At 39.6% G+C, this 72089-nt stretch overlaps 1 long non-coding RNA gene across 1 annotated transcript; it reads left to right on the forward strand.

Annotated features, from left to right (window-relative positions):
- The first annotated feature begins 14834 nt into the window (after window positions 1-14834).
- Window positions 14835-39555, forward strand: LOC133569708 (uncharacterized). Its single transcript, XR_009809858.1, has 4 exons — window positions 14835-14931; window positions 17902-18035; window positions 36719-36863; window positions 37254-39555. It is a non-coding gene; the product is annotated as an uncharacterized LOC133569708 (long non-coding RNA).
- Window positions 39556-72089: the final 32534 nt, after the last annotated feature.

The raw sequence follows: 72089 nt of genomic DNA on the forward strand, positions 1-72089 counted from the left end.
GAAGCGGGAGAGAGGAATGGAGGACAGAGACATCAAGGAAAGAGAGGAGAGAAAATGGAGGTGATGAGACACACTGACAGTGGATATTCCCCAGTGACTTGAACACAACACAACGATACATGTTTGTTTTTCTTGATTTTCTTCTCCCCCAAAAAACCATGCAGGCATAGCAAGAATCAAGAGAAGGAGAAAACACATTCTGGAACAGGGGTGGTCAACTTACGGCCCGAGGGCCGGATCAGGCTCGCGAACAGGTTTTATCTGGCCATCGTGATGTTTGTTAATGTATATGAAATTTTTGAATGAAAGAAAAAGCTGTTCTAAATGTATCCACTAGATGTCGCAATAGCAATTCCTTGTATCTTTGTAGATGATGCTACGTATGTACGAAAAAAAACACATGGTGTTAGTACATCAGTCGAGGTAAATGATCAAACTACATAAATAACATACTCCATCCATCCATTTTATACCGCTTAGTCCCTTTGGGGTTGCGGGGGTCGCTGGTGCCTATCCCAGCTAAAGTCGGGCGGAAGGCGGAGTACACCCTGGACAAGTCGCCACCTCATCGCAGGGCCAACACAGATAGACAGACAACATTCACACTCACATTCACACACTAGGGACCATTTAGTGTTGCCAATCAACCTATCCCCAGGTGCATGTCTTTGGAAATGGGAGGAAGCCGGAGTACCCGGAGGGAACCCACGCATTCACGGGGAGAACATGCAAACTCCACACAGAAAGATCCCGAGCCTGGATTTGAACCCAGGACTGCAGGAGCTTCGTATTGTGAGGCAGACGCACTAACCCCTCTGCCACCGTGAAGCCTAAATAACATACTGTAATTTGATTTGTATATACTTTTCTTATCTTGTTAGGTAGACAATTAACACCAATGAGTTGACAGAAGAACATTATCACAGAATGTATTCAGAAAATATAAATAACGACAAATAAAGATTTAATACCATTAACCGCAACATGTAAGTAAAAAAAAACCCAACAACATAGTGATTTGTACATTTTCAGATTGTGATTGTTCTATTCTTAAACAGAGAATTTGAAGTTGTCTGCATTTTTAAGTTATCATGCCATGATTTCACCAGTCTGGCCCACTTGGGAGTAGATTTTTCGAAATGTGCCCCCACCCCCATCTAAAATGAGTTTGACACCCCTGTTCTAGACTGACAGTGGATATTTCCCAGTGACTTGAACACAACACCTCAATACATGTTTGTTTTTCATGATTTTCTCATCCCCCAAAAAACCATGCATGCTTGGCAAGAATCAAGAGAAGAACAAAACACATTCTGGAACAGTGGTGTCCAACATACGGCCCGAGGGCCGGATCAGGCCCGCGAACAGGTTTTATCCGGCCATCGTGATGAGTTTGCTAAGTATAAGAATGTACCTGAAATTTTTGAATGAAAGAAAAAGCTGTTCTAAATGTGTCCACTAGATGTCGCAACAGCAGTTCTTTGTATCTTTGTAGATGATGCTACGTATGTACGAAATAAACCACATGGTGTTAGTACATCAGTCGAGGTAAATGATCAAACTACATAAATAACATACTGCAATTTGATTTTTATATACTTTTCTTATCTTGTTAGGTAGACAATTAACACCAATGAGTTGACAGATGAACATTATCACAGAATGTATTCAGAAAATATAAATAACGACAAATAAAGGTTGAATACTATTAACCGCAACATGTAAGTGTAAAAAAAAACCAACAACATTGTGATTGGAACATTCTCAGATTGTGATTGTTCTATTCTTAAACAGAGAATTTGAAGTTGTCTTCATTTTTAAGTTATCATGCCATGATTTCACCAGTCTGGCCCACTTGGGAGTAGATTTTTCTCCATGTGCCCCCACCCCCATCTAAAATGAGTTTGACACCCCTGTTCTAGACTGACAGTGGATATTCCCCTGTGACTTGAACACAACACAACAATACATGTTTGTTTTTCTTGATTTTCTTCTCCCCAAAAAAACATGCAGTCTTAGCAATAGTCAGGATAAGGAGAAAACACATTCTGGAACAGGGGTGTCCAACGTACGGCCCGAGGGCTGGATCAGGCCCGCGAACAGATTTTATCCGGCCATCGTGATGAGTTTGCTAAGTATAAAAATGTACCTGAAATTTTTGAATGAAAGAAAAAGCTGTTCTAAATTTGCTCACTAGATGTCGCAATAGCAATTATTTGTATCTTTGTAGATGATGCTACGTATGTACGAAACAAACCACATGGTGTTAGTACATCAGTCGAGGTAAAGAATCAAACTACATAAATAACATACTATAATTTGATTTTTAGAATAGAATAGAATAGAATAGAATAGAATAGAATAGAATAGAAAGTACTTTATTGATCCCTGGGGGAAATTCACACCACAGTTTGCTCACAATAAACAATAATAATAATAAATAATATATGACATGTATTATATATATAATATATAATACATGAATAATATAAATATATTCTACATATATTCTAGATTTAAGTGCAGTCAAGAAGGAACATATGCATTATATAGTCTGATGGCTGTCGGTATGAAAGGCCTCCTGTGTCGTTCCGCGTTACATTTTGGGAGTCTGAGCCTTCCACTTAACGTGTTCATTCTCTCCGCAAGGTCCGAGTGTAGTGGGGTGGGAGGTGTTGTCCATAATGGCTAGGACTTTTGCTAGACTTCTCCTCTCTGACACCACCGCCAGAGAGTCCAGCTCCACTCCCACCACGTTACTGGCCTTCTCTACCAACTTGTCCAGTCTGTTTGTGTCCCTCACTCTAGGCCCACAGCCCCAGCAGGCCACGGCATACAAGAAAGCGCTCGTCACCACCGACTCGTAGAACATCTTCAACATCTTTGTACAGACGTTGAAGGATCCTAGCCTCCTGAGGAAGTAGAGGCGGCTCTGTCCCTTCTTGTAGAGGTCCTCAGCGTGTTTTGACCCATTCAGCTTGTTGTCGATGTGTACTCTGAGGTATTTATAATCCTCAACCATGTCCACATCGACCCCCTGATGGAAACAGGGGTCACTGAAGTACTCCTCCTCCTTCCCAGGTCCACAACCAGCTATATAATTTTCTGATTTTGGTAGGAAGACAATTAACACCAATGAGTTGACAGATGAACCTTATCACATAATGTATTCAGAAGGTACAAATAACAACAAATAAAGATAGAAAACTATTAACCGCAACATGTAAGTGTAAAAAACAAAAACAACATTGTGATTTGTACATTTTCAGATTGTGCTTGTTCTATTCTTAAACTAAGAATTTGAAGTTGTCTTTATTTTCAAGTTATCATGCCGTGATTTCACCAGTCCGGCCCACTTGGGAGTAGATTTTTCTACATGTGCCCCAACATCCCCCCCCCAACCCCCCACCCCACCCCCCACATTTAAAATGAGTTTGACACCCCTGTTCTAGAAACTTCAGCATTTCTTATGCAAATGTTCAGTTACTGCAGATCTAGCCTTGGTTTGTCGAGCATCTTGCTGTCATTTAAAGGATCTTCGACTCCCATTGTCACAGTTAAAAAGTGGATACTCGATTTACGAACGCCTCTATTTGCGACCTTTTTAGTTTAAACATAAACAAAGCAACCGAGAGAGCCGACTCCACCCTCGGCTGACGACCAACTTTAGGCCAGTGTCCAGTCCGCATGGATGAGCGAGGATAAATAAATAAATGATAAATGGGTTGTACTTGTATAGCGCTTTTCTACCTTCAAGGTACTCAAAGCGCTTTGACAATACTTCCACATTTACCCATTCACACACACATTCACACACTGATGGAGGGAGCTGCCATGCAAGGCGCTAACCAGCACCCATCAGGAGCAAGGGTGAAGCGTCTTGCTCAGGACACAACGGACATGAGAAGGTTGGTACTAGGTGGGGATTGAACGAGAAAAAGTTGCAATGTTGACACAAAACTGCCATGTAGGCTGTTTTTTTTTTCTTTTGTCTTTATTTACCATATTAAAACCATATTTACCATGAATTGACTGACGTGGACCCCGACTTAAACAAGTTGAAAAACTTTTTGGGGTGTTACCATTTAGTGGTCAATTGTACGGAATATGTACTGTACTGTGCAATCTGATAATACAAGTTTCAATCAATCGATTATATATTTTTTTGCCATTGCTCCAAAAAAAAAATAACAAAAAAAATACATATTATAATGAATTATTTTCAAAGCTCCAATTAGTTCCAAAATTTAATTCTAAAATGTTTTATGTGGTAAATATTGCATATGTTGTGCAGTTGCCAGATCAAAACAAAGTTTTCTTTGACAAAATAGCATAAAACAAACAAAATAATAGTTTCAATGTAAAATCGACAGATATATCTGATGTTGATCTCATAACATAAGTGTTGAAAGTTAAAAAAAAATAAATAAATAAAATAAAAATGTACCACTTTCTGAGTGGGGAACCTTTCGGATGTGTGAATTATATTTATATAGCGCTTTTCTCTAGTGACTCAAAGCGCTTAACATAGTGAAACCCAATATATGATTTACATTTAAACCAGTGTGGGTGGCTCTGGGGGCAGGTGGGTAAAGTGCCTTGCCCAAGGACACAACGGCAGTGACTAGGATGGCGGGAGCGAGAATCGAACCTGCAACCCTCAAGTTGCTGGCACGGCCACTCTACCAACCGAGCTATGCCGCCCCACAAATATAATTAGAGGTATTTTATCTTTTCACTGTGATTACTCAAAAATAATAAAAAATTAAAATCAATGGTGTCCTTTATTATTGATACATCCAAAGAACCCGAGATATCCAAAACCTGCTCATTCAGCCAAGACACTGTGAAGCTTGTCCATCTAGGCGCTTAGTGCTAACTCCGCAGCCCTGTCTCTTCATCCGCATCCCCTCCAGTCTCTCCAAACAGACTCTGGTGTGGCAGAGACCCAGCAGCTGGTCTCCATGGCCAAAAGGCTCCCGGGAAGCAGATCCAGAAGTTGGCAAAAAGCACCGCAGAAGTCACGAAAGTGCCACCCCTTGTCACACAGTCCCAAAGGATTCCCAACAAAAGACAAAAGAAACAGATGAAAACATGAAGGAAACATCAGGAACACATAAGGATGACACAAGAGCAAAGAGCTCCTGCCACCAGCAGCCATTACAGCGGCGGTATCTTTTTTATTAAAAAGGCGCTAGGCCATTAAGACTTTTGAAAACGTATTATAGAACTTTAAAATAAACCCAGAAGCAGACAGGGAACAGATGCAGCGACCCATTAAAACTGGTGTGATGTGCTCCCACTGGTCCTCGTCAGCATTGGCGCAGCTGAGTTTTGTAATAATTGTGGACTTCTGATATTATTTTTGGGAAGGCCAGAGGGAAGGGGTTACAACAGTCTATCTTTGAGTAGAGTTTTGCAGTACGTCCTTAACTAAAGCAGTATGCGGCCAGGGAACCAGAGGTAACGCAGGGAGACGAGACACACCACTCGTGACGTGGGAACGAAAGTAGGCTGTAGAGAGGCAACAAAGGAGGACATGAGACAATTAAACCCGACGGGGGAGGAAACACAGAGAGAGAAACGAATGCATAGAACTAGACAGGTTCGGCTTACTGTACAGCAGTGGTCCCCAACCACTGGGCCGCGGCCTGGTACCGGGCCGTGGCCCGATTAGTACCGGGCCGCAGAATAATTTTTTTATTAATCTTTATTTAAAAAAAATAAAAAAATAAAAAATAAAAAAATGTATTTAGTTTTTTTTATTAAATCAACATAAAAAACACATTATACACTTACAATTAGTGCACCAACCACAAAAACCTCCCTTTTTCATGATAAAAACGTCCCTTTTTCATGACAAAGGGAAAAAAAAAAAAAAAAAAAGGACTCCCCCAAGCCGCCCCCCTTACACCCAACCCCCCCGCGGGAGAAATTATTAAGCGTTGACCGGTCCGCGGATACAAAAAGGTTGGGGACCACTGCTGTACAGGACAGGTAGCTACGTTCTGGCGCCGGATAGCAGGTTGTGCTGGTTTAAGAAGGCAGGTCTTCTGATCAGTGACACGTGCGCTGATTGCTGGTGATTAAATTCAGATGCTTGCTGCAGCCGGACTGACACGCGCCTGGCGCAGCGCACACATGAATGCGCACTGGTGTGCACTGGGGCCATGACAAGCACAGCGCTCCTGTCATATTGGGGATATCGGACTACATTTTTGTTCTTAAAAAAACTGCATTGTGTTTCTGTGATATAGAGGATCTTTGACTATCACATTTGCATTACGTGTGTAAATTATAGAAAATTCCAAATAAAAGTAAAATTGTGGACCCAAATACATCTGAAATACACTTTGTTTGGAGTGCGTAGCTGTGAAAAGTTTGTATGCACACACAGACGCAGTCCTTATGCTCGGTCACGCCCAACAACTTGTAATGTATCACATTCAGTCCAAGACATAGTGGTCGCTCCATCTACAAAACACAGACGCTCTAATCAGATTTGCGTGCAAAAAAAAAAAAAAAATCCCATCCCCGTCTGTCTTGCTATTGTGTAATAACACTAGAGCATATTACTCGTACGCAGGGTGGGGGCGCGCATTTGAATTTGATGCATTCAGCTTAGTGCGCTCACCAAGAGCGAGAGAAGGTATGATAAATGTACAGGAGTGACACCTCGCCTTCATCATGCAGTGTCTTGGAGTGTGGATAAATCTTGTTTCCGTGTCTCTGCATGAACACGCAGTATATACAAACACACACACACATACATATATATATATATATATATATATATATATATATATATATATATATATATATATATATGTATATATATATACGTGTGTATATATATATATATATATGTATGTATATATATATATATATATAGTACATACAGAGCACTTTAATCAACCTACAACAACACACCCATTAGTGTTACACTGTAAAGCGCTGCAGGCACACTTGCACTCTAGCACACACACGCACGCACACACACACACACACACACACACAGTAGTGATGGACTGATATTGCCTGATGCCACACTTTCAGTTTTATCTTAGAGCCATTAAAACAATCAAAGAAATGACACAGCTGCTTTTTTAAAATATATCACAAAAGATTTGTTTTTAGGAGACAGCAAAAAATAAGCTGTTGATTACAAGTTTTTACTGGCAATCTTTTGTAACTGTTCAAATAACTGGTATTGTTTCTTCTATTGGGTTACTTTCTGTTGCATCATGCTTCTATCAACATTTGTATTTAAATGTAGTCATTCTTTTTCTGTTTGGATACTTTACGTTAGTTTTGGTTGGAGATCCAATACCAAGTAGTTACACGGGCAATGTTACTAATACCAAAGCTAATACTTATATTTCCAACTGTCAACACAAGTTGATTATTCAATTTTTAATCACAATTATAATCAGACAAAAATACAAGATTTAACGAAGTCAATTAAATATTTAAAATGTTTCCTTATTCTATTTTATTACATGCAGTATTTTGAGCATGTGTGGAGTTTGCATGTTCTCCCCGTGACTGCATGGGTTCCCTCCGGGTACTCCGGCTTCCTCTCACCTCCAAAGACATGCACCTGGGGATTGGTTGATTGGCAACACTAAATGGTCCCTAGTGTGTGAATGTGGGTGTGAATGTGGTCTGTCTAGTTGTTTTGGCCGTGCGATGAGGTGGCGACTTGTCCGGGGTGTACACCGCCTTCCGTCCGATTGTAGCTGAGATACGCACCAGCACCCCCCGCTATAAGCGGTAGAAAACGGGTGGATAGATAGTACAAAATAACTAAACACAAAAAAAATATTTTTGTCTCCTACTAAAATGTTTTGGGTGTTGCTATTAAAGTCCACTTGTGTCCTGGGACTTGTTTCCTGAGTTTGTTAACAAAACTACAAAACACAAATTTGGGGATAAAAAAAAATATTGATGTAATCGCTGTAATTTCGACCGTGGATGCACGGATAATTGGATAGACTTTATTATTCCCACAATGGAGAAATTATGTGGTTGCAGTGCAGATCTAAAAAGTCCACAAAAAATAAGGTAAAAACATCTAAAAACAAGAGGGAAACATCACAAACACAAATGACATAAAAAGCATGAAATGAACACAAAGCTGATGCAACTAGCTGCCACTACCATTTCCACATACAGCTCCAAAAGTAAAACACTACAAAAAAACAACAACTGAGCAATAAAACATATTGTTCACATATTGCATCATACATGGACAAACAACAAAACAAAAACACAATTTCAGCACCCACATAGACCACGATGTGCGGTGCTCCATTTCTTCGTCTGCAGGGGTGGTGAGGCAGCACGGCCAGAGACAGGAACAGACCCCGTAAAACAACCAAAAGAACCTACTCTGTCCTAGGCTGCCCACTAGCTGTCCGCCAATGTCTCGTCAATGTCCAAGAAGCACTGTGCTGTGCCTGGTGGTTCGGGCTCCGGAGCGGACCACACCTGATACCCATTTCTTACCTGACTACTTGGGCTCTCCAGCCCATTCTCTCACCGCCAGTTGATTTCTGATGATTCACCCTTCCAGTCGTGTGCTTCTCCTCTGTTCTGGTTCTACCCACGCTCCTCTGAGCCGTGCTGCCGTGTAGTGTATACTCACTTCTCTCCACAAATTTTGTGTGCGCCCTTAAGTTTTTTTCCCACTCCTTATTTTTATTATTTTGTCCTTTGTTGGGGTCCTACTCAGGTTAAGGATGAAATCAAGAAGGATGATACACAAGAGCACAGAGCGACTGCAACCAGCAGTCACAACAGCATCGTCATCTTGTTAAAGGAGAACATTATCACCAGACCTATGTAAGCGTCAAAATGTACCTTGATGGTGCAGAAAAAAGACCATATATTTTTTTAACCGATTTCCGAACTCTAAATGGGTGAATTTTGGCGAATTAAACGCATGTCTGTTTATTGCGCTGGTGGCGATGACGTCAGAACGTGATGTCACCGAGGTAATACAGGCGCCATTTTCATTTTCTACACATTACACACACTGGTCTCAGCTCTGTTATTTTCCGTTTTTTCGACTATTTTTTGGTACCTTGGAGACATCATGCCTCGTAGGTGTGTTGTCGGAGGGTGTAACAACACTAACAGGGAGGAATTCAAGTTGCACCGAAGATGCGAAAGTGTCTGCCGCCAGACCCCCATTGAATGTGCCAAAGTGTCTCCACATTTTACCGGCGATGACAGACATGGCACAGAGATGTATGGATAACCTGCAGATGCATTTGCAACGATGAAGTCAACGAAATCACAAAGGTGAGTTTTGTTGTTGACTTATGTGCTATTCAGACATATTTGGTTGCGGCGTGACTGCCAGCTAATCGATGCTAACATGCTACGCTAATCGATGCTAACATGCTATTTACCGGTGATGACAGACATGGCACAGAGATGTATGGATAATCTGCAGATGCATTTGCAATGATAAAGTCAACGACATCACAAAGGTGAGTTTTGTTGATGTTGACTTATGTGCTAATCAGACATATTTGGTCGCGGCGTGACTGCCAGCTAATCGATGCTAACATGCTATTTACCGGCGGTGCGAAAGCAGACATGGCACAGAGATGTATGGATAACCTGCAGATGCATTTGTAACTATGTTACGTTTCCTTCCACCCACATTTAATGCGAAAAAAACACTTACCAATCGACGGATTTAAGTTGCTCCATTATCACAAAATGCGAAAGTCCTGATCGTTTGGTCCGCACATTTTACCGGCTATGCTAACGCAGCTATTCGGCCATGCTATGGCTATGAATAGCGTCAATAGCTATTCGCTCAATAGCTTCAGTTTCTTCTTCAATACTTTCATACTCCAACCATCTGTTTCAATACATGCGTAATCTGTTGAATCGCTTAAACCGCTGAAATCCGAGTCTGAATCCGAGCTAATGTCGCTATATCTTGCTGTGGTATTCCCATTGTTTGTTTACATTGGCAGCACTGTATGACGTCACAGGAAAATGGATAGTGGTTTCGAAGATAGCGAAAATAAGGCACTTTAAAGCTTTATTTAGGGATATTCCTGGACCGGTAAAATGTGCTTGGTACTAGGGTTGTACGGTATAACGGTATTAGTATAGTACAGCGATACTAATGAATCATATTCCGTACTATATCGCCTCCTAAACGCACCGATCCCCCGCTCCCCCGTCATCGTCACGTCGGGTCATTGCTGGTTTTACGAGCAGACGAGCATGTTCGGCAGCGCACATTCACAGAGTACTTACAAGCGGACATAGTGTGTCGACAGATAAGGGAGAACGGACGCATTTTGGCTTAAAAACTAACAATAAAGGGGAAGTTGTAACACTGAAACGCTCACCGGAAGAGTTGCCTTAATAAATGGTTAGCTAGCTAGAAGCTAAAGTCCAGCCGCTGTCGGCAGTGTTTTAGCTACTTCTAAATCACTAATCCTCGCCTCCATGGTGACAAATAAAGTAAGTTTCTTACAAGTATCATCCCTGCAGGACGAGGAATAGCTAAACATGTTTCACTACACACCGTAGCTCGCCGGTGTCAAAATGTAAATAAACCCCATTGGTGGATCTACACCTGACATCCACTGTAATGATACCAAGAACAGGAGCATATCTAGTCGACACTACTATGATTACGTCGATATTTTTTGGCATCACGACATCTTCTTTCGTTTTTTTTAAATAGAGATTTTATAAACTTAGGAAATATGTCCCTGGACACATGAGGACTTTGAATATGACCAATGTATGATCCTGTAACTACTTGGTATCGTATTGATACCCAAATTTGTGGTATCTTCCAAAACTAAGGTAAAGCATCCAAACAACAGAAGAATATGTGATTATTACATTTTAACAGAAGTGTAGACAGAACATGTTAAAAGTGAAAGTAAGCAGATATTAACAGAAAATTAACAAGTAGATTAATAATTCACATTCTACCACTTGTCCTTAATAATTTTGACAAATAATAGAATGAAAAATGACATGATATGTTACTGCATATGTCAGCAGACTAAATAAGGAGTATTTGTTTGTTTACTTACTACTAAAAGAAAAGTAGTCTTGTATAGTCACTATTTTATTTAAAAGCAAACTTGCAATAAGAAACATATTTTTAATGTACCCTAAGATTTTTTTTTCAAATAAAGCCAATAATGCAATTTTTTTGCGGTCCCCTTTATTTAGAAAATTATCAAAAAGTATCGAAAAGTATCAAAATAATTTTAGTACCGGTACCAAAATATGCCCCGTGATGAGGAGGCGACTTGTCCAGGGTGTACTCCGCCTTCCACCCGATTTTAACTGAGATAGGCTCCAGCGCCCCTCGCGAACCCAATAGAAATAAGCCAGGGGTGTCAAACTCAAATACCGAGTGGGCCAAAATTCTAAACTGAGCAAAGCCGCGGGACTCAAACAAGTTTTGCATTGAATATTGAACAAGCAAGGCTTATATAACTTTATAGTGACATGCAAAATCGTGTTTTGGTGGTAGCGGCGGTGTATATTGTAGCGTCACGGAAGAGTTAGTGCTGCAAGGGGTTCTGGGTATTTGGTCTGTTGTGTTTATGTTGTGTTACGGTGTGGATGTTCTCCCGAAATGTGTTTGTCATTCTTGTTTGGTGTGGGTTCACAGTGTGGTGTAACAGTGTTAAAGTTGTTTATACGGCCACCCTCAGTGTGACCTGTATGGCTGTTGACCAAGTATGCTTTGTATTCACTTGTTTTTTTTGTAGAAGCCGCATATATTACGTGACTGGGCCGGCACGCTGTTTGTATGAAGGAAAAGCGGACGTGACGACAGGTTGTAGAGGATGCTAAAAGCAGTAACTTTAAGGCACGCCCCCAATATTGTTGTCTGGGTGGAAATTCGGGAGAATGGTTGCCCCGGGAGATTTTCGGGAGGGGGCACTGAAATTCGGGATTCTCCTGGAAAAATCGGTAGGGTTGGCAAGTATGAAAATTAGCGTTGAATACGGTGATACAGCGGCACCGCCACTGTATAATACCGGCGGGCCAGCTCTAATGTTAATTTATTATTGCCTCAAGGGCCAAATGAAATTACACGGCGCGGGCAAGAGTTTGACACCCATGAAATAAGCGGTAGAAATGGATGGATGGATGGATGGATGGATGGTTGGATGGATGGATGGATGGATGGATGGATGGATGGGTACCAAAATATACACTACCTGGTACGGCTGTCCAGTTTGTTGCCGTCAAATTTGCGAGACGCTGCCAAAATATGTCAACAATTTGCAATATCACGATTACGCTCTATGTTCGGACAACTTTTTATTATTTACATTGTGTATCGTCTATATCGCGCAATCCTATATCGGCACCTGGGTTTTCCTACAAGGCTGCCATCTCGGTGACACAGTGACCATCGAGCGCAATAAGACTTGCATTGTTTGAAGTCCTTCTTGCAAGTGTGGACATTCATCACACGTTATTTACAGCCGGCTGCTGCTGGCTGTCTGCAGCACCTCAAGCTGTCTGAGACACACACACACATACACACACCAACACACACACACACACAAGGAAACATCAGCACACACAACTGACAGCAAGTCCCTATCCCCTGGTCACACCACCCATGCCCCCGCCCGCGTCCCTTTAGCCTGCCACTTCACCAGCACCTCTCTGTGTCCACTTTTCTGTGTGTGTGTGTGTGTGTGTGTGTGTGGTGTGTGTGTGTGTGTGTGTGTGTGTGTGTGTGTGTGTGTGTGTGTGTGTGTCTGTGCGTGTGTGTGTGTGTGTGTTTTGAAATATGGCTGCCTGCTCTCTCCCGTATAACTTGCGAGCAGAAAACCTTGGTGATGGTTGATGGAGGACGCTGGGGCACAAATAGACAAAGAGGTCTTAACAGGTCACAGTATGAAATGAAAGCGGTGGAGACCAAAGCCGCCTTCACGGCCAAAGGTTGTGTTTGTTACAGGAAAATGAAAGTAACAGCATGATTACGGGGTCGTTCAGTGCTGATAACACGCTTCTTAAAGGCCTACTGAAACCCACTACTACCCACCACGCAGTCTGATCATTTATATATCAACGATGAAATATTAACATTGCAACACATGCCAATACGGCCTTTTTAGTTTACTAAATTGCAATTTTAAATTTCCCGGGAGTTTCGTCTTGAAAATGTCGTGTAATGATGACGTGTACGCAAGACGTCACAGGTTTTTAGGAAGTATGAGCGCTGCGCACACACACAGCTAAAAGTCGTCTGCTTTAACGGCATAATTACACAGTATTTTGGAGATCTGTGTTGCTGAATCTTTTGCAATTTGTTCAATTAATATTGGAGAAGTCACAGTAGAAAGATGGAGTTGGGAAGCTTTAGCCTTTAGCCACACAAACACACCGTGCTTCCTTGTTTAAAATTCCTGGAGGTGAAACTTTACTATGGATCAGAGCGCGGTCAAGCGAACATGAATCACGACGGAATGTCAACCAGCAGGTTTCGGTGAGAAAATTGTGGTAAAAAGTCAGTTCTTACCGGAGAAAAGCTGAGCTTGTGCCATCCATAAAGCTGCCGTCGACTCCCCTAAGACATTGGTGTCAAGACACCCGTGGACGTACACCTCCGACTATCAGGTACTATTTAATCTCACTAAAACACTAGCAACACAATAGAACGATAAGAGATTTCCCAAAATTATCCTAGTAAATGTCTCTAAAAACATCGGAATCCGTCCCAATGCAATTACGTTTTTTTTTTTTACTTATTTGTTTATTTATTTTTATTTTTTTTCTAGTCAGTCGCTATCAATATCCTCAAACACAAATCTTTCATCCTCGCTCAAATTAATGGGAAATTGTTGTTTTCTCGGTCCGAATAGCACCTTTTGTTGGAGGCTCCCATTAAAATCAATGTGAATATGTGAGGAGCTGCCACACGTGTGACGTCATCGTCTGCGACTTCCGGTAAAGGCAGGGCATTTCTCTCAACACCGAAAGTTGCGAACTTTATCGTCGATGTTCTCTACTAAATCCTTTCAGCAAAATTATGGCAATATCGCGAAATGATCAAGTATGACACATAGAATGGACCTGCTATCCCCGTTTAAATAAGAAAATCTCATTTCAGTAGGCCTTTAAAGTCACGCAAGTAAGACACATTTTTATTGTGTGTGAAGTAGTGTTGTCCCAATACCAATATTTTGGTACCTGTACCAAAATTATTTCGATACTTGTCGGTACTTTTCTAAATAAAGGGGACCACAAAAAATGGCATTATTGGCTTTATTTTAACAAAAAATGTTACGGTACATTAAACATGTGTTTACTATTGCAAGTTTGTCCTTCAATAAAATAGTGAACATCCAAGACAACTTGTCTTTTAGTCGTAAGTAAGCAAAAAAAAGGCTTCTAATTAGTCTGCTGACATATGCAGTAACACATTGTGTCATTTATCATTCTATTATTTTGTCAACATTATGAGGGACAAACTGTTGAAATAGATTATTAATCTACTTTACTGTTAATATCTGCTCACTTTCTCTTTTAACATGTTGTATCTACACTTCTGTTAAGATGTAATAATCACTTATTCTTCTGTTGTTTGATACTTTACATTAGTTTTAGATGATACCACAAATGTGGGTATCAATACGATACCAAGAAGTTACAGGATCATACATTGGTCATATTCCAAAGTCCTCATGTGTCCAGGGACATATTTCCTGAGTTTATAAACATAATATATATTGTTGGATTTACTATGTGTATTTGTTATGTGTATATGTATTTATGGCGGGCTTGCTTGGGAATTTTAAGATGGGCGTGGCTACCACTGTCAGGTGACTACTTAGGTAGCTTTTAAAAAATGGCGGCATTGTTCGTTTGGTAAAATACAGCGTGCTTCGTCACCGTCATACCCCACTGGTAAGATCATTTTATGTCCGTTTTTTTTGGTTAGATCAACTGAACTATTGTTTAAAATCCATGCTTGCTCGCTTCCTTTTTCTGTTTTGTTTGTTGTGTGTTCGCCAAGTCCGCGGCGCTTGTTGTGCGGCTAACTTGCTGTTTGACAGCCAGAGCAAACACGCACTGTTTTAGCTTTTGAACGACATCGGCAAAATTATTAAGTTAAAGGGTACAACCACAGTAATGTGCGGATTGAAATATGTTGTATTAGAGTGTTGTCACGTTGTGTGTGTGTCCAGCTGAATGTGATTGATCGCAGGTTTATTCTTGGCTTGAGTTTGAAAATACCGGCACTTGACTTCCTGGTTTGGCTGATGGGATTTGTAGTTCTTTAATGTAGTTCTGATTAAATGTGTAATGTGTGGCTCAAATAGAGCGCCTGTGTTTATGTTTTTTTTTTTATTATGCTTGTCCATGAATCATGGCGACATTATAAACATTTCTGATCACATTTAAAACATTATATGAAATAAATTAATGATGATAATAAAATGTAATGCTAAAATTAATAAGTTAGGATAAAATCACAGTGATTGATAATATGTCATATCATGGTTGACAACAATATGGTTCAGTTGATTAATTCATGTCTATTATTTACATTTTGATGATTCAAGATAGATACATTGTTTTGTTGTGTTCATGTTTACTTTTAGGTTATTACCTGCTGCTGCTATTGCTGCTAGATAGATAGATAGATAGATAGATAGATAGTACTTTATTGATTCCTTCAGGAAAGTTCCTTCAGGAAAATTAAAATTCCAGCAGCAGTGTACAGAGTTGAGATCAATTTAAATAAAAGTAAAAAGTAAATAATGGGGGTTTAAATGGAAACAAAATAGAGAAATATTACAATAAGAATAAAAACTAAAAAGCAACAATGGGAATAAAAATATAACAGTAAAATAAGAATATAACAAGACAAAGTAGGCAGTAGTGACCATGTTATGAAAACGTATTGCACTGTTATTGTTTTGCATCCCCTGTCATCCTAGTACCCCCCGCCCCAGAGAGGAGTTGTACAGTCTAATGGCGTGTGGGACAAAGGAGTTTTTGAGTCTATTAGTCCTGCACTTGGGATGAAGCAGTCTAGCACTGAACAGGCTCCTCTGGCTACTGATAACGCTATGCAGAGGGTGACTGGCATCATCCAGGATGCTCACTAGTTTGTCTACATTTCCATTGTAGAACCGGCCCGCCTGATCAGTTTCTCAAGTCTGGAGTTGTCCTTCTTAGATGTACTGCCGTCTTCTTCCCCTACTGTACCGTAACAACAGTGGATGTTAGGTGTAGATCCACTAATGGCGTTGGTTTACATTTTGGCGCCGGTGAGTTACGGTGTGTAGTAAAACATGTTTAGCTATTCCTCGTCCTGCAGGGATGATACTTGTCAATCAATCAATCTATCAATCAATGTTTACCCATATAGCCCTAAATCACAAGTGTCTCGAAGGGCTGCACAAGCCACAACGACATCCTCGGTTCAGAGCCCACATAAGGGCAAGGAAAAACTCACAACCCAGTGGGATGTCAAAGTGAACGACTATGAGAAGCCTTGGAAAAGGACCACAGATGTGGGTGACCCCAAACCCTCTAGGGGAGACCAGATGCAATGGACGTCGAGTGGATCTAACATAATATGGTGAAAGTCCAGTCCATAGTGGATCCAACATAATAGTGAGAGTCCAGTCCATAGTGGGGCCAGCAGGACACCAGCCCAAGCGGAGACGGGTCAGCAGCACAGGGATGTCCCCAACCAATGCACAGGCAAGCGGTCCATCTCAGGTCCCAACTCTGGCCAGCCAGCACTTCATCCATGGCCACCAGACCTGCGCCCCCCCCGCCACCCACCTACCTCCGCAAGGGACAGGGGGGCAGAGGAGAAAAGAAAAGAAACGGTAGATTAACTGGTCTAAAAAGGGGGTCTATTTAAAGGCTAGAGTATACAAATGAGTTTTAAGATGGGACTTAAATGTTTCTGCTGAGGTAGCATCTCTAACTGTTACCGGGAGGGCATTCCATTTATACTCGAGCCCGAATAGAAAACGCTCTATAGCCCGCAGACTTTTTTTGGGCACTGGGAATCACTAATAAGCCAGAGTCCCTTGAGCGCAGATTTCTTGCAGGGACATATGGTACAATACAATCAGCAAGATAGGATGGAGCTAGACCGTGTAGTATTTTATACGTAAGTAGTAAAACCTTAAAGTCACATCTTATGTGCACAGGAAGCCAGTGCAGTTGAGCCAGTACAGGCGTATTATGATCAAAATTTCTTGTTCTTGTCAAAAGTCTAGCAGCCGCATTTTGCACCAACTGTAATCTTTTAATGCTAGACATAGGGAGACCCGAAAATACCGGTACTTTTCAGAGGCGGTATAGTACCGAATATGATGCATTAGTATCGCGGTACTATACTAATACCAGTATACCGTACAAACCTATTGTGACGTATGAAGTATGTGACTGTGATTAGTAGGCATAATTACACATATGATACTGAACCAAAGTCTATTAGTTTATATGAAGGGGTTCAAAAAAGTAAGTTTTCTACCGCTTGTCCCTTTCGGGTCGTAGGGGGGTACTGGAGCCTATCTCAGCTGCAAATATTTTGGTTAAAACTTTGGATGGTGTAAACTTCTTATAATTAAATGGATGCAATTTTCCATCAATTTTAATTAGGTCTCTAAGGTACACGGTACACTATAGCTTTGTTGGATTCTACCCGTGTTCTATTGTTGTACAGTCAAAGGTCCGGTTGTCCATAAGATTTATTTATTTATTTATTAAAACAGGTCTCAGGTCTGACTCCCGCAAAAGCATTGTCAATTGGATACGTAAATATCCCGAGCGGATGCCTTCTCAGGAGCTTCTGTCAAAATGAGCCCCAATAATAAACAATTCTTCACTCTCTTTATATCTGAATAGCCGATAAATCCAAAGGGTCCATGGTCAACGAGTGTTTTGAGGACAATACTGTAACGGGAATGAGGACGAGGCATGGTGGTACACAGATTGTTCTTCCGAGATGATGCAGCAGGAACTCCGGAGACAGCGTGCAGGTAGGAAACAATTTATTCAAATAAACCATTCACGAACAAACAAACACATACAAGGAGAGCTAACGTGAAAACACAAAAGACATAGCTTAGCTCAAGGAACACAAGGGACTACCGTAACAGTTGCGTAAAGAAAGCACAGGCACCAGGATGCGAAAAGGCAGGACTAAATTGCTCTCTGATTAGTGCCCTGCAGCAGGTGAGCGTGCCGAACACTAATCAGAGAAAGGACAATGACCCCAAACACACGCCAAAAGTGGTCAAAAAATGGCTAAATCAGGCCAGAATTAAGGTTTTAGGATAGCCTTCCCAAAGTCCTGCCTTAAAAGTATGGACAATGCTGAAGAAACAAGTCAATGTCAGAAAACTATTAAATTTAGCTGAACCGCACCAAATTTGTGAAGAGGAGTGGTCAAAAATACAACCAGAAGCTTGTGGATGGCTACCAAAAGCGCCTTATTGCAGTGAAACTTGCCAAGCGACATGTAACCAAATATTAACATTGCTGTATGTATACTTTTGACCAAGCAGATATGGTCACATTTTCAGTAGACCCATAATAAATTCGTAAAAGAACCAAACTTCATGAATGTTTTTTTTTTGTCACCAACACTCTATCACAAAAAAATAGGAGTTTTAGAAATTATTGGAAACACAAGACAGCCATGACATTATGTTCTTTAGAAGTGTACGTAAACTTTTGACCACGACTGTATATCTCCGTAAGTTCTTTACTTTTTAAACTGTAAAACATGTTTAAACGCAGACAACCAAAGAAAAGCATAAACCTGTTGTTTGCTCACCAGCTCGATATATATTTTGTTTACTATTTGCAGCAATGTTTTTGTACAAAATCAGACTTCCTTGTTTTGTGTATGCCTCTGTCATTATTTGTACACTTTTACCCACAAAAATCCATCAAGCATTCTAATGAGCTGAATGCAAGTATTGATCTGTGTGAAAGGACAAAACCACAAACAGTGTCATCCACCTTTCCAGCCCACAAAAGTCCTGTAATACTAAAAAGATTGTTGTTGGGTTTTTTTTTATACCCGGTACTTTCTTCTCAGGTTGTGTGCGTGTGCGTGTGCGTGTGCGTGTGCGTGTGCGTGTGCGCGTGCGTGTGTGTGTGTGTGTGTGTGTTTTTTGTCTTGTGCTGATGCTGTATGTGAAATAGAATTATGGGAAATGGATTCCAAATGGGATTGGATGGCACTGAGTGCTGTTGTTTGCATTGACAGACTTGTCACTCCTGTCACTTCTCTTTAAAGCCACATTGCGACCAAATCCATGCAGTTTAGTTCATTTCCTGATAGTGCACATTTCATGGAGTACCAGCCCAATGTGCTGGTACTCGCTCTTGCAATTTGTTTGGAGACCCCTGCTAAAGATAAAGTACAACTGCTGCCTGTGTAAGGGTGACAAAAAAATATGTTTGGTGCCCGGCAGCACATCCATTGTGAATGGGATGATTGATCTCCGGTGCTCATTTAGTCAGCAGAGCACTGCTGTTGTTCGCTACTGTGCTACTTTGTCTGCTTTTTAAGTGTTTTTACTACATGTTTTTTTTTTAGTTTTGCCGCTCATAATGAGTGCAAATAAAGCAATGGACAAGTGATGTGTGGTTTGAAACATTCAGAAAGTATCCACTGCGTTGTCAACACTTGGCCCTCCCCCTTCTCTAGAACAGTGGTTATCAACCTTTTTTCAGTGATGTACCCCCTGTGAACATGTTTTTAATTCAAGTACCCACTAGTCAGAGCAAAGCATTTTTGGTTGAAAAAAAGAGATAAAGAAGTAAAGTACAGCACTATGTCATCAGTTTCTGATTTATTAAATTGTGTAACAGAAGCAAAATATTGCTCATTTGTAGTGGTCTTTCTTGAACTATTTGGAAAAAAAGATGTAAAAAATAACTAAAAACTTGTTGAAAAATAAACAAGTGATTCAATTATAAATAAAGATGTCTACACATCGAAGTAATCATAAACTTAAAGTGCCCTCTTTGGAGATTGTAATAGAGATCCATCTGGATTCATGAACTTAATTCTAAACATTTCTTCACAAAAAAATAATACTTTAAACATAAACGATAGGTTGATTGGCAACACTAAATGGGCCCTAGTGTGTGAATGTGAGTGTGAATGTTGTCTGTCTATCTGTGTTGGCCCTGCGATGAGGTGGCGACTCCCGCAAACCCAAAGGGAATAAGCGGTAGGAAATGGATGGATGGATGTCCCAAAAAATCTAGCTGTCAACACTGAATATTGCAGTGTTGTATCTTTTTTTTTCCACAGTTTATGAACTTGCAGTCATATTTTCTTAAAGTATTATTCAATATATATATTTATAAAGGATTTTTGAATACTGCTATGTTTAGAATATTTTTAAATGTACCCCTTGGCATACTTTCAAGTACCCCCAGGGCTACACGTACCCCCATTTTGAGAACCACTGCTCTAACAGGTAAACTTAATTTTATTGTTGTTTTGTGTTCCAAATCATTGTAGCGACCTGGCTGGTATGGTTATGGAGTTTTGTGATTTCAAGCCTAGTGCACCACACGGCTAGGGTGTGTGTGTGTGTGTGTGTGTGTGTGTGTGTGTGTGTGTGTGTGTGTGTGTGTGTGTGTGTGTGTGTGTGTGTGTGTGTGTGTGTGTGTGTGTGTGTGTGTGTGTGTGTGTGTGTGTGTGTGTGTGTGTGTGTGTGTGTGTGTGTGTGTGTGTGTGTGTGTGTGCGTGTGTGCGTGTGTGCGTGTGTGCGTGTGTGCGTGTGTGCGTGTGTGCGTGTGTGCGTGTCTGCGTGTCTGCGTGTCTGCGTGTCTGCGTGTCTGCAGGGGGGTTGGAAAAAGGGCATTTAAGCTAGTTGTTGTTAGGGCTTTGTTATTAAATATAAAGTAGATTTATTGTTATGTTTGTTTGATATACAGAAATGTATAGCGCTTTATAATTGTTCAAACTTTTACTAAATTATGGTCTTTTGTCGTTGCCTGAACCCATTATTCATGTTTACATTGATTCTTTTGAAGGAATTTGCTTCAATATACAAACTTTTCTATTTACAGTATGAAAAATTAAGTGTGTATATTTACTTTCGAAAATGAAATCTGAGCAGTATACTAAGCACTTCCTGTGTTCAATTTGCTCATTTCGAGTCATATTGTAAGATATACTTCCTAAAATCACATTAATGTTCCAATGGAAGCTTTCAATTAACCACTGACTGTCCTACAGTTGTCGGGTGCATGGTATAAAAACATTAGCGATAGCAACTGTAGCAGTAGGCAACCTTTTGATGTATATATTTTATTATAGTAGCTGCATTTTGAGTATCATGATTGGTTAGCTTTGGCCTTTAAATTTTACTACTCAGCTGTCACCGTGAAACTCATATGTGGAACTCTTCCCGTACTGTTGTTTACAATGAACTCATGAGAGTTAATAATGCTGACTAAGCTGTTTCCTCATACACTTCAAATCACTATTAAAGCAAAACAATCAATTTAATTATGTATTAATTTCAGAAACAAGAGCACCTCCATTTATCGCCGGCTTCCAAGTAACATCCTGATAAATATACACATAAAACAATAATTACAGTACACATGCTGTGGATGGGAAGGGTTGAAATCCATGTCAGCACCCTGTAATATTTGTGTTGCATTTGTTTGATTCCACATAGTTGTACATGAGGGCCTAATCTACTAAACTTTTGCATGTATTAAAACTAGGGTTGTATAGTGGACCGACAGTAATAAAGTACCGTGGTACTAATGAAATAAAAACGGTGCTATACTGTTTTTGCCTACTGTACACACACATGTTCCTCACAATCACAATTGTCCAGTGTTAGGAATAACACTGTTAAAAGTAATCTGATTATTATTACTACATTACGACGCCATTAACCATGAGTTTGATATCATGTGGCATGCTTCTTTTGATGTGGTTGTATGTCAACAAGATAGCGTCAGAAGCACAGCAGGCTTTTTGCAGGTAGTAACTTTTTACTAATTCAAGCAACAACCAGCAGCACACTAAAATCAACTTGATATTAAAGGTGCCATATGTAGTAATGTGGCCAGAAATGGTAATGTAAACACTGTCAAAATTCTGTAGTTCCCTCCTGATCTCCATGACTGAGGTTGCCAGACACGTAACCGAAATCTAAGGAGCTTCAAAGGGAAATCAACGACTCCTACGCTGTAGGTTTCTCTTGTTAAAACTTTTTGGCGTATGGTTTACTACAGGGGTCGGGAACCTTTTTGGCTGCGAGAGCCATTTAAGCTAAATATTTTAAAATGTATTTCCGTGAGAGCCATGGAATATTTTTTAACACTGAATACAACTAAATGTCTGCATTTTTAAGTAAGACCAACATTTATAGAGTAAAATATGTCACAAACTCGCATGGCAGCAGAAGTGGCGACCCCAAGATGCAGGAACCAGGAGAGCGAAGAGCAGGTAAGATGCTTTTAATATCATCAACAGAGGAGAATGAAGCAGTCTTGCATGTACAGTTCTAAAAAATAGTCAATCTTTGAGCCCTGAGGAGCGCGTGAGACAAGCATAAATAGAAGCTTGCTGATTGGCAGCAGATGTGGACCGGCTGCCAATCAACAGCAGGTGAGGGAAAAAAGCACAGCGCCTATTGAGACAAGCAGGAAATGGAAACAAAATAAGAGCACTAATGGGAAGTAAATACAAAACAAAGAAGCACAAACAGAAATTAAGTGACAGATCTTCCCATAATAAGTCTGTTAATCTTTTTAATAACATTGTTATTCGGAAGCTCACTGATGATAAATAAAATACTTCTTACCATTAATGCGACTTCTTGAACAGGTGCGGTAGAAAACAGATGGATGGATTAAAATGTATGAGAATGTTTTATATTTTGAACGTTGTTTTTAACACTGTGATTACCGGCGGAATTATTCATTACTTATCGTGTTAAGCAATGTCAGCTAAGATTTATCTGAGAGCCAGATGCAGTCATCAAAAGAGCCACATCTGGCTCGAGAGCCATAGGTTCCCTACCCCTGGTTTACTTAGTAATTATGCCAAATTTTACTGATGTCGAATAGCAAAATGTATTTGTAAAGTTACGCAGCAATATTTTAGTCTGGAGTCGGGACAGATTGTTGGCATTACCCTGCTAAAATGTCTCGTTTGACCGCAAAATATGTATATACAATAATATAAAATATAAGAAATATTGCATAGACCTACTTTGATGGCAAGCCAGGGCCAACAGTAAAATTACCGCCACATTTCGTTCCGCATAACTCCATGTTGCATCCAACCTGACGCACTGCATTCTCGTCCATGTACACACGTCACCATCTTTCGGTGGAGAGTGTTATTCTATGAGCTGATGCGCGTTACACATAAATCATGTAGCCTACTACCATGTCAATACACAAAGTAGAAAATCATTACATGTAATGCCTTATATTGTACTAAGCAAATACCACCCCATATATGCCTGATGCACATACAGTACCAGAAAGCGCAAGTAGCTGTGCTAATGTTGTAAACACATTTCCTCAGCGTATCAGCATATTGAGTAGACTGACCATACATCCTCTTTTCCCCAGACATGTCCTCTTTTGCGGGGGCTGTCCGGGCGGAATTTCTTAAATGCCTCAAAAGTCCGGTATTTTGAGTTAGGGTTGCGTGTACGGTATTTTCCATGTACGAAGGCTAAGAAGGGGTTAAAAACAAAACAAATTGTGAAGGTGTGTGCGCAAGCAGTAGCATTCGTGAGGGAGGGACAGAGAGAGCAAAAGAGTTATGATAAACGCGCATGCGTCGCCAGGCACCACTTTTTATGATAGATTTATCAGAATTAGGGGTGTCAAAAGCGTGCCCCGGATGCCATTTGCAGCCCGCAGCTAATGTTTTAAAGGCCCATGGCACATTCTAAAAATAATATTAAAATAAACAAAAACATAACAAAAGTGAAAAAAAAAGCTCAAAGGTAATTTTGAAAAAGTTGCAATGTTGACTGATTTCATTGCTCAAAACATAATATTGAATCAAAATCAATGTTATTATGAATTATTGACCTATTCAAGGTTCCCATTACTACACATCAAATATTCCACTTTGAAAAATATTTTTGGTGGAAGATTTTGCATATTTTGTGCATTTGCCATTAAAAACATAGTTTTGTTTGACACAAAAAGGGCGGAAAACAAACAACATGAAAAGAACTAAAACATTTTTAAATGAGGGATGGATAAGAAGTTGATGTAGACTCCAGAGATTTTAGTGTTAAATATAAAATGTATGTATGCCCTGGCACAACATTATCATTTCATGACCCAAGCGAAACACTTTTTACCCTTTTTATACTGAAATGAATACACCTACAACTTAAGTAAAAAAAGAAAAAACTACCAGCAGCGGTAAAGTTGAGATCCATGAAGAAAAGAAGAAAGCGAATGAATCTTTATAACTGGATACATTTACATATGCATACAAATTTGTTTTCTTTTTTTAAATATTTTTTTAATGGATGAAGTAACGTTTATGACCACCTTTTTCCAAAACACAACATGGAATGTTTGATACAACAGGATAATGCATACGTTTATCTTTTTTTTTTTTTAAACGCTTACAAAAAAGTGATACCCTAAAAATGTACTAAGGCACCCCATTTTTATGACATGATGGGGTCCCTGGGACCCCATTTTCAAAAGTTCCTAGCGCCAACACTGCTGTCAACACAGGAGGAAAAAATGCTTTATTTAAATGAATATATCATTTATAAAGCAAGTTCGAGTATCATTGGCAAATTTTCACCGAGTCCCGGCATTGGCACGCATATATGTGTCCTCTTTTTGGGATTTCAGAATATGGTCAGCCAAATATTGAGGACAAAATATGCACTGATACTACCCATATCCACATAGGTTTTATTTGTCGAAAGTATATGTTGCCCTGTCAGCTGGATGACACATCGACATACTCTCTAAAGGGCATATATTTACCCCGTTAACCTGTATGTAGATGTGTCATTGACCGGGCTAGCATGCTAAGTAAGCATGCTAGTGTGATGGTGCTTGGCGCCTAAGCATTCATTGCATGAACATACTAGCTTTTTTAGACAAGATCATAGACTGTATTGGACAATATAGTTTAAATAGAAAATGTAAATTTCCATTTATTTCAAGTTATAAGAAAACATAAATGCCTTACTTACCCATGAAGAATGAAATGAGTAAGTTTTGTGTCGGATGAAATAAATCTTCTCCGCCTTCAATAGTCTCTATCTTTCAAAGGCAACCCCAATACAAATCCTCGTTTTGTTCCTGGCTTTGTCAGGAATAAGTTGAGAATCGTAAGGACGCTTTTTAGATTTACATGTTTAGTAACTTTACCAGTGGCAGTTGTTCGACAAAGAGGGCGGTGCGTAACCGGCAACCAGGATGTGACACACTCACGGACTTTCCGTTTAGTCAGACGTTGGAGGGCGGGACATCGAAAGGAAAACAATAACAAGAATTCGGGGCTGTAAATCTAATTTTGAAATGAGCATATCCCAGGCTGAACTACCATTGTCAGTTATAAAGGTATTCGAAAAGAACATGATTTATTACCCGACAGAACTTTCATCCAGAAGGTCTTATTTTTGTCCATGTGATGTGTGGGGCGTCGTTGTGGCTTGTGCAGCCCTTTGAGACACTTGTGATTAAGGGCTATATAAGTAAACTTTGATTGATTGATTGATTGATTGATTGATTGAGTAACACCTTCTGACATATCAGGGTCATTTAATGATGACTTGACATGAAATTATTACAGGAAGAGATGACATCACACAGCAGACAACATGTAATACACTCGAGGGAATAATGAACAACACATCAGTGATTGAAGTGACAAACTTGCAATCCTACGATACCCCATTTGTGGACAAGGGGACTATAGTCAGGAAGCACATTCACTCTCTTTATTAAGTAATGCTAACATAATAGAGTGAAAACATTCAACAGAGCTACCACTGCTACGCTAGCAAATACAGCTTGGTTAAAATGCCACTCCGAGCACCCTCTAACTGACCTCATATGTCACTTGGCAACAGGCATTGCCTTTTAAAGGCACACGCACACACTCTGCTCTCATGAAACGTCTCCCGACTGCATACGACACATATTTTAAGGTTGTTTTTTTTTTCAGAAACAAATTAATTATTCCCCTAGTAATTGATGACATTCATTTAAGAGAAATTCAATTACTTGGTTGGTAAAGTACTATTTTTAAAGGTACTTTTCCAAACACTGTAAATGTCCCATTAAAAAAATCACTATATCGGTGTTCAAATGTACCATTTAATGAAAACTTGGCTCAAGTTGCCTCAAGTGTCACTCATTAGCCTCCAATAGTGTTGTGTTCAAGAGCACTCGAAAGTAATGAAAGGGTTGCTGGGTAATCTGCAACGTCTCTCCAGCGACGACTGCGAGATGATTGCGGTGGATTATGTTGAGAATGGAGCCACTCAGGTAGAAATCCTCACTCCTGGCCTGCTGCCACATGCTGCAGGAAGAAATCAATTATCAGTTTCCTCCATCGCAAACGACTGCAATCATACATGAAGGAATAATGAATTATTCCATTTGGGGAGGTGGTGAGGAGTGACAGATGTGGGATGCGTTTAATGAAATGCAGATGGAGCACATAGGGACCGTCGAGCTATCCAAGCAGAACGGACGCGGGTATACTGTACCTCCCACGGATGTTCCACAAGCTGGATGCTGGAAGTCAGCCTGAGGCCATTCCCTTGTTTGCGCCTCAGCTTCGGCCTGTACATTTTTATTTTTAAATGCTGCATTTTTCGAACCCCGTTGGCCTTTTTTTTAAGCAATGCAAGTGGATTTGGCTTCATTTCCCTTTCTAATTTGTTTTGCTTCCCCGTGCTGTTGCATCCGACTGGTGCTAGAGGGCGCCCTCCCATCTCCACTCAGCCCTCCAGGCAGCCACATAGGAGGGTGTGGGGTGGGGTCACAGGGCCAAGGCCGGTTCTGCCCTGCAGAGGTGGGTCGGACTCATCAGAGAGCCGGAGCCCCCGACACACTCACAGGTGTAGGCAAGGACCGCGAGCACAAGAAAGAAAAGAGTGAAGAATGGTGGAGGTCTTGACGGGCGCTCACAAGGTCTGCCAAGAAATATTTTGGTATTTTCTTATTTTTTCAAGTCACCACTTTGTAGACTGGATGTGGTGTTTGGGAAAAAAAACAAGGTCTAAAGCTTGTCTGAGTGCTAAACAGCCATTCTCTGAATTCTGTTCTTTAAATGGGGAGAAATATTGATCTGGCTCAGCTGGCCCTGTAGTGCTACCTCGCTATATATAAATGTGTGTGTGTGTGTGTGTGTGTGTGTGTCGGCTTTGTCTTTTCGGGCCCAGTGGGGGTGGCGATAGGGTGTTACCATGGATACGGCCTCAAACCCTGTTACCCTCCCCTCAACTACCATCATCCCCGTCCCACACACGCACATACATGCAGTCATCACCCCAAATAAGTACGTCGGTGTAAAAGTACACACGTTTAACCCCTTTGTCCGTGCTGTTGTCACTAAATGGTAAAGTAGTTTTTTAGAATCTGTTAGGGAGGTTTATGAAAAGTAATTGGGCTGAGCTGACTGGGTTTGGAGCGCATGTGTGTTTTGTTGTTGTTTTTTCCAGGTATTGCTAATCAGTTTGGAGCGTAGGGAGTCTATTATTTCTGTGTTAACGGAATGAGAATTGGCCAATATAAAATGGAATCTACTATTAAACCAATAAAAATGTACTTAAAGGACCAATTCAGTTCAGTTCAGTTTCAGTTGATTTCGAACACGCAAACAATATAATGTAATGCATCACACATATCCCAGGTGTTTCATTACAGCACGTCCGATAAAGTGTAGGAAGAAGCAGAGCTTATTTAATCCTACCCCTTTTCATACCGTAGCGAATTGATTCAATTTCCTTGTTTTCTGTAACAGAAGAGTGAACAAATAAATATTATACCATAGGGAGCAAACAAATATCAAGTACATAAATAGTGTTTGTCTTCAATAGAGTCCAGATTACCAAAATTTCACTAACAAGTTCTCTATGTATTTTTGTTCTTGAAAATTAACCTGGCAGTCATTCCCCCCTCCAAAAAAACATACAAAATATATATTTATTTTTTTCCGCTTATGGTTAAAAGAAACTGTTCAAACTCAAAGTGTTGACCAAAGTACAAGGAATAAGAATCCTGATAAATATCTTCAATTGTATTTAAAAAGGAAAATATCTTAGTCAACTCATAGAGGAAGAATAAAGACGTAGATGACTATTCTGTTTTGTTTGATCAGCCGTTTTACTGCCCTGTTACAGGCACTGTTTGGAAATAGTTAAGGTATTCAAATGAACATTTACAAAATATTTTATATATATATTTCACACTGTACCGGTACATACAGTATCTGCGGCTTATAGTCCGGTGCAGCTAATATATGAAAATATGTTTTTCTTTTAGAATGTAGTAGGTGCTGCTTATATACCGGTCCGGTTTATAATCCACAAAATGGGGTGCTATTTTGATCATTTAATTGCATTTTTGGTCCACGATTACTTCAACACTGATATGGTATAAAATAGAATACCTGTGACTTACCTTCTTTTTCTGTCGTTTTTGATTGCCTGGGTCTGGTCTTTTTTATTTTTATTTTTTTTTCCCCGCAGCTTCTGACTCGGTCTTGCTCTTGATTTTCAGGATCACATTTGGCTTGAGTCGTTTAAGTCTTTGCAGCATCTTCTTTTAAGTCAGAATCATTAAAAATGATGGCTGCAAATTCCATGCCTCTCACTTGGTCCGTCCCATTTCAAAATGCTGTATTAAAACCCGCATTTACTTTACACAAACCAATGAATCCTCTGTGTTACGACCTTCAGTTCTTATTTTTTGATTTATCCAACAGGTTTGCGCTACTTTTTTCCCCATTCTAAGCATGCCGCAAAATGTCATACCTTAAATGTGCCTTGCTCCTGATATGGTATCTATCCACACTGTATCATGTAGAAAAAAAACAAGAAAAAAAAACTGTTTGTGTATGTTTACATAATTTTAGTTATATTTTGATTAGAGTTGTTGGGTAAAACAATCAAAGTTTTGCAAAAAATGGCTTTTAAAACGGGAAAATCAGAACATAACTAATATTTGATATGTATATGTCAGTCAGAAAATTGATACATTTACATTTGAAATTACTGTTATTTGTATAATTTTACATCATTTTGAGAGGTTTTTTTTACCTTGCGTGTGAGCTGTCTTTAATAACGAATGGATGAAAATCAATACAACTGCCAATCATTGACCCATCTCAGCGTCTGATTATAACAATAAGCTTTGCTTGAAAGTGCTCTTTGTAATATAAGAATATACATTTCTGTAGCCATTTGTGGAAAGTTTTAAGTTATTTTGCAATATTTTATTTTTTTTATTTTATTCTTAAGGCTTAAATCAAACACACACCTCTGGTCAAAAGATGTCGACATTTCTAAAGGGCGTCCCCTTGACGTGACATGTGGACCCACAGATAAGGATAAGCAAGTGTAGCCTCGGGCAAGTGGGAAGACGTGAACACACACACCAAGCACACACACACACACTCGGAAATAGACAATAAGAGTGGGGAAAAAAGACGCAGTAGAACACTAATGGGCGACACAGACTCATCGCTCATCATTTCCTTTCAATTTAACCTCTTTGTCTTTTCACCCTCAACACACTCCCATCCCACTCTCACACACACACACACACTATGCTAGTTGCTATGAGGTATGCAATATATTTATTGATTGTTTGATGCTTTACTCACGTGGAAATACATATTTTTGTGGCATCCACGTCAAAACCACCACCCTAATTCACACACTCACACACACACACATTGCCTGCTAACTGGTATAAATAGTCTTGATTTAAAAACAATTGTAAAAATATCATACTTGAGACACACACAGAAATGAAGACACCACATTGGACTCCTGACCCGCTGCACGCTCAAAGGTGAGCATTTGGCAAAATATGCTTCACCAAATTACCACATTGTACCGAACATAAGACAAATTTAAAATAACAAACAAAAATGTGTCATCTTGTATTGCCTGCCCGTAGGTTAAACATGCAAACACTCTATAAAAGTGTAAATGTAGTAGAATAGGGTGTCATTGGGCATCATGTTGCATTTTTGCTTCATAGGGCAGACAATAAAACAGACACATTAAGTACTTTGCAGGACTAAAGAAGAGGAAATTGAATACATTACAACGGCAACACTGGTATATACGGACATTTTAGACAATATAAAAGAGGCAGACATATGCCAAGTGCTATTATAATATAATGTAAACACATTCAATTCAGCAGAAGACAGTTGGTTGTGTAGCAAGTCATGAAAACTGTCCAATCATGTCCTTTGCTCTATGAATATGTCCTTTACTGTGCAAGCTTTAGTCCAATTAACAAAACTTAGACTCAGACGTAAACAAACGTTATTGATCCACTAGGGTAATTGTTCCACACAGTAGCTCAGTTACAAAGGATGCAAAGGATAATGCAAGTATATGGTAGACTAAAAATGTGCCATCATATCAATATCAATATCAAATATAATATACATGTAATACTTACATATTATATATACAGTATATCTTACTTATATATACTGATATATTGTTATATTATATCTTTATATAACGTATACAATATGTAACAAATCCCAATTACCATGTACAATATTACAGTATATGCAACAGCTGCAGCGTAAAATAGAGAATAGATCCAGCAGAAAATATCAATTATAAACAAAGAGAGTTAGCTAACATAGAAAGTGTTACAGGTATCATCTATTGCTGTATGGCGAGTGATTATTCAGCTGGATGGAGTGCAGAATGAAGGAGTTCTTGAATCGAACACGGTGGGAACGAAGCTGAATGAGCCTGTTGGCGTATGAACTCTGCTGTCCCTCAATTGTCTCTTGGAGTGGGTGGGCAGGGTTGTCCATGATAGCGAGAAGTTTGTCCAGTGTGCTCCTGTCCCTCACTGACACAAACGCCTCCAACTGCGTTCCAATAGTTTGGTCGGCTTTCCAGATCAGTTTGTTAATCCTGTTTAAGTCCCTTTTGCTGGTGCTGCTCCCCCAACAAACCACTGCATAGTACTGGGCACTGGCCACAACAGACTGAAATAAGGTTGTCAACAGTTTGCTGCACACATTAAAGGACTTAAAGGGGAACATTATCATAATTAGCATTAGCAATTTTACAACACCTCCAAATGTTGCACGTTACAATCAAACAGCTGGTGTGTAATAACTACAATACTTACAGTTTGAAGACTTTGTAGGTCACAACAAAAGACATGATGCAACTTACCAGCAAAGAATACTTCCTGGCTATGGCAACACACTGTGGTTCAGGGGTTACCAACATTTTCCAGGGTAAGGGCCGCCAAACTGATGGTGAGATGGGGACCCCCCACTTGTACATTGGGAAACTTACAATGTACAAGTATAGCTCGGTTGGTAGAGTGGCCGTGCCAGCAACTTGAGGGTTGCAGGTTCGATTCCCGCTTCTGCCATCCTAGTCACTGCCGTTGTGTCCTTGGGCAAGACACTTTACCCACGTGCTCCCAGAGCCACCCACACTGGTTTAAATGTAATTTAGATATTGGGTTTCACTATGTAAAGCGCTTTGAGTCACTAGAGAAAAGCGCTATATAAATATAATTCACGTCACGTCACAATCTCACCAAGTATGTATTTATCATTTTTAGTCAAAATATCTCAACAAACTTAATACAAGTCACAATCCCCTGAATAGTAAGTTTTCAGTAAGACGTACGAACTTGCTTTTAGGCAATAGATCTTCTAAGGTATAAACTTCTGCACAATAAGAAGGTACTTTTAGGACCAGTTTTTGAGCATCACAAGTTTGTTATAAGACACAACATTTCACACCACTAATAAGTGTAGCTATTAATATGCTTTGATTTCTAATTTCAAAATCCCTTTTAAGTTTTTAAAACTTGGATATAATGTCTTATTCAAGAAATCTTACCAAGACATTTTTGACTTGCACCATTGGCAGATTTTTGTGCTCATTAAAAGTAAAAAAAACTTTACTACTTACAGGAAGGGGATTTTTTTCACTGTATATCCGGTATAAAATTGTATTTATGTTAAATTGGTCCTAAAAGTACCTTCTTATTGTGCAATACTAAGATATTTAAATAATATTGTCTAGTGCCGCTAAAAGCTAGCTGGAAACTTGTGCACAAATTGCCAGCTGACAAATAACACGCTAATTGAAGCCTGACAACTGGTGTGCTAAACGCTATCTGACACATAGCGCTAATCACTAGCTGACAACCGGTGTGCTAATCGCTAGCTGGCAGCTTGTGTCGCTGATTACTAGATGCCAATTGGCACGGTAATCGCTGGCAGACAATTAGAGATCTAATCGCTTGCTATCTTGAACACTAACATGAATTCAATAATGTCATCTTTATTCGACCCCGTAAGGCAGTGGTCCCCAACCACCGGGCCGCGGCCCAGACCGATTGGTACCGGGCCGCACAAGAAATTTAAAAAAATATATATATTTTTTTAAATTATTAAATCCACATAAAAAACACAATATATACATTATATATCAATATAGATCACTACAGTCTGCAGGGATACAGTCCGTAATCACACATGATTGTATGTGTTTATGGAAAAAATAAAATAAAATAAAATAAAAAATCCCCCAGGTCTGTGGGACAAATTTTCATGTGTTGACTGGAACGCAGCTACAAAAAGGTTTGGGACCACTGCCGTAAGGGACAAGCGGTAGAAAAAGGATGGATTGATGTTTGTATTTTAAATCTGAAAAGTACAGTGAGCAGAGAGGCCAGGCCACTGCTGTTTTTAAACTACACTACAGTGTGTTGGATCAATGGCAAAGTGTATTTAAATACATTTACATTTGTGGACATATTGTGGGTATTATAAAAAAAAATGTTTTTCAAAAAAAGTCTAATCAACCAAAAATGTTCACAACCCCTGTGCAGTAATTCTGCAGACCCCATGGGTGTCTGTTGAATACCTCTGCTGTAGTCTGTACCAGGGCCTGGGGAATTATTTGGACTCCGGGGGCCAAATTTAGAGAAAAAAATGTGTCTGGGGGCTGGTATATCTGATTTTTAGGGACACTAATACAAAACCCCACAATAATGTCTGATTGAATGCTAAAAACGTTTTGACAGACCGCCTCAAAAAACTGCAATTTACGTTGTTTTTTTTTTTACTGAATGAGACACCCGGAATGTGCATAAAAATAAAGAATGTGGGATTTACAATATTAACTATGAACGATAAAACACTGAAAATTGACAAGATATGAACGCCACACCCCCTCTCGATATTTGAGTTTGTGTTTATTTCGTACATGCATGCACACAACATGATACATCACAATTTCCAGTTTTTCTTTTCAACATGTTCGAAAAGGAGTAGGAAGAAGCAGAGCTTATTTAATCCTACCCCTTTTGTTTTTCATAACAGTTGCTAAAACTTTTTGTTCACTTCCTGTCCTAAATTTATCCACAGTATATTCCATAAGTAATCACAATAAAAAAATAAAAAATAATTAAATAAATAAATAATAATAATTTAATAGGAATATTTAGTGGAGTAAGTCATATTTCATATGATGAGATAAGTCAGATTATTTTGGGAATGAATGAATGGATGGATGGATGAAATAAATTGAGAATGTTTATCATGATTCTTCTTCTTTGTACTTTGTAAACACTTTAAAATTGAAGAGTTTCTTGAAGTGGATCATATTAGTACATTGTTTGATCGCTTCGCTTAATCTATTCCATAACTTAATTCCACATACTGATATACTGAAGGTCTTAAGTGTTGTACGTGTGTACAAATGTTTTAAATTACATTTTTCTCTAAGATTATATTTCTCTTTTTTTGAAAAGAATTGTTGTATATTTTTGGGTAGCAGGTTATATTTTGCTTTGTGTATAAATTTAGCTGTTTGCAAATTGACTATGTCGTGGAATTTCAGTATTTTTGATTCAATAAATAAAGGATTTGTATGTTCTCTATATCCAACATAATGTATTATTCTAATTGATCTTTTTTTGTAACACCGTTAATGAATGAAGTTTACTTTTGTAGTTATTTCCCCATATTTCTACACAGTATTTTTAACAGATAACAGATAACAAAAATGCAACAAACACAGTGAAATACAAACGCTAAAGGTAAAAAAAAAAAATGCTATAATCTGATATACAGTGGAGCAAAAAAGTATTTTGTCAGTCACCAATTGTGCAAGTTCTCCCACTTAAAATGATGACAGAGGTCTGTCATTTTCATCATAGGTACACTTCAACTGTGAGAGACAGAATATGAGAAAAAAATCCAGGAATTCACATTGTAAGAATTTTAAAGAATTTATTTGTAAATTATGGTGCAAAATAAGTATTTGGTCAACCATTCAAAGCTCTCACTGATGGAAGGAGGTTTTGGCTCAAAATCTCACGATACATGGCCCCATTCATTCTTTCCTTAACACGGATCAATCGTCCTGTCCCCTTAGCAGAAAAACAGCCCCAAAGCATGATGTTTCCACCCCCATGCTTCACAGTAGGTATGGTGTTCTTGGGATGCAAATCAGTATTCTTCTTCCTCCAAACACGACAAGTTGAGTTTATACCAAAATGGATACATTGATGATACAGCAGAGGATTGGGAGAATGTCATGTGGTCAGATGAAACCAAAATAGAACTTTTTGGTATGAACTCAACTCGTCGTGTTTGGAGGAAGAAGAATACTGAGTTGCATCCCAAGAACACCATACCTACTGTGAAGCATGGGGGTGGAAACATCATGCTTTGGGGCTGTTTTTCTGCTAAGGTGACAGGACGATTGATCCGTGTTAAGGAAAGAATGAATGGGGCCATGTTTCGTGAGATTTTGAGCCAAAACCTCCTTCCATCAGTGAGATCTTTGAATGGTTGACCAAATACTTATTTTCCACCATAATTTACAGATAAATTCTTTAAAAATCCTACAATGTGAATTCCTGGAATTTTTCTTTCACATTCTGTCTGTCACAGTTGAAGTGCACCTATGATGAAAATTACAGACCTCTGTCATCATTTTAAGTGGGAGAACTTGCACAATCGGTGGGTGACTAAATACTTTTTTGCCCCACTGTATCTGTATATCTATATCTGTGCCATTTTGACCACAACCCATAGGGGGCGCCACAAATGTGACTTGCATGCACATTTTGAGAAAATATAACAAGAGCATTTAAACATAAAGGCATGTGTGCGCATGCTAAAAAAAAAAAAGGAATCCAACTCTTCTCTCTGATGAGTATGAAAGATTGCAGAGGGTTCCACTGGCGGAGCAGGAAGTGGCAGTGCTGATGTAGCAGCGGAGGGGGATGGCGTGGGGATCGATACGCCTGGGGTCAGTTGCAATATTTAGGGTCACATGATTCCGGGGCCAAAATAAATCAGGATGTGGAGCAAAAAGGAGAGGGAGGGGGAAAAAAGATGCGGTATATGCTGACTTGGAGGAGATATGGAAGACCGAGAGATGGATAATGTCGAAAAAGGAGATGCGAGGTAGAAGGGAACAACATGATTTTCTGAAAAAGGGAACACGTTTATTAATAAACACTTACACGCTAATTCAATCATCAATAAGGATGTGTGTTGATTATTGATCGGCGTGTGTAAGTAGTGACTTTTCTGACACCGTGTTAAACACTTGCATTGCAATCTGGAGGTGGGATATCGCATTACAGCTGAGCTGCTCCACTCCGCGTTTGTTCGGGGAACCGTCTTCCCGTGGGAAATAATGGAAATAGAAATGATCTGCTCGCCGTCGTAAAAAGCTTTTATTAAATCCACATTTTAACATTCTTCACTCTCATGCACGTGCAAAATCGTGACTTGTGTTGCTGAGTAGGAAAGGAATAATGGGCTTAATCGCGCGTCTTCTTAATTGTCACGCAAGCGTAAAAATAAGTTATACCAAAACAGTCGAATAATAAAACACGTCATCAATTACCACAGACTCACAGATGATTGGTCTACAAAACCGAGAAAAAAAAACTTTGTGTTAAAGAGATTGTCTTTAAAGGATGTGGCTGTAGGCAACCTCCTGATGTATTTTTTTTCTTTTTAAGTTCGCAAGATGGTGGTTGCTGCATTTGTTGTACTATAAGTGGTCAGCATCCATCCAAAGAATGTAGCTCTGCATGCGCTCTAAAACGTTGCTACTAAGCTGATGGTGTAAAACACTTGCTGTAATGTTGTTTACAAAGCACTTACTACCAATCCATGTTCCACCACTTCTTTGGTCTGAGCGCTGGCTCTTTCAAATAGCCTGCATCTCATGTTCTTGATCATTTTCCTTTGCTTTGTACTCGATGGGCTGCACTATTTCCGTTTTTGTTTTCCCTAATTAAGGGATTTTTACTTGCACTTTGCCTGCTGTTTCTGCATCCTGTGGTTCTAGACCGACGGAATGCACCAGATTTAGGATTCCGCTCATTGGCAGCTGTAGTCCTTGTAACAATATTTTTCTTTCTTTTTTTTTTATGATTGTCACACACGCACTAGGTTTGGTTAGATTATCCTCTGCATTTGACCCATCACCATCACCCCCTGGGAGGAGCAGTGAGCAGCAGCGGTGGCCGCGCCCTGGAATCATTTTGGTGATTTAACCTCCAATTCCAACCCTTGATGCTGAGTGCCAAGCAGAGAGGTATGTGATCAAAAAGAGCGAGATTTTTCTTTCTTGCTTTCTCATGCACTCCAAATCATTATTTAAAAAGTGTTTAAAAATTATTTTGCGTTCAAGCAGTTTGTTAACTTTGCAAAATCAGACATTTTTCTCAAGTGGTTATAATGTATGAATCTTTAGGTTTATGTAAATACTGATCCAAGCTACGTTGTTTTACTTTTTCAATAGTTTAAAGACACATGAAATATAAAAAAAATAAAATCTTAGTATTCATGACATGGTAAAGCTTTTATTAAAAGTATCCACATCATACATACAGAATAGTGCTGCTAGGATCCTGATGAGAGTGCGGAAATATGACCATATCACACCAATTCTCAAATCCCTTCACTGGCTTTCTGCTCCAATCAGGGTTGAATACAAAGTCTCCCTACTAACACACTAGTGCCTCCATGGAAATGCCCCCCTCTTCCTCAAAGAACTACTCCCCACCAAATCCTCCATAGGAGACCTCCACTCCTGACAGGCCTACCTCCACCAACCTCCGAGGACAAAGCTACGACCAATGGGAGACCGGGCTTTCTGCTCCGCCGCTCCCAGTCTGTGGAACGCTCTCCCTGACCACCTGAGTGCACCACAGACTGTGGATGTTTTTAAAAAAGACTTAAAAAACATTCTTTAAAAAAAACATTTTAAAAAGCCTTTTTTTTTATACATAAGCATACTCGTTATAGCTAATAGGTTTTTCTATTTGTTTTTTTATGTATTTTTATTATCTTTTATTTTTATTTAATTGTTTTAATACGCTGTAGCACTTTGAGGTTGTTTAATCAATGTAAAGTGTTTTTTACAAATAAATTATATCATTATTATATATGTGATATATAATATGATTATTATTATATTATAATATGATATATTAGTAATAAATATGTTTATTACTTTTTAAGCGCATTTTAGAAAGACCCTCCATTTTGTTGTATATGTTGCACAACGACAATACACCTATCCAGCATGTTTGTGTTATTAACTGGCGGCTTCTGGCACTATTAAAGGGATGACCTCTGACCTCCCTAACAAGTAGCAATCCTCCTCCTACGACACCCCCCACCCGCCCCACAGTCCCCTCCTGTCCTTGAGTCTTTCAATCCCACAGTGCGTTAAAAGAAATTAGTCACACACTTAACCACGCACACGCCGCCCATTGTGGAGTGACTTCTAAAGTGTGTCAAAGAGGTTTCACGGTAGCGTTAAACAGTTCAGGTTGCACACGAGCCCTCCACCTTAGAGCGTGACCCTTAAAAAACAAAGAGATGGCTCCTGGTGAATAATGGACACACACACACACACACCAGTGATGGCTGTAACAACAATAATACTGCGATGGTGTCCTCTATAAGTTGCTACTTCACTATACATTCCATGCATTGCACCAAAAGGTGGTATTTGTGTCGTACAATATCGTATTTTTCTCTTGTTTTTACATCAAAAACAATTATTTCCATAAAAGATTTAAAAAAAAAAAAAAAAATTCTTCCTTTCTTTGGCAGCGTTCTTTCTGCACAATGAAATTAAATGAAAGCATGTGTGTATCTATTTTTCTGAGGTTTTTGTTGTTGTTTATACACACACATATATTAAAAATATATTTTCCTCTGAACAAAAACACAGAAAAGAAAATGATTGGGAGCAATTTAATGATTTATGAAGATGTTTCTCCAAATATTGTGGGAAAGCCGCGGAAATTGTTTGTCTTTAATTTGAGGAAAAGGAAACTTTGCAAGTTGTGACCGCTTTTTATTTTTGATTGGACAGTAAAATGAATCTGAAACAATTTCTGAACAAATAAATAAAATGAACAGCAAGTATCTCCATTTTTTAGCTAAAAAACAACAAAAACACATTGAAAAGTGAAAAGGAAAATCTCATAAAACTTGCCCGCTTTTCATTTGATCGGGCAGTAAAAATATAAAAGTAAAAAAAGTAATATCGATTCACATCCAAATTATTAATCCCGTTTATAAATCAATTCATGATTATCCATAAATCATAAAAGCATTTTTATTTAAAAAAAAAAAAAAAAAAAGTTTTTTAGGTCATGTCCATGCAACCAAAAGGAGCTTTTCTAACCTAAAACCTGTTTTGAAAAAAATGTTATCATAATTTGTATACCAAATAATACATTTGGTTTAAATAAAGAACTGTTTTAATCAAGACTTGACCTCATATAAAAAAAATTTCATAAGATAAAAATAAAAAACAAAGAATCGATTCCGAATCAAATCATCACCGACGGAATTGGAATAGGATCGAATCGTTTGGTGCCCAAAGATTCAAACTCTTTGTCGCTCTGCAAAGAAATCCACCCTGTCAGCCATGTTGTCCTTTTTAGCGCTACCATGCCAAGTCTTTTTTGGGATTGGGGAAGAACAGCCAATGTATATCATACACTTGTGGTAAGATTTGGACATTGACATTTTTAAATTAAACATAACAACACATCTTGGATCATGCAGTAATATTACAAAAATATGAAAAAAAAAAAAAAAACTGACAAAAAATTATATACTTAAAGGACTAAAAAGTCAGCCTTTTTTGCTCCAAGAGAAAAGTCCCTGGAATGAGCAAATTACGCTTACTTTAAATCATGGTGGTCCAAACTTTTTGATTTGGGGGCCTAATTGGGCTAAAAAAATTTGGTCATGGGCTGAAAGTCAACACACACACACACATTATATATATATATATATATATATATATATATATATGTATATATATATATATATATATATATATATATGTATGTATTATACATATATAGATATATATATATTTTTTTGCACCATGACTAGGGAAGGTTGTGTTCATTGGGATATGTAAGTAAATGCTGCGCACACATATGTTCAGAGACTAATTAAACTTAATTGGCCTGTATTACCCACGTTCTTCACGTTGTTGACATAATGGCCGCGTTAAAATTGTCAGACTATCAAAATTAATGCAATCTCTCTGGGGATAAAATTCCTTATTAAACTCTAATGACATCTCACTGGTCAAATTGAAGACTGCACTTGACCCACGGGCAGTAGTTTGGACATTGCTGCTTTAAGAAAAGTCAACCTTTCCTTTTTCATCATGTACACCCCAAAAAAAGAGTAAACACACTATAAAATAGAGGGACTAGATTGTACAGAGAAAACACTAAAAACTGGTGAAATTACCTGTCCATGCAGCCAGTTATTTTACTTGATAAGACATCCTAAATTAAGATTCAGAATTATCTCGAAATTAGCAGGACTAAATATTTTATCCTGAAAACAAGCATTATTCATATTTTAATTCTTAAAGTAAGCATCCTCAGGATGTAGCAGCAATTTTAAACAAGGTTTTCTATGTGGGGAAAACCAAAATATCAAATTTGAATAGTTATTTTCTCAATTTTAACATCGTTAAACTACAACAACAAAATCAAGACTATGACGTAAAGCAGGGGTTGCAAACATAGAGCTTGCGAACATGTTTTATCCGGCATGTGGTGTCATGCCTGTGAAGCAAGTTTTATGTTTGATCATGTTTTGTTTTGTTTTTGGACTCTTGTTTCAGGTTTTGCATTTCCTGGTTTTGTTTGTTTCCATGCCAACCCATTAGTTTCCACCTGGTGCCCCTAGTCACGCCCCGATCCTCAGCCTCTCACACCTGTTTCTAATTACCACAGCAGTATTTAAGTCATTTGTTTTATTTTCCTCGGCCTGGCTACTTTAACTATTACCTACTGGACTGTGTTGAACCCTCATGACCACGCACCTACCTTTCCTTGCCGGACCCTCATGCTTTGCCACGCTGTTTGTTGTTTGACCACGCCATGTAAGACTTCTTTGTATTTATGCCTCAGTGCTAGTTGTTGGTTTGTCCTGTGCCTTTAATAGTATCTTCTGTTTGTTTGTAGATAGTCCTACCTTTGTGCTGTGTTTGTTTAAAGTTCTAGTATAGATTATTATCCGCCACCGAGCGCGACCTTTGTTTTGCCTTTTTTGTATTATAATGTATAAATAAAATATGTACTAACATTCACGTCTAGCCCGTGCGAATCATCCTTTGCGTAAAAGAAGCAAAATAAATCCAAGTCACAGTCCTCACATGTGGGATGAGTTTGCTAAATATAAAATTAAACTGAAATTTTTGAATGAAAGAAACAGCTGTTCTAAATGTGTCCACTGGATGTCGCAATAGCAATTATTTGTAACTTTGTAGATGATGCTACATATGTACAAAATAAACCAAATGTTAGTGCACCAGTCGAGGAAAATGATCAAACTACATAAATAACATACTATAATTTGATTTTGATATAATATTTTATCTTTATAGATTGAAAACTAACACCAATGAGTTGACTGACATTATCACCTAATTTATTCAGAAAATATGTATAACGACAAACAAAGATAGAATACTCTTAATCGCAACATGTAAGTGTAAAAAAAAAAAACCCAAAAAACATTATGATTTGTACAATTTCAGAATGTGCTTGTTTGATTTTTAAACAAAGAAAACAATCTGAAATTGTCTTTTGTTTTTAAGTTATCGTACCAGTCCGGCCCACTTGGAATTAGATTTTTCTCCTCTTAAACTGAAATGACTTTGACACCCGTGACGTAAAATCAATGACTAAAAATAACTAAATACCTCTAAAAATTACAAACATTTCTAGAAAAGATATTTCAAATCTTGGCAACCATCCATCCCATCCATTTCCTACCGCTTATTCCCTTTCGGGGTCGCGGGGGGCGCTGGCGCCTAGCTCAGCTACAATCGGCCGGAAGGCGGGGTACACCCTGGACAAGTCGTCTTGGCAACCATTTACAGTGTAATAGTCAAGATAGTGCATGACATGCTACAGTAAACTGTCTCCCCAAAGCCAAGTCATGAAAAGGCAAGAAAAAAATGAATAAATCACACAATTACCCGTAAATAAAAAAACGCTGTTTTGCAGGTCGCTGAAAAGAACCTGCTTAGAAAGGCGTTAAGAAGCAAACATCTGATTTTTGGCTTTCCAGGACTACATGGGCGCCACTCCTGGCCGTTCGTGTGCGCCAATGTGTGAATGTGTGCTTGATTGAAAGTGTCTGCTGATTATTGATTTCCCACAAAGAAGTTGCTAAAAGTCTGGCAAGCTAATCCAGACGGGCTGTAGATAATGACGCGTAATGAGCTAATGACTCGCTGAAATATTTAGTAGCGCCTCAATAAGGTTGCACCGGTAGAGATTGGCGAGGTCGTTAGAGGAGCGTCTGACGAATGGCACCTTCGATTAGTGACGCCCGGAGCTGTCAGGCAGGTACGTGCATGCTTTAAGGCGCGCACACACACACACACCTACACACACACACTCACACATGTGTGTAGGTGTAGATGTAGATGTAGGCTTCCTGGTCAAACATGTGGAGAAGAAGAAACATGGCTGCTAGTATCAGGACTTGGACCATTGATCGGTCAGCTTTTAAGAGAGTGACCTTTTGCAGAGGGCTCCTCTGGCCTTGATAAATCTGATCCGGGGGCCATCTGTGTCTGGTTGGGAGCGGCCTTTCTAGGATGGGACCCCAGAGAGGCGAGCGTGGGGAGGGTAGTGGTGGACGCAGGAAGGAAAAAAAAAAAAAATGGGGGGAGAGGAAGAGTAAAACAAGGAAAAGGTCAACGGAGGAAGATGAAGGTAGGAAAAGATTGCTTTGGATGGCCAACATGTGATTTTTACTTGTTCTGCACCATGTCAGAACAGCAGGGTTTGGTCCCCTGAGGTACAGTCTACACTAATGTACCCTGCAGGCCTCATTATTGGGCTCCAAGGTGTCTGTGCCGTCCCAAAAAGGTGCGTGCAACTATAAAAGTCAATGTCGGGAACACATAAGTGACAAGACAGTGTACCCCTTAAAGTTCAATTATGAACGAGTAAATCCCACATTGGACTACTGAGAACAAGTTGAAGTATCCCAGAGTTCACTGTAAGAGTTAGTAAAGGTCACCCTTCCATTTTAAATTGCTCCCCCCTGCTTCACATGGGAGTTTGGACTTCATGTGTCTTTTGGAAACATACTGAATTACAACCATAAACCAAAGCATCCCTTTTTGCTCCTGTACCCTACTAATAACACTTTAGCGATATTAAGTCATCTTAATTACATGCATTTACACTGAATTAGACCGGACATTCTGTCATGTCTGGGATCATGTTTTGTTTAAGTTATGTTCTGTTTGGTTTTTGGACTCTTTTGAGTTCCTGCTTTTTTACTCCCTTGTCTTGTTTCCATGGTTACCCATTAGTCTCACCTGTTCCACGTTTGGACTCACACACCTGTCACCAATCATGTCACTGTTATTAAAAGGTCTACTGAAATGAGATTTTCTTATTCAAACGGGGATAGCAGGTCCATTCTATGTGTCGTACTTGATCATTTCGCGATATTGCCGTATTTTTGCTGAAATAATTCAGTAGAGAACATCGACGATAAAGTTCGCAACTTTTGGTGCTGATAAAAAAGCCTTGCCTTTACCGGAAGTCGCAGACGATGACGTCACAAGGGTGAGGGCTCCTCACGTCCTCACATTGTTTATAATGGGAGCCTCCAGCAGCAAGAGCTATTCGGACCGAGTAAACGAAAATTTCCCCATTGATTTGAGCGAGGATGAAAGATTCGTGGATGATGATATTGATAGCGAAGGACTAGAAAAAAAAAAAAATAAATAAAGTTAAAAAAAGGCGATTGCATTGGGACAGATTCAAATGTTTTAGACACATTTACTAGGATAATTCAGGGAAATCCCTTATCTTTCTATTGTGTTGCTAGTGTTTTAGTGAGATTAAATAGTACCTGATAATCAGAGGGGTGTGTCCACGGGTGTCTTGAGGCCAGTATCTGAGGGAAGTCGACGGCGGATACAAGGACGGCGCAAACTCCACAGATCTCCGGTAAGAGGCGACTTTTTAAACACAATTTTCTCACCAAAACCTGCCGGTTGACAAGTGTTCGGGAACCATGTTCGCTTGACCGCTCTGATCCATAGTAAAGCTTCACCTCTGGGAATTTTAAATGAGGAATCACCGTGTGTTTGTGTGGCTAAAGGCTAAAGCTTCCCATCTCCATCTTTCTACTTTGACTTCTCCATTATTAATTGAACAAATTGCAAAAGATTCAGCAACACTGATGACCAGAATACTGTTTAATCGCGCGATGAAAAGAGACTACTTTTAGCCGCAAGTGGTGCAGCGCTAATTTTGTCCTGACAGTCCGTGATGTCACGCGCACGCGTCATCATTCTGCGCCGTTTTCAACAAGAAACTCCGCGGGAAATTTAAAATTGCAATTTAGTAAACTAAACCGGCCGTATTGGCATGTGTTGCAATGTTAATATTTCATCATTGATATATAAACTATCAGACTGCGTGGTCGGTAGTAGTGGGTTTAAGTAGGCCTTTAAAGCCTGTCTTTTTCTGTTGGTCGGTGTGACGACATTAACTCTGTTGGACTTCTGCTACCCATGCTACCATAGTTCCATGCCAAGTGAGTTTTGTCTATTTTCCTATCACAGTAAGTGTTTTCGTTTTCGTGTCCATAGCTTTTGCCCAAGTGCTAGTTTATTGTTTTCAAAGCTAAGTTTGTTCTCCGCCTTGTGCACGCCTTTTGTTTGCACCCTTTGTTCCTTTTTTATATTAAAATTAAATTATGTCCTTACCTTCACGCCATGTCCACTTCTATTCTTGTTTCTCGGGAAAACAAACACCCCATAGTCCACGTTTTGACAGATTCTTAACCTTTTTGACCTCAGGGCCTCCAACTTTTCCACTGCGTTCAGTGTTTGTGTTACTATATGAGTAATCTTACTCCTGATTTTAATCATATACAATAATTATATCTAACCTATTTACAGTTTACAACAGACCTGGGCAAATTAAGGCCCGGGGTCCACATACGGCCCGTTAAGCTTTTCAATGTGGCCCACCGGACATTCCCAAATAATTTTTTTAGATCTATAAGATGGGATGTGTAGCTGCCATTATGACGTGCAGTGATGTTTTCTAATAACCATAAGTCTTCAATTATACAAAGTATTTCAATGGTTGGAATCTTTACTTTTGCATGACATACTATTTACTATAGTAACCTAATTAGTTACTATGGTAATCGAATTAGTTACTATGGTCATTAAATTAGTTACTATGGTCGTATATCAATCAATCAATCAATCAATGTTTATTTATATAGCCCCAAATCACAAATGTCTCAAAGGACTGCACAAATCATTACGACTACAACATCCTCGGAAGAACCCACAAAATGGCAAGGAAAACTCACACCCAGTGGGCAGGGAGAATTCACATCCAGTAATTAGTTACAATGGTAATAATCTAAATCACAGCAACTCAGACTAGGCACCAAGCAGTGTGGGTGGGGAGCTTTTTTCACACAGTGTTTCCAGAGCAGTCAGCCTGAAATGTGGGTGTCAGGGACGGACGCGAAAGGAGATTTTTACAACAAAGTTCTGAAGCTTAGTGATGTATCAGATTGTAGGTGTTTTTGTTTTTTTACCATTCGCATTCATATTTCGCTGTTTTTTGTTGCATTTTTGTTGTGTTTCGCTTCATTGTAAGATATGTCAATCGAGAGGGGGTGTGAAGTTCATGTGTTGTCAATATTCAGTGTTTTATCCTTCATAGTTAATATTGTAAATCCCACACTCTTTATTTTCATCTACATTCTGGGTTTCTCATTTAGTAAAAAAATAAAAATTCCGTTCAGTTTTTTAAGGTGGTCTGTCATAACATTTTTAGCTTTCAATAAGACATTATTGTGAGGTTTTGTATAAATGTTCCAAAAAAATCTCATTTACCGGCCCCCCCAGACACATTTTTTTCTCAACATTTGGCCACAGAGTCAAAATAATTGCCCAGGCCTGGTATACAACCTTGCCAAATGATATAAGGTTATGAATATGGTTGAAGAATTCACATTAGTCGCATAGTTTTGGTCTAGACCTCAGTATGTATGATGACATTATCGCAGATCTTCAAGATGCAACCATTTTAATTACATTTGAATAATAGGATATTGAGATTGATTTGGTGGATATAAAGATTAATTTTGTATTCATAAATGAAATTTTAAATGGATATTGGGTGGGTAGATTTTGAAATTAATTTTATTGTATTGTATTTTGTACATGGTAAAACTGTAGTATGGGGAGCATATTCACTATTATTTAATTGCTTATTAAAGTAACAAAGACTTAATTTAGAGTTATTTGGACACAAGGGGAACATATAACGGTTAGGGTTAGGGTTACTAATAAGCAATAATTCTGAGGTTATTAAGGGAAGACTCTTAATTAATTGCTTAGTGGTTGTATAATAAGGCCATGCAAAATAAAGCATCAATAATATTAATGACTAATTAAGAGCCACTATTGTACTAATTTGCATGTTGATAAGCAACTAATTAATGGTGAATATGTGTTCCCCATACTAAAGTGTTACCTTGTATGTTATATGATGATGTATATTTTAACTGCGGGTCCCTGTCCAGAAGCTGTGTGCTTCTAGGGATGACCTTTTTGCAGATCGGACTCTGATATTAACAAAAGAAACCATAATGAAATACAAAATTATGCCTCTCTGTACATAAACAAATACATAAATATGAATCCATCTGTTAATTACAAATAGTATTTTTTATTTAACACATAAACCTTAGCGTTAGGTCAGGCTGATCATTAAAATAAAAGTACTAACCAAATATTCATAAGTAACTGTGAAGACTGTGTGTCAGAACGATGCTGGATTTGTTCCTCTGTGGATGCGTCGGCAAGAACACAGCAAAAGGTAAGCAATAACGATTTATTAAACTCAAAACAGGCTACAACAAAAACACTGGTGCTAATAGAAAAAGGCAAACAAATAGCGCTAGCATGGAGGCTAGGAATAACAAATGAAACACAAACACTAGGCACGAAGGCACAAAGAGAGAAAACAAAACGACTAGCATGAAAGCTAGAAATAAAATAGAGCTTAGCGTGAGAGCTAGCGAGTAATAGAATCAATAGCAGTCGTCACTAGTTGCGTATAAGCAAATTAAGATCCCAGGCAGAACTAACAAAAGTTGCTAGCTTAAATAAGGGAGGTGATTAGTAAAACCGAGAGTAGCAGGTGGAAACAATATGAAACCATGGTGACAGACTAATTAGGAAATAAGGAGGTCAAACAACCGAAAGTGATATAAAAATGGAACAAAGCAAAAATATGTGAAGATCCGAGCAGCGGATCGCAACAGTAACAGGCAAAAAATAAATGTTACAAGTATGCTGTGCTAAAAAAAACTAAATTAATGATAAATATATTTCTTAAGTAAACTGCCAATAAAATAAAGTGCAAATGAAAATACAGCATCACCACTTTGGTCATCATTTTTGCGCTTAAGAAACTTCTCCTTGACTCTGGTTTGCGAGAGATGGTCATTACTGCCTCAAATGGTAGAAAAGTTTATTACAACTGGGTATCGGCTGAGAAACAGACATTTTTTTGCGGCCCTCAAGAGGAAGCTCCTGCCCCAACAATGGGCCCCAGCTCTATCGTTAAGAAACACTGAATTAGACTATAAAACGTGTCCATTATTGGTAGCAGTCAGCATGTCTCTTTAAAGGGGAACATTATCACAATTTCAAAAGGGTTAAAATCAATAAAAATCAGTTCCCAGGGGCTTGTTTTATTTTTCGAAGTTTTTTTCAAAATTTTACACCTCCCGGAATATCCTGAAAAAAAGTTTTAAAGTTCTTGATTTTCGCTATTTGCGATGCGACTGTCCATTTCCCTGTGACGTCATACATTGCTGCCAATACAAACAACATGGCGGTTACCACAGCAAGATATAGCGACATTAGCTCGGATTCAGACTCGGATTTCAGCGGCTTAAGCGATTCAACAGATTATGCATGTATTGAAACAAATTGTCGGAGTATGGAGGCACATAGCGAAAACGAAATTGAAGAAGAAATTGAAGCTATTGAGCGAATAGCTATTGACGCTATTCGGCCATAGCATGGGTGTACCTAATGAAGTGGCCCATAGCATGGCTGCCTTATTAGCATCGCCGGTAAAATGTGCAGACCAAACGAACAGGACTTTCGCATCTTGTGACACTGGAGCAACTTAAAGCCGTCGATTGGTAAGTGTTTGTTTCGCATTAAATGTGAATATCTAGTTTCAAATGTACATACAGCTAGCGTAAATAGCATGTTAGCATCGATTAGCATAGCATGATAGCATCAATTAGCTGGCAGTCATGCCGTGACCAAATATGTCTGATTAGCATATAAGTCAACAACATCAACAAAACTCACCATTGTGCATCTGCAGGTTATCCATACATCTCTGTGCCATGTCTGCCTTAGCATCGCCGGCAGACACTCTGGCAAATTCAATGGGGGTCTGGCGGCAGATTTTTTGCCAGTAATGCAACTTGAATCCCTCCCTGTTAGTGTTGTTACACCCTCCGACAACACACCAATGAGGCATGATGTCTCCAAGGTTCCATAAAATAGTCGAAAAAACGGAAAATAACAGAGCTGAGACCCGGTGTTTGAAATGTATTGAAAATGAAAATGGCGGGTGTATTACCTCGGTGACGTCACGTTCTGACGTCATCGCTACAAGACCGATAACAGAAAGGCGTTTAATTTGCCAAAATTCACCCATTTAGCGTTTGGAAATCGGTTAAAAAAATACATGGTCTTTTTTCTGCAACATCAAGGTATATATTGACGCTTACTTAGGTCTGGTGCTAATGTTCCCCTTTAAAGGAAAACTCCCATTTTGGGGGACACTCTGCACATACCTTATGTGAGACAACAATGTATGTTATTTGTCTTTTCTGCGCGTTCAAAATAGTAAAAAAAAAAAAAAAAATGCTATTAGGCGGCTAACAATGAGCGTAATGGGGATATTATCTATTCATAATTGTAATTGTACTGTTCACACAGATGAGAAAAAAATCAGATACAGATCATATATCGGCAAACAATGGAAATTGACCTGCATGAAAACATCGCCTTTGTTGACGGTTGGCTTTTAACCTGCACATAACTATGGGTTGGGTTGTACTTGTATAGCGCTTTTTTACCTTCAAGGTACTCAAAGCGTTTTGACACTACTTCCACATTTACCCATTCACACACACATTCACACACTGCGCCATGCAAGGCGCCAACCAGCACCCATCAGGAGCAAGGGTGAAGTGTCTTGCTCAGGACACAACGGACGTGACAAGGTTGGTACTAGGTGGGATTTGAACCAGGGACCCTCGGGTTGCGCACGGCCACTCTCCCTCTGCGCCACGTTAAATGATTTGATGGTCAAAAGCCTTCGTACGAATGCCGGCTTTCAGTACTCACATGTTCATAGAATTGGTGTGAATTCTTGCCTCTTAGTCTGGACAGTAGTAAAGGAGGAAAGGGTTGGTTTTCACACTTCTTTTTGATCTAGTGTGAATTGCTCGTATTCAAAACATCTTCAAATCGGCATTCATACATTAAACTACAGCTTGAGGTGTTTGATTGAAATGTGTAACCTTCTTAACAAAGTTATACACCATGGAAAACGCTCCTCGGTATTGTGGCCACCAACCTCAGCGCGTGTGATGCTTGTTGCACACTGTGTGGTTCGTGGTCACAATGTTATACTTCAACAGGACCGTTTTCTTCTTAGAGGCAGAAAGGCAGAACTGAATTTGAACGTTGAATTGCATTGACAAGTTGACAAATACATCACTGAAGTGTCATCTTCACATAAACTAACGAGCATTAACAGGAAACATATTTTTAGGCCAGCCTACTGTGTATGTGATGTGTATGAATATATCAGTGTATGTGACGACCAACCAATTATGCACACATTTATATTATAATACATAAAATATAGATACCGTATATTTTGGAGTATAAGTCGCACCTGCCGAAAATGCATAATAAAGAAGGAAAAAAACATTTATAAGTCGCACTTGAGTATAAGTCACATTTTTGGGGGAAATTTGTTTTGATAAAACCCAACAACAAAAATAGAAATTTAAAAGGCAATTTAAAATAAATAAAGAATAGTAAACAACAGGTTGAATAAGTGTACGTTATATGACGCATAAATAACCAACTGAGAAGGTGCCTGGTATGTTAACGTAACATATTATGGTAAGAGTCATTCAAATAACTATAACATATAGAAAATGCTATAAGTTTACCAAACAATCTGTCACTCCTAATCGCTAAATCCGAGGAAATCTTATACATCTAGTCTCTTACATGAATGAGCTGTTGCGTTTTGGACGCATATTGATGCGCCAAGTGTCACCCCCGGATGCTACAGGACTTCGGACAGGCAGGATAGTAGGTAAGAACTGATTTTCAATCAATCAATCAATGTTTACTTATATAGCCCTAAATCACTAGTGTCTCAAAGGGCTGCACAAACCACCACGACATCCTCGGTAGGCCCACATAAGGGCAAGGAAAACTCACACCCAGTGGGACATCGGTGACAATAATGACCCAGTGGGACGTCGGTGATAATGATGTCAATGAGAACCTTAGAGAGGAGGAAAGCAATGGATGTCGAGCGGGTCTAACATGATACTGTGAAAGTTCAATCCACAATGGATCCAACACAGTCGCGAGAGTCCAGTCCAAAGCGGATCCAACACAGCAGCGAAAGTCCCGCTCACAGCGGAGCCAGCAGGAAACCATCCCAAGCGGAGGCGGGACAGCAGCGCAGAGATGTCCCCAGCCGATACACAGGCAAGCAGTACATGGCCACCGGATCGGACCGGACCCCTCTACAAGGGAGAGTGGGACATGGAAGAAAAAGAAAAGAAACGGCAGATCAACTGGTCTAAAAAGGGAGTCTATTCAAAGGCTAGAGTATACAAATGAGTTTTAAGGTGAGACTTAAATGCTTCTACTGAGGTGGCATCTCGAACTGTTACCGGGAGGGCATTCCAGAGTACTGGAGCCCGAACGGAAAACGCTCTATAGCCCGCAGACTTTTTTTGGGCTTTGGGAATCACTAATAAGCCGGAGTCCTTTGAACGCAGATTTCTTGCCGGGACATATGGTACAATACAATCGGCAAGATAGGATGGAGCTAGACCGTGTAGTATTTTATACGTAAGTAGTAAAACCTTAAAGTCACATCTTAAGTGCACAGGAAGCCAGTGCAGGTGAGCCAGTACAGGCGTAATGTGATCAAACTTTCTTGTTCTTGTCAAAAGTCTAGCAGCCGCATTTTGTACCAACTGTAATCTTTTATTGCTAGACATGGGGAGACCCGAAAATAATACGTTACAGTAGTCGAGGCGAGATGTAACAAACGCATGGATAATGATCTCAGCGTCTTTAGTGGACAGAATGGAGCGAATTTTAGCCATATTACGGAGATGAAAGAAGGCCGTTTTAGTAACGCTTTTAATGTGTGCCTCAAAGGAGAGAGTTGGGTCGAAGATAACACCCAGATTTTTTACCGTGTCACCTTGTTTAATTGTTTGGTTGTCAAATGTTAGAGTTGTATTATTAAATAGAGTTCGGTGTCTAGCAGGACCGATAATCAGCATTTCCGTTTTTTTGGCGTTGAGTTGCAAAAAGTTAGCGGACATCCATTGTTTAATTTCATTAAGACACGCCTCCAGCTGACTACAATCCGTGTTGGTCAGCTTTAGGGGCATGTAGAGTTGGGTGTCATCGGCATAGCAGTGAAAGCTAATACCGTATTTGCGTATGATGTCACCTAGCGGCAGCATGTAGATGCTGAAGAGTGCAGGGCCCTGGGGAACTCCACACGTTACCTTAACGTAGTCCGAGGTCACATTGTTATGGGAGACACACTGCATCCTATCAGTAAGATAAGAGTTAAACCAAGACAGGGCTAAGTCTGACATACCAATTCGTGTTTTGATACGTTCTAATAAAATATTATGATCGACGGTATCGAAAGCAGCGCTAAGATCGAGGAGCAGCAACATAGATGACGCATCAGAATCCATCGTTAGCAATAGATCATTAGTCATTTTTGCGAGGGCTGTCTCCGTGGAGTGATTTGCCCTGAAACCGGATTGAAAGGTTTCACATAGATTGTTAGACGCTAAGTGTTCATTTAACTGCTCCGCAACAATTTTTTCGAGGATTTTTTAAATAAAGGGAAGGTGAGACCATGAGTTTACCATGAGGTCAGGATCGAGGTTAGGTCTTTTAAGAAGAGGATGAATAACCGCTTTTTTGAATGCTAGGGGAACAGTGCCCGAGGAGAGTGATAAGTTTATAATATTTAGCACTGATGGACCTAATAATACAAAGAGCTCCTTGATCAGTTTCCCAGGGAGAGGGTCAAGTAAACATGTTGTCTGTTTTATTCCATTTACACGTTGTAACAATTCCTCTAATGTTATTTCCTCAAAACGAGAGAAACTATTTTGGAGGGCAGTATCCGCCGTATATACCATCGTGTCAGTGTTAATAGAACCCCGTTGTAGCTGGGACGCATTGTCTTTAATCTCCTTTCTAATGACTTCAATTTTCTTACTAAAGAATTGCATAAAGTCATCAGCTGAGTGGGTGGAGCTACTGGAAGGAGTCCCTTGTTGGGTTAGCGATGCTACCGTACTAAACAAAAATTTAGGATCGTTTTTATTACGGTGGATGAGATTTGAGTAATATTTAGCTTTAGCTAAGGTAAGCATGCGTTTATGAGTTATTAAACCATCACTCCATGCTTGATGGTGCACCTCAAGTTTAGTCGTGCGCCATTTGCGTTCCAGCTTTCTACATAATAATTTCTGAGCTCTAGTTTCTTCTGTAAACCACGGGGTGCGCTTTTTTGGAGCCTTTTTTAACTTTAGCGGTGCTATGTTATCAATGGTTTCGCGCAGGGCGTCGTTAAAGTTGTTAGTGAGGTTATCAATAGAGCCCACATACTTTGGGAATGGTGCCATTACCGAGGGCAGTAGGTCAGCAAGAGTTGTCGTTGTGGCCGTATTAATGTTGCGGCTGCTATAGCAGTTATTATTATTATTAGTTTGACGAACATGCGTCTGAACCTCGAATTTTATAAGGTAATGATCGGACAATACTTTAGTATACGGGAGTATCGTAACTTTGGAAACGGTGATACCCCTGACAAGCACTAGGTCTATCGTATTACCATTGTGATGCGTGGGTTCATTTATTATTTGTGTGAGACCACAGCTATCAATTATAGTCTGGAGCGCTACGCACGGTGGGTCCGATGGGGTATTCATATGGATATTAAAGTCCCCCATTATGATTATATTATCGGCGTGTGTCACTAGATCAGCAACAAACTCTGAGAATTCATTGATAAAGTCCGAATAGGGCCCTGGGGGGCGGTAGATAACAGCCAGGTGTAGAGGCAGCGGTGTGACAGACCTCATAGTAAGCACCTCAAACGATTTATATTTATTATTTATGTTAGGACTAAGGTTAAAGTTTCCGTTGTATATTAGTGCGACCCCCCCACCCCTTTTAAGCGGACGGGCAATATGCGCATGTGTAAAGTTAGGAGGACATGCCTCATTTAGCGCAAAAAAGTCGTTTGGTTTAAGCCAGGTTTCGCTGAGACCGATGACGTTAAGATTGTTGTCTCTGATAATATCATTAACTAACAACGTTTTGGGAGACAATGATCTTATGTTTAAAAAACCTATATTATAGGTAGTGGGCTGTTTCAGGGAATTTTTGATCAAATTATCCGTAGTAGCAATATTAATAATGTTGTGTTTATTATGCCCAGTGCATTTAGTATAGTTACGACCATATCTAGGAATTGATACGACAGGAATTTTCCGATTGTTTGATTGTTGCTTTGATAAACTGCACGCATCATGGTTAGCCACCTCAGTAACGGGGATTTTCCGAGTGTTATTTGTTGCTTTGATAAACTGCACGCATCATAGTTAGCCACCTCAGTAAAACACATGTCCAACTCTGAAACACTCAAAGCAGAAAAAACTTGTTCTAATTTAACTGACTCCTTACCCAGACCAGTAGTCTCGCATTTTCCATTTAAATCCGTCTTCAGGATGGAGGGAAGTGGTGTTCTGTGGGGATTAGCCTTCTGCTTTGTTTTTAGCCCCGCTCGGCATCCGCGTTTCCGATCACACCGCTGGCGTCTGCTCCGTAGACGGCCCCCGCTGCTACTATACTCCCCTGCTTCACAGGCCGCTGGATGTAGCCGCCGACGTATTCCCATGCTAGTTAGCACGTTTAGCACGCACGCGTCTATCAGTCCAAAACGGCCCGATATGTCCACATCCAGAAGTGTCTGGCGGTCTTACGTGATCACGGAGTGACCACGATGTGAGCCAGCCATAAAGTTTGTAGAATTTTGATATACAAATGACCAAAAGAACACTTGTACAAACGGCAAAGAAAAGCATGCCGACGCACGGAGAGCTAAATGCTAACGTTTAGCAAGAGTCGAGTTCAAAGTCCACAGAAGCGCGAGCCGAGCGCGCGGAAGCTAAGCTAGGACTTAGCAGAGTAAATACAAAGAGGAATACCAAACGCAACTGTTGCATCGAGCAAACAAAAGATCCGGAAAGAATTCAGGTAGCAGGCGGACTTAACGTAAATACTAACACAACAATCAAAACCAGGTGTGCGTCAGAAAGTAAGTGCAGGTGGAGAAAATGAAGCAGCCATGGTGACAAATACAAACAATGAAGTTTCGTAAAGGGGAACATTATCACCAGACCTATGTAAGCGTCAATATATACTTTGATGTTGCAGAAAAAAGACCATGTATTTTTTTAACCGATTTCCGAACGCTAAATGGGTGAATTTTGGCGAATTAAACGCCTTTCTGTTATCGGTCTTGTAGCGATGACGTCAGAACGTGACGTCACCGAGGTAATACACCCACCATTTTCATTTTCACATTACAAACACCGGGTCCCAGCTCCGTTATTTTCCGTTTTTTCGACTATTTTTTGGAACTTTGGAGACATCATGCCTCGTCGGTGTGTTGTCGGAGGGTGTAACAACACTAACAGGGAGGGATTGAAGTTGCACCACTGGCAAGAAATCTACCGCCAGACCCCCATTGAATGTGCCAGAGTGTCTGCACATTTTACCGGCGATGCTAAGACAGACATGGCACAGAGATGTATGGATAACCTGCAGATGCATTTGCAACGATTAAGTCAACGAAATCACATAGGTGAGTTTTGTTGATGTTGTTGACTTATGTGCTAATCAGACATATTTGGTCGCAGCATGACTGCCAGCTAATCGATGCTAACATGCTATTTACGCTAGCTGTATGTATATTTGAAACTAGATACCCACATTTAATGCGAAACAAACACTTACCAATCGACGGATTTAAGTTGCTCCAGTGTCACAAGATGCGAAAGTCCTGATCGTTTGGTCCGCACATTTTACCGCCGATGCTAATGAGGCAGCAATGCTATGGGCCACTTCATTAGGTACACCCATGCTATGGCCGAATAGCGTCAATAGCTGTTCGCTCAATAGCTTCAGTTTCTTATTCAATTTTGTTTTCGCTATCTGCCTCCATAGTCCGACCATCTGTTTCAATACATGCGTAATCTGTTGAATCGCTTAAACCGCTGAAATCCGAGTCTGAATCCGAGCTAATGTCGCTATATCTTGCTGTGGTAACCGTCATGTTGTCTGTATTGGCAGCACTGTATTACGTCACCGGGAAATGGACAGTCGCATCGCAATTAGCGAAAATCAAGAACTTTAAAGCTTCTTCTAGGGATATTCCGGGAGGTGTAAAATTTTGAAAAATAAACTTCGAAAAATAAAACAAGCCACTGGTAACTGATTTTTATTGTTTTTAACCCTTTTGAAATTGTGATATTGTTCCCCTGTAAACAAAGGGATCGGCAGAGTCCAGAAATAAACAAAACACAAAAAGGCATTCAAACGTGGACACAAGATGTGATCCGGAATCAGATCACAACATGAGCTAAATAATATTATTTTATATTTTACGGCAATGTGTCAATAATTTCACACATAAGTCACTCCTGAGTATAAGTCGCACCCCCGGCCAAACTATGAAAAAAAATGTGACTTATAGTCCGAGAAAAAAAAAAATGAATAAATAAAAATACGGTATACATACATAATATAGGCTTCACGGTGGCAGAGGGCCAGGGCCGGCCAGTGGCATAGGCCGTATAGGCAAATGCTAATGGCGCCGTCCATTAGGGGGAGCCACGCCAGTGCCACAAATGTTGGAGGAAAACAAAGAAAAAAAGGGTGGTACTATTATTTCTGAATACAAAAAAATAATCCCACTCAAACCTATTTTTATGGTTTGCCTCTTTGTTATGTTTAATTCCTGTTATTCAGTATATGCCTTGAGCTCTTATTTTGAAGGTAGATAGAACGGAAATGATCTCATCTTAGAGTGGAGCGGAGGTTTTTGAAAGGAACGAAAATAAAGTGGTCCTCGTGTGAAACTGGGGCCTCCGTGTTTCTTATTTTGTAGTGTGATACAGTTTAGGCGACTTATATAAACCCTCGGTTACACCATGTTAATTAAAATGCAAAGTAAAGCCTATTTAATAGAAATATTACTTGTTACAACATTACGCCGCCCCCAATCTACCTGTACCCCGCCTTCCGCCCGATTGTAGCTGAGATAGGCGCCAGCGCCCCCCGCAACCCCAAAAGGGAATAAGCGGTAGATTTTGGATGGATGGATGGATGGATTACGCCCCCCCGCACGGTTCGCCCCCACACTTCCCGTATCATGATTCTATTTGGACGTCACCACATCAAAAAATCAACACAAGATGTCAAAACGGCCAAAACTGTCAGGTGCCCAAGGAAGAAAGCAAGAGAAAAGAAGAGGAGGAGAAACGAGAAAAAGACAGGTAGCCTACATACATGAAATGATTTGTCTGTTACAGAATGTGATAGTAACCTGGCTTTTTAGCATTAAGCTAATGTTACATGATTCGGCAATTGCTAATCAATAAATAGCTAGTTCTGTTTTAACGTCGGGTTAATATTGTGCAGACGTGGGTAGAGTAGCCAGAACTTGTACTCAAGTAAGAGTACTGTTACTTTAGAGATTTATTACTTAAGTAAAAGTAAGGAGTAGTCACCCAAATATTTACTTGAGTAAAAGGAAAAAGTATGTTGTGAAAAAACTACTCAAGTACTGAGAAACTGATGAGTAACTTGATTGTTTAATGATTACGGCAACAAATCATGCAAAAAACCATAAAAATAGCAATGAGCAAATTCAGAGCCAGGAATATCTCTTAACCAACTAAAACAATAATATATATTGAATACTAATATTACATTAAAATAAGGCACATTGAGCCACAATAAATTAACAGCACCATAGGCTCAGTAGGCATTCATTGATTGATTGATTGATTGAAACTTGTATTAGTAGATTGCACAGTACATATTCCGTCAATTGACCACTAAATGGTAACACCCCAATAAGTTTTTCAACGTTTATCAATTACTTAATAAATGACCAAGTCGAGGTGATCTACCTCATATATACATATACATACACACATATCATACATACATATATATATATACACATATATATATATATATATATATATACATATACATACATACATTTATATATACAGTATATAATTTATATTTATTTATTTTGCCGTTTTTGTTGACATGTTAAAGGTGTTTTAATGAATATACATGCATGTTTAACACATAGATTCCTATCTTTCATGAAGACAAGAATATAAGTTGGTGTATTACCTGAATCTGATGACTTGATTTGATCTGAATCAGACAGCACAGTGCTGATAATGTCCACCTTTTCAAATAGAGGAGAAAAAAAGTTTGTCTTTTCCGTCTAATACAACATGAAAGTTGTTGGTTTTTGGCATCTTATTTGTACAGCTTCCATATTCGTTTTTATACACTTTACAAGAAATACATTGGCGGCAAACTCCGTAGCTTGCTAGCTTGTTTGCGCTGGCTTTCGGAGACTCTTATTTTGTTAGCGCAGGCGCGATGGAGCGGCACTTTCATTGTGAAGACAGGAACTGTGCGATCAGTCTTTAGGCTTTTGACGGGAAGTACGGTTGAAATAAATAGTGTCTTTTTTCCTTTACACTTTTGATTGATTGATTGAAACTTTTATTAGTAGATTGCACAGTACAGTACATATTCCGTACAATATACCACTGAATTGGTAACACCCCAATAAGTTTTTGAACTTGTTTAAGTCGGGTCATGTGACCGCCTGGCTCTGTTTGAATAGTCCAACGTCACCAGTGACTGCATGTGATTGGTGAAACGCAGGCATGCGTAGATCCTACTTTGAAAAACCAAAACAAACATTAACAGATCGATTAAAAAAAGTAGCGAGTAGCGAGCTGAATGTAGATAAATGGAGCGGGGTAAAAGTAGCGTTTCTTCTCTATAAATATACTCAAGTAAAAGTAAAAGTATGTTGCATAAAAACTACTCGTAGAAGTACAATTTATCCCAAAAGTTACTCAAGTAAATGTAACGGAGTATATATAGCGCGTTACTACCCACCTCTGATATTGTGGAGGGGGCTAAATTGTTACAGAAAATAATAATGTAACGTTAGGTAATTACAGTACTCCCACCTTACATTCCTCAGGGACATTTGTATTAGATGCAATATTAAAAAGCACAAATAGAGAACTCTGTAGGATCCCCTTTTTTTGTAATATAGTTGTTGAAGTCACACTGGTTTGATATGTTGTTTTGTGTTTTTTTATTCATTTATTTATTCATATTTTTTAACTATTCTGATTGTTAATTTGCTTTCTTTAAGTAAAAAAAAAGGTCAAAGACAAAGTTATTCGGTTTCTTGTGAGTATATACACTTCACTGCCGATGTAGGGGGGCGCCACCTAAAATATTGCCTAGGGCGCCAGATTGGTTAGGGCTTAGTACGTCTGCCTCACAATACGAAGGTTCTTCAGTCCTGGGTTCAATCCCAGGCTCGGGAAATTTCTGTGTGGAGTTTGCATGTTCTCCCCGTGAATGCGTGGGTTCCAGAGGTACGCGGATAGGCAAGTATATAATCCGCAACCGCATCACTAAAGTCGCCATCCACCCGAACCAATATTTTATCATAACCGCAACCTTCGGAGTCGGCGACCTTTACCTGTTTGATTCCAAAAATGTCTTCCCTCAATTTAAAAGTCACCTCTCTCTGGTAGCGAGATCTAATGAGTGTGAAAATCAAGCCCCGTAAATTCCACCATATAGTGGACGGGGAACCATTGCACCAGCTTTATAACCGTGAAATAACACGGTTCTGCCCATTGGTCCTCGTTAGCCTGTGTGCAACTGCGTACTGTATTAATTGTAGATTTTTTTTATATTTTTGGAGGGGGAAGACCAGAGAGCAAAGCATTACAAAAGCCTAAACAACAGGAAATGAAAGCATGCATTAGCATCTCTGTGCTGGCCAGAGAGAGAAACAGATTGACTCTATGTTCTTAAGATGCTAAAAAAAAAAAATATTTATTTTTGACATGTGGGATAAAAGCTAGCTCAGAGTCAAAAAATCACGCCCAGATTTAGATTGAATTGTGTTGGCTTAAAATCTTGTTCTTTTGGTAAAAGTTTCTCTTCATGGCCTTCAGGACCTATAACTAAATCCTCTGTTTTTCTATAGAAAATTCACTGCCATTCTTGACTTGATGTCTAAAAATCAGTTTAAAAGGGTATTTATTAGTCCTGTGCCTTCCCGAGACACGGCAATGTGTATCATCAGCGCAACTGTGTACCCTGATGATGCTACGACCCCAAAAGGCAGCATGTAAAAATGAAAAATAATAGGACCTATAATTGAGCCTTGGGGAACCCCACACCTAATTTCAACTTCGGGATGTTTCTTATGAAACATACCCAAGCAACAGCTTGTCCCTCAGCTTTGATGGTAGAGTACCGTATTTTCCGGACCATAGGGCGCACCGATTCATAAAGTGCACTGCCAATGAACGGGTCTAGTCGGGTCTTTTTTCATACAAAAGGCCCACCGAATTACAGGGCGCATTACAGGGGTCATATTATAATGATGTTTTTCTAAATGGAAAACACTTCCTTGTGGTCTACATAACATGTAATGGTGGTACTTTGGTCAAAATATTGCATAGATGATGTTTTACAGATCATCTTCAAGCCGCTTTCTGACAGTCGCTTCAGGATGCGCTGTTTTGTGGGCGATCTTATTTACGTGGCTTATTTTTGGTAGCGTCTTTTCTCCATCATCGGTGTAGTGTGCAAGCACGGGAGTGGAAGAAGTTTGAAAAGATGGGGCTAACTGTTTTAATGACATTCAGACTTGACTTAAATCAATAACAGAGCAGAATCTCCTCATCCGTGGCTTACCAGTGCACTAAGATCACCGGAAATGTGTGAAAAACCGTCCAACCGGAACTCTGTAATAACTAAAGTTCCTTGGATGAATAATGTTCGGAGGTGAAGTGAATTATATTTATATAGCACTTTTCTCTACTGACTCAAAGCGCTTTACATAGTGAAACCCAATTTCTAAGTTACATTCAAACCAGTGTAAACTCACTGCACCGGTATGTTTTAGCGCTTTCATGGCGAGTTTACTGACAGATATAAGGTAGAACTTTACACTACTTTATATTAGAAATAGCAACATCGGAGGATGAATGTCCATAACAAGAAGGGAGAGAAAAAGAAGAAGTTTATCGACTATGGTGCCCCCACGGACTACAAAGGCGGAAGCGCGCACATTTTCAGGACTTATGCAGATCCCAAATACAGATCAGCAGGTACCAGCAGAAGGGAAGAAAAGTTGCTTTATATATAATAACCATCCATCCATTTTTTACCGATTGTCCCGTTCGGTGTCGCAGGGGTGCTAGAGCCTATCTCACCTGCATTCGGGCGGAAGGCCGGATACACCCTGGATAAGTCGCTACCTTACACCGCACAAACCCCTCTATCACCGTGCTGCCCTTAATATTATATAATATAATATAATATATTAATATATTGGGACAGCGTGACGCGGTTGGGAGAGTGGCCGTGCCAGCAACCTGAGGTTTCCTGGTTCGATCCCCACCTTCTCCCAACCCCGTCACGTCCGTTGTGTCCTTGAGCAAGACACTTCACCATTGCTCCTGAGGGATCGTGGGCAGCAGGGCAGCTCCCGCCAACAATGTGTGAATGTGTGCTTGAATGTGGAAATAGTGTCAAAGCGCTTTGAGTACCTTGAAGGTAGAAAAGCGCTAAACAAGTATAACCCATTTAATAATGCTCGTATGTTGACGCACATCAAAACGGTGCGGCTTCATAGCTTACCAAAGTCGTACTGAAACATTTTGGTACATTTTTGAGCGCCGTGTGTAATGTTCTATACTTTCAATGGAACATAAACCATTTTTGTGTTGTTTACTTGAGTCATATTGCAGTCTACACATATTATTTATGTGTGACTGCAATCATATTGCAGTCTACACATATCTCCTATGTGTGACTGCCATCTACCGGTCACACCTGTCATTTCATCCATCCATCCATCCATCCATATTTACCGCTTATTCCCTTTCGGGGTTACGGGGGCGCTGGCGCCTATCTCAGCTACAATCGGGCGGAAGGCGGGGTACAACACAGATAGACAACATTCACACTCACATTCACACACTAGGGCCAATTTAGTGCTGCCAATCAACCTATCCCCAGGTGCATGTCTTTGGAAGTGGGAGGAAGCCGGAGTACCCGGAGGGAACCCACGCATTCATGGGGAGGACATGCAAACTCCACACAGAAAGATCTCGAGCCTGGATTTGAACCCAGGACTGCAGGACCTTCGTATTGTGAGGCAGACGCACTAACCCCTCTTCCACCGTGAAGCCTATCATTTCACCATGTGCAAAATAAAATAGCTTCGAGCTCGGTAAGCACAACCAAAATTATTTCGTACATTATATATTACAAGGCGTACTGTCGAGTTTTGAGAACATGATTTTAAGTGCGCCTTATAGTCTGGAAAATACGGTAAGCTTTTTGTCACTTTTATCTCTCAGCATTAAGATGTTTTAATTAAAAGGCTCGCTTCCAAGCATTAGCGTGAATGTTTTTCTCTCATACATTTTGACCCTCGGAAGCGTTCGTGTAAAGTCTTGTCTCTTTAAAGAGTTCGAGTACTTCATTAGGACTGCTTGTCTCGCTGCATTGACAAAGCCACTAAGCTGATGTTGACTAATGACGAATGCACCTTGTTTCCTTGCAAACATTCAAGGTACATGTGTACTTTGCAAACTCCGCCTTAGCGCACACACACACACACACACACACACTTAGACAGACACAGGCTCACACACACCATTACTCTTTCCTTCTCTCTATCTTCTACGCTTAATTCCCTTTGGAAAAGACAGGTGCAAGCGTTGATTGAGCCTGAGCCAGATTTAGCCCCGGCTCTCAGTGTGCGTCCAGCTGTACTCCTCAGCCCACTGAGATCGATGTCCAGGCAGCCAGCAGGCAGGCAGCCAGTCAAGCGGGCTGCACCCAGCGGGCAGAGGGGCCTCGCGGCTCTCCCCCAGCCCCGCATACGGCCGCGCTTCACTGGGCTCATTGGTCAGACCGCAGCGGGGCACCGCGCTGTGCCAAGCCCAATCACTGCAGCCCCGGTGCAGGCAGGCAGGATGTGCTGCGGGCAGGCGGGTGGGCAGGTTCAGGGGAGGAAGGGGACCCCGAAAGTCCGGACCTCCACCTCGGAGTGTTTCCCCGCTTCTTTCAGCGGCTCTATTGAAGCGCCTCTCCATCCTTCCTTTCCTCGCTCCATCCATCTCGGAGCTACTTTGATTCCGGCCTCTCTCTTCCAGCCTCAGCCCTTCTCCAGCCAACCACAGTTTCCTATTGATTTATTGATTGCTGTCTGCCTGTGGGAGAGCGGCCACGGTCCCCCCCCCCCCACCACCACCACCACCACCACCACCACTCCTGCATGGATTTGTCTTCCGCCTTCCCCTCCTTTCTTCTCCCCTTCTCCATCTCCCCGCCGATGCAGGAGCTCTGAAACATGAATTAGAGAAAGCAGGAGAGTCCAATTTACCGCCAGAAATCAGATTCCCCTTCTCCTGCACTCATTTCTCCTCGCGTGCTCCCACCTGTCTTTTGCTTTTTTAGCTCTGATTACTGCCCTGGACTGGAATATGTTTAAGTTTTACGTTACTCATTGAAATAAGAGGACGAGACATGTCTACTTTTGCAACTTTTGATTTGTCGTCTTTGTATTTCTTTAAAGCAGGGGTGTTAAATTAATTTTAGATGGGGGGCCACATGGAGAAAAATCTACTCCCAAGTGGGCCGAACTGGTAAAATCACGGCACGATAACTTAGAAATAAAGACAACTTCGAAATGTTTTCTTTGTTTAAAAATAGAACAATCACATTCTGTAAATGTAAAAATCATAATGTTGTGGGGGTTTTTTAATACTTACATGTTTCGGTTAATAGTATTTTATCTTTGTCGTCAGTTATACTTTCTGAATAAAGTATATGATCATCAGTCAACTCATTAATGTTGATTTTCAATCCATCAAGATAAAAAAATAACAACATCAAATTACAAGATGTTATTCATGAAGTTTGCTCATTTTCCTCAACTGGTCCACGACACCATGTGGTTTATTTTTTTTTTGCATATGTATGTCATCTACAAAGAAACCAACAATTGCTATTGCGACATCTAGTGGACACTTAAAGAACACCAGTTTCTTTCATTCAATAGTTTCGGCTGTAATTTATACTCATTCCGTAGGCCGGATAAAACCAGTACGTTTGACACCCCTGCTTTAAATGATAAATCAAATCCATGTTACAGTATATTCCAATCTGCATATATGTCGGTAGCCCCGATTTAAGAGTGTTTTGAGATAAGAGCTGTCTTTCAACAAATTGTTATGCTCAAAAGAGGGACTGTACTTTTTGGGGAAATGTACAAACGTAATTTACTTTTGTGAATTTGTCAAATATGGCAAGTGCGAGGTGGCTAACAACGTGGCTAATGGGAATGCTCTGTTGCACCCATAAAACACTCTAAAAAAGATCAAAAAGCTGTCAACAATACGCCATTTATGTCTTTTATATCAACCAAGTATTAGCGATATTGTTATTATAAATGCTAACGCAGGGGTACTACACAGGGAGCCAACTAACTTAAGCTGCTATATTACATACTTAGCCTGTGAGCTGCTGCATCGCCTCTGAGTTGGTAAAAGTTTATTCTCGATGATAAATCATGTCTCTCACCTAGCTGGATAGTAGAAGGTTGTTGCCATAAATCGAGAAGTTGGTCAACTTTGACCTCCAACCTAGACAGGGAGATGTCGAGAAACACACACAAAAAACACTTTTTAGGGCCCACCTTCTATAATTGTCATTACTTCTTCTAAACATAAATATATGAACATCCTATGAGTCTGCGCTCCAATAAGAGCAGACATTGTTTTTCTTGTATAGCGCTTAGCAATACTGCTTCTTGCTGGGTCTGCTTAGCACACAGCTTTTAAAACGTGTAGCTCATCACGTTGACAAAAAAATGTCGTTTTCGGCTGTCATAAAGTCTGCCTTGATTAGTAGTGTGTTTATTGTTGAAGGAAATTGTCATGATCTGTGGCCCGGATCATGTTTTGGTATTTTCGAGTAGTTTTGGACTCCCTCAGTTCCTGTTTTGTGCACCCTTGAATTTGTTTTGGTTGTCGTGATAGCTTATTGTTTTCACCTGCCTCTGATTGGTGTTTGGGACGCTCCCCTGTTCCCTGAGCACTAATCAGAGGCATTATTTAAGCCTGCCTTTGCCGGTCAGTCGGCCTGGCTCCTTTGTTTGCTTTTGCTACAGTTACGTGAGTGTGGTCGGCATATTTTTCCTCTGGCTTGTTTTCATTTTTTGGTACTTGTTTTACTTTCGACGAATAAACCATGTTCTTACCTGCACGATCTGTCCGGAGTGTTCCGTCTACATCCCGGGGGAACCAACACCAAATAGGACCCATGATAGCCAAAGAAAACCCAGAAGTGCACAAAACAGACACTAAGGGAGTCTAAAACTAACAGAACATAACCAAACAAATCATGATCCAGCCACGGATCATGACAGCAGGGTTCAAAGCGTGGGGAAACAGTAGCCGCTTGTAGTCCGTAAAATATTCAACTAAAGCTTTGTCAATTTAGATGACTAGAATTTGGCTAGAACTAGATTAGATTTTCATTAAAAGACTAAAACTGCATTAAAAACTGCTGTCAAAGTAAACACTGTTCCGGCGACCCATAAAAGTGAGATTGACTTGACCTTTTGGAGTCAATCCACCTATGTGATTTCTACTTTTATTTTACAGACATCCACTGCCATCTTGCAGCATCTCTGTGTTTTTTTTTTTAAATATTTTTATTTATTTTTTTGTACGCAATGTGAGTTTTACAATCTTTCTGCCTCCCTGCATCCCTCCGTGAAACATCCGGCTTGTCCTCTCGAGGCTTAAGAGCTGCAGGTTATTGCAGGTCGGCGAGGAGCGCCTCTGATGATATGACCTATCGGGTCAACTTGCAGCTCTGCGCACACGTTTGGAACAATAGAGTCCGCAGTAATGGATGGTCGGACGGAATGGACATGGAAGAAAGGGGGACTTGACCCTCAATCTATCAAATTATCTGTATAGGGCCTCAGAATTGCATTGTCTATTTGCGCACGCAGACATCGCATAACATCCTAAAGACAATTTGATTTAACTCTATTTAGGTAAAGAGAACATGAGCACAAGCGTCGAGACACAGCCCATCCAATTCTTGGTATTATTGGACCTTTGTGAGCTGAAAAGGTGGATGGAGACCCTTTGCGGTGTTGTCCTTTTACGCAGATCAATAGTTGCATGCGGCTCATTATGATTGATGGATTTTAGTCACCTTGTATGAAAACAGCCATCGGGACATCAAAGAATTGAACCTTACTGAGCCCGTCAGCCCATTTTCTCAAGGATTTGCTCGAATATTGTACACTTGTAAAAAGAAAAAAAAAAAAATGTTGCACAATGTACTAGATCAGTGATTCTCAAATGGGGGTACGCGTACCCCTGGGGGTACTTGAAGGTATGCCAAGGGGTACGTGAGAATTAAAAAAAAATATTCTAAAAAATAGCAACAATTCAAAACTCCTTTATAAATATATTTATTGAATAATACTTCAACAAAATATGAATGTAAGATTATAAACTGTGAAAAGAAATGCAACAAGGCAAAATTCAGTGTTGACAGCTAGAATTTTTGTGGACATGTTCCATAAATATTGATGTTAAAGATTTCTTTTTTTGTGAAGAAATGTTTAGAATTAAGTTCATGAATCCAGATGGATCTCTATTACAATCCCCAAAAAGGGCACTTTAAGTTGATGATTAGTTCTATGTGTATAAATCTGTATTTATAATTTAATCATTTGTTTATTTTTCAACAAGTTTTTGGTTATTTTATATCCTTTTTTCCCCAAATAGTTCAAGAAAAACTACTACAAATGAGCAATATTTTTGCACTGTTATACAATTTAATAAATCAGAAATTGATGACATAGTGCTGTATTTTACTTCTTTATATCTTTTTTTCAACCAAAAATGCTTTGCTCTGATTAGCGGGAACTTGAATAAAAAAAATGTTCACAGGGGGTACATCACTGAAAAAAGGTTGAGAACCACTTAACTAGATAATTAGTGTTGTCCCGATAGCAATATTTTGGTACCGGTAGCAAAATGTATTTTCGTTCTTTTCGGTAATTTTCTAAATAAAAGGGGACCACAAAAATTGTAATTGGCTTAATTTTGACAAAAAATCTTAGGGTACTTAAAACATGTTTCTTATCAATCAATCAATGTTTACTTATATAGCCCTAAATCACTAGTGTCTCAAAGGGCTGCACAAACCACCACGACATCCTCGGTAGGCCCACATAAGGGCAAGGAAAACTCACACCCAGTGGGACATCGGTGACAATAATGACCCAGTGGGACGTCGGTGACAATGATGACTATGAGAACCTTGGAGAGGAGGAAAGCAATGGATGTCGAGCGGATCTAACAGGATACTGTGAAAGTTCAATCCACAATAGATACAACACAGTCGCGAGAGTCCAGTCCAAAGAGGATCTAAGACACAGCAGCGAGAGTCCCGTTCACAGCGGAGCCAGCAGGAAACCATCCCAAGCGTAGGCGGACCAGCAGCGCAGAGATGTCCCCAGCCGATACACAGGCGAGCAGTACATGGCCACCGGATCGGACCGGACCCCCTCCACACGGGAGAGTGGGACATAGAAGAAAAAGAAAAGAAACGGCAGATCAACTGGTCTAAAAAGGGAGTCTATTTAAAGGCTAGAGTATACAAATGAGTTTTAAGGTGAGACTTAAATGCTTCTACTGAGGTGGCATCGCGAACTGTTACCGGGAGGGTATTCCAGAGTACTGGAGCCCGAACGGAAAATGCTCTATAACCCGCAGACTTTTTTTGGGCTTTGGGAATCACTAATAAGCCGGAGTCCTTTGAACGCAGATTTCTTGCCGGGACATATGGTACAATACAATCGGCAAGATAAGATGGAGCTAGACCGTGTAGTATTTTATACGTAAGTAGTAAAACCTTAAAGTCACATCTTAAGTGCACAGGAAGCCAGTGCAGGTGAGCCAGTACGGGCGTAATATGATCAAACTTTCTTGTTCTTGTCAAAAGTCTAGCAGCCGCATTTTGTACCAACTGTAATCTTTTAATGCTAGACATGGGGAGACCCGAAAATAATACGTTACAGTAGTCGAGGCGAGACGTAATAAACGCATGGATAATGATCTCAGCGTCTTTAGTGGACAGAATGGAGCGAATTTTAGCGATGTTACGGAGATGAAAGAAGGCCGTTTTAGTAACGCTTTTAATGTGTGCCTCAAAGGAGAGAGTTGGGTCGAAGATAATACCCAGATTCTTTACCGTGTCGCCTTGTTTAATTGTTTGGTTGTCAAATGTTAGAGTTGTATTATTAAATAGAGTTCGGTGTCTAGCAGGACCGATAATCAGCATTTCCGTTTTTTTGGCGTTGAGTTGCAAAAAGTTAGCGGACATCCATTGTTTAATTTCATTAAGACACGCCTCCAGCTGACTACAATCCGGCGTGTTGGTCAGCTTTAGGGGCATGTAGAGTTGGGTGTCATCAGCATAACAGTGAAAGCTAACACCGTATTTGCGTATGATGTCACCTAGCGGCAGCATGTAGATGCTGAAGAGTGCAGGGCCAAGGACCGAACCCTGGGGAACTCCACACGTTACCTTAACGTAGTCCGAGGTCACATTGTTATGGGAGACACACTGCATCCTATCAGTAAGATAAGAGTTAAACCAAGACAGGGCTAAGTCTGACATACCAATTCGTGTTTTGATACGTTCTAATAAAATATTATGATCGACGGTATCGAAAGCAGCGCTAAGATCGAGGAGCAGCAACATAGATGACGCATCAGAATCCATCGTTAGCAATAGATCATTAGTCATTTTTGCGAGGGCTGTCTCCGTCGAGTGATTTGCCCTGAAACCGGATTGAAAGGTTTCACATAGATTGTTAGACGCTAAGTGTTCATTTAACTGCTCCGCAACAATTTTTTCGAGGATTTTTGAAATAAAGGGAAGGTGAGACACCGGTCGGTAGTTTACCATGAGGTTTGTCCTTAAGTAAAATAGTGAACATACAAGACAACTTGTCTTTTAGTAGTAAGTTAACAAACAAAGGCTCCTAATTTAGCTGCTGACATATGCAGTAACATATTGTGTCATTTTCCATTCTATTATTTCGTCAACATTGAGGAGAATTGGTAGAAAATGAATTATTCATCAACTTGTTCATTTACTGTTAATATCTGCTTACTTTCTCTCTTAACATGTTATATCTACACTTCTGTTGAAATGTAATAATCACCTATTCTTCTGTTTGATACTTTACATTAGTTTTGGATGATACCACAATTGTGGGTATCTATCTGATACCAAGTCGTGACAGGATCATATTCAATGTCCTCATGTGTCCAGGAACATATTTCCTAAGTTTATAAACATAGAAATTAAAAAAAAACAAAATATTTTTTTAATGCTAAAACCTATCAATGTAATCATGTAGTATCGACTAGATACGCTCCTGTACTTGGTATCATTACAGTGGATGTTACGTGTAGATCCACCATTGGCGTTTGTAAATATTGTAGTCCTGGAAGAGTTGGTGCTGCAGGGATTTCTGGGAATTTGTTCTGGAGTGTTGATATGTTTCGGTACAAATGGTCTCCCAAAATGTGTTTGTCATTGTTGTTTAGTGTGTATTCATTATATCGCACTTATATATGACAGTATTGCCGTTGTTCATACGGCCAACCTTAGTGTGACATGTATGGCTGTTGACTAGGTATGCATTTCATTCGCTTTTGTGTAGTGTGTTCAAAATCCAAATAATGGTCTTACAGGGATGATACATGAAATATGTACTTGACTTGTTTCCATGGAGACAAGGATTAGTGGTTTAGATAAGGTAACATTGCTGACTGCAGATAGACATTAGCCGCTAAATAGCTATATCTTTAACCACCTCTTCCTGAGGGTGTTGCATTGTTTTAACTTCACCTTTTTTTAATTGCCAAAATTTGTCAGTTCTCCCTTTTCTGTCTACACACATTGTTAGTACTGCGTGATTGTGCAATGCCGAACATGCCGGTACTTTTGAGGCGGTATAGTACCGAAAATGATTCATTTGTATCGCGGTACTATACTAATACTGGTGTACCGTACAACCCTACTGCATACCTGTAAAAACAAAAGTTGCACAAAGAAACAAAATTAGTATTTCATTTTTTTAGAACCTTACATGCATACTTGTAAAAAAAATGTTGCACAATGAACTAAATATTGTTTTAATTTTTTGATACTTGCATATAGGGCAATACTATTGGGAGAGTAGAACCAACCTGCCTAATGGAGAAATGTAAGATAGTATATTACTTTTAATACGTGTTTTCATGTGAGCAAGGCGGTGTGTTTTGTTTTTACGTTTGCTGTGAAATTTGTTGTAGAGAAATGGACCGAGAGAGTTTGCAGATTACGTTTAACTCCCAACTACTTTTTTTATACCAAATAATTGAGGTATTGTGTTGCTCTTTATCAAGTATAAAATACATACAGTCAAATTCAGGGATGGGTACTGACAGAATTCAGTTTAGGGTATCGATTCACGTGGAACCAGACATGCCCATATTTATGTCACACCCCGCTTCGGGTGAAGGTAATGTAACCTTTGCAAACCAGACTTTCAAACCAAGGAGGCAAAGCACGTAGTTGGTAACAGTTTACAAACATTTATTGAAATCCCAAAAGTGTCAAAGAGGTGAACAGGTAGAAACAAAGCACCCACAGTCTAACAGTAATAAATAGAGGCTGTGTATATTTTATATATATATATATATATATATATATATATATATATATATATATATATATATATGTAGGTGACGACTTGTCCAGGGTGTACACCGCCTTCCGCCCGATTGTACCTGAGACAGGCACCAGTGCCCCCCACGACCCCTGAAGGATTAAGCGGTAGAAAATGGATTTTTACACACGTGTATATATATATATATATATATATATATATATATATATATATATATATATATATATATATATATATATACACGTGGATTTTTACACACGTGTATATATATATATATATATATATATATATATATATATATATATATATATATATATATATATATACACGTGTGTAAAAATCCATTTTCTACCGCTTAATCCTTCAGGGGTCGTGGGGGGCACTGGTGCCTGTCTCAGGTACAATATATATATATATATATATATATATATATATATATATATATATATATATATATATATATATATATATACACACACATACACACACACACACACACACACACACATACATACACACACACACACACACACACACACACACATATACACATTATATATTAGGGCTGGGCAACGATTACAAATTTTAATCGAAGTTAATCGCACTATTTCTCTGATTAATCGCGATTAACTGCATTGTATACACAAAGCCCAATAATGAATTCAAAAGTAGTGTGTAATGCACCTTTATTAGAATATTCTCCCACATGAACAAAAGTGCCAAAACATTTGTTTTGCAAACACAATTTAAATCAGTCCATGTTAAACAGTAGCAGTTAAATAGCATATTTTATGAAAATCAACTCAAAAAATCCAAATACAAACATTTAACCTTATTTCCACTGCCAGGGTATTTAAGTTATCCTGTTTGTTATGGGAAATAAATATAATATACATACAAATCTCTGAGCCACAATCATAACATCCGAACAGGCAATTTCTGAGGTAACAGCAGAAACATTTTTTTTTAATCAGGGATCTTATGTTTAAAAAACCTATATTATAAGTAGTGGGCTGTTTTAGGGAATTTTTTATCAAATTATCCATAGTAGCAATATTAATAATGCTGTGTTTATTCTGCGTAGTGCACTTAAAATAATTATGACCATATCTAGGAATTGATATGATGGGAATTTTCCGATTGTTTGCTTGGTGCTTTGATAAACTGAACGCATATACATGGTACTATACTGCGCTGCTTCACAGGCCGCTGGATGTAGCCGGCAAAGTATTCCCATGCTAGCTAGCCGGTCTAGCAAGCACGCGTCATTCAGTCTAAAACGGCCCGATCTATCCACATCCAGAATTGTCTGGCAGTCGTAAGTGATCCCGGAGTGACCACGCTGTAAGCCAGCCATGAAATTTGCAGAATTGTCCGGTATTTTTGCCAAATGTTCCATCTTTACCAAGAGCCCCTCCACGCCGAAGCCCATCCGGGCGCTGCCATCTTGTTAAGAAAAGGCATTAACAAAATAAAAGCATGTAAACATACGCAAATGTGCGATAAAATAATTGTCGGCGTTAATAGATTGATGAGTTAACTCGTAATTAACGCATTCAGTTGCCCACCCCTAATATACACACACATACATACATACATACATACATACATACATACATACATACATACATACATACATACATACATACATACATACATACATATATATATCAAACTGTCACAATTTTATTACCTTT

This window comes from Nerophis ophidion, linkage group LG02 (genome assembly GCF_033978795.1).
Source record: "Nerophis ophidion isolate RoL-2023_Sa linkage group LG02, RoL_Noph_v1.0, whole genome shotgun sequence".
NCBI lineage: Eukaryota > Metazoa > Chordata > Actinopteri > Syngnathiformes > Syngnathidae > Nerophis > Nerophis ophidion.